Consider the following 71,148-nt stretch of genomic DNA (forward strand, 5'->3'; position numbering starts at 1 on the left):
CTTTTTTCCCTGGATGTGGTCAAAATAAACCCTCTATGCAATAAAAGAGTGTCTACATGTTAAACACAGACGTTGGCACCATTGCATTTTTTTCACCCGTCAACTCCTTAAAACGTCTCCCAGCATCCACACACGCATTCCTTCGGTTTGTAGTAGAGCTCATCTTATTCCACCCAGCGATTCTGAAATTGCCTGGACAACATCATCGGCTCCTTTTGAAGTTTCAATAAGGAACTGGATCTCGAGCAGGTCGTCCTCCTCATTGGCGCCTCAATAAAGGTCTAACGAGCTCAGACCTTCATTTCACCAACATTGTCTGGCCAGCGATCGGCGCTGAAGATGGTGCACACATCTCCTCCATTAACTGCATGTGTCTGTGTGTGTGTGTGTATGTGTGTGCACGCGTGCACTCATGTTTCGGCCGCCGTAGCGGCATGTATGCATGTGTTGTGATGTGTGTGCAGTGACAAAGTAACGATAAGCTGAGCTTGTGCGCTCCAGTCCAGCCCAGTTTGGTTAGGGTTAGGGTTGAGTGGATGAAACGTTTTCGTTCTGTTGGTTTGTGGTTTGGAGAAAAGAATGAAGGGCAGACATACAGTATCCGGGGAGCTCAGACGGATTATGTGACCCACCACGGCAAAAGCCGTCATCTCGCGCATTTCTAAAATGGCCAGGAGTAGCCAAAAGAACTGGATCTCGAGCAGGTCACCCTCTCGAGCAGGTCATCAGTTGACAAAGCCTTTCTTGAAGGAAAATGAGTGAAAATTGGTGGGGTTTTTTTAACCTCTCAACGTATTTTCAAAACCAAGTTTGATTCATAAATAGTAGGAAATGTTAAACCGTGGAGTTAAATATTCCCGTTAGATGACATGGGGAAACGCAGTTCAGTTACCGAGACGCAGAACAGCGCTGAACAACGCAGATCGATGGTTCCCTTTAAGGCGAGCATCCAGGTGAAGATAATTCACACATATTGCATGTGATGTGAAGTCACAATGTGAAACAGTTTTGATAGAGTTCAACCTTTAAATCGTACTGCTCTTACACACACGGAGCCACTGTTGTAAGAAGAACCCTTCACGTCACGCACCTACGCCGCTTCCGTGAACAGACGGCTAAAGAGCAGCACGGGGGGTGTTTCGGTTTCACTTGTCTGTGAAAACTTTAATTTCCCTGTTATGATTTACAAGAGGCGGGTGGAGGAAGCTCTGAATCATATTTGGGACCTTATTCTGACCAGTGCGACAGATCCAAGTCAGTGTTAGCAGCGCGTACTGGACTTCATTTTCCGCGAGAATAGTCAGTTCTCCCACAGCGACGCGGAGAACAGCAGCGACGCTGAATGTGATATTACTCCAGACTTGGAGAACATTTCAAACAGTGGATTTCAACCTGAATGTGACGACGAAACAGAATATTTTCAAGAACAACCGGAGGAGACCGACGATACGAGCGCTGTTGTTACAACGGAAGTTGATGACGTGATGAACTCCGTTGAGGTTGGTGACATTTCCGATTTTCCAAGACTCATATTATCGATAAGACTCTACATTTTGTTGTGTTGTCCGTACTTTTAAACTCCAAAATAATTCCACTTTAATAAAACATGTATATTCTTACTGTTAAATAAAAGCAGCCAGGAGCAGTGGGCAACATTTGTCGACGCCCGGGAACCTGGTGCCAAGTGTCCATCGCTGGTCAGACGATGGTGACGTGTGCATGTTTTAGGTGGGGGTCCTTACTGATGGTAGGTGGAGAAAACCCCATGTGAGCATGGGGAGAACATGCACACTCCACACAGAAAGCCTTCTATTTGGGAGATAACCCGCCGGTCCTTGTGCCTTGAGTCCGTGCATGGCATTGTGAAATCAGCGGATCATCCAGGTATTTCGTAACGCTCTGTTGAACCCAATGTCTCTATGGAAGGTCAGGGGTCTTCCACTGCTCCTCAAAAATAACCCAGGGATGGTTGAAAAACAAATGCTCAACAGTTCCGAAGTGGTCAGCAATGAGTTGCAGATCGGGATCTGCAACTCATTGAAAAAGGAACCCTTCAAATCTGAGAAGAGGAGCAGATTGGAGGAATCAGTCATGTCTCATTCATTAGGAAGCCTTTGATTGCAGTTGTTTTATTTAAACGCTTTGTTAGCAAATATTAAATCCAGGGTGTCAGTCATTTTGTTAATTTTATTATTTTAAACGGGTCCAGTTGGATTTTAAATGGTCCAGTTGGTTTTAAAGGGGTCTCATTGGTTATGAAGGGGTCCAGTTGGTTTTAAAAGGGTCAAATACTAGTATAGTCTGGTTTAAAAGGGGTCCAGTTGGTTTTAAACAGGTCCAGTTGGCTTTAGAATGGTACAGTTGGTATTATAGCCTGGTTTTAAAGGGGTCCAGTTGGCAGTATAGTCTTTGTTTTAAAGGGGTCCAGTCGATTTTACACAGGTCCAGTCGGTTTTAAATGGGCCCAATGGTAGTATAGGTAGTATAGTCTGGTTTTAGGGGTCCAATTGGTTTTAAAGGGGTCCAGTTGGCATTAAAGTCTGGTTTTAAAGGGGTCCATTTGTTTTACAGAGGTCCAGTCCGTTTTAAAGGGGCCCAATGGTAGTATGGTCTGGTTTTTTAATGGGTCTAATTGGTTTTAAAGAGGTCCAGTTGGTTGTATAGTCTGGTTTTTAAAGGGGTCCAGTAGTTTTACACAGGTCCAGTCCGTTTTAAAGGGGCCCAATGGTAGCATGGTCTGGTTTTAAAGGGCTCCAGTTTGCAGTTATAAATAAGTAGAAATGTCACCAAGGTCAGGAATCACAGCATGTCACATCCATTTAATACAGTAAGTTTATATAAAATGCCATTATTGAATAAAGGTTTCTTACATGAATAAAGGTTTCTTACACAGAAGAGAACCGTGGGAAATCCATTTTGATAAAAACCACACTCTAATCTTTCCCCATATTCAATCTCAGTTGATTATCATTGAACTCCTCTTTGGAAACAGAATTCTTGCTATTTTGCGATGTGATCCTGTAAAACTCAACTTTACATATATACCAGATTTTACTCATTATTATCGTGTAATTCATCATGAAGTCAATGTGTAAAGTCATGTGCGTGGATTATATTTCACAGTGTTTCCTGTTTGCTCTTCTGCCCTCACCAGCATCTCAATTTCGGTACCTTTAATGAAAGCGTTGTAAAACTGTTGAACAGTACAGAAATATACAGATGTAATAACCTGTAAATACGTTGTCATTGACAGTGTCCTACACTGTTTGCATACACAAATAACATGAATGAACTCACAGATTGTGCTTTCTCAAGGGCAATGACGAGGCTGACAGAAGAGATGTTAGTCTGGGTCTGAGGCTTGAGCAGCTTGACTGCGTCTGTCTCTATCTGACCATCCTATCTGCCTGTGTTCTGATGTCATACGATCATCACAATGCTATGATGTCACAATACGGACTGGGGGGGCGGGAAACTCCCCAGCTGGGGGTGGAACGACCTTGGAAAATCCACTTCATCTTCATGTGCGTGGATTTTATTCTACAGTCTGTCCTGTTTGCTCACGTTTGTGGTCGTTTACAACCAGATTCAACAAAAACCAACAGAGTTTACTTCAGAGCTCGTTTCCTTCTTATTCACAATTACTGGAATATTATTCCTTATTAATAATATACCTTTTGTTTCCTTATAAATAATATCCCTTGTTTCCTTATGAATAATATTCCAGTTGTGGTGTGTGGATGGGAGGGTTTGAGCAGCCACACCTGTTGCTCATTGGTTGGTCTCGTGAGCGGCAGGTTAAAACCCCCATCCCCACACTCACTCAGGAGAGGAGCCCTGTCATGACATGTTTCATCTGCTCCTGGCTAACACCACCTAGCCTCCTCTCTACAATACACTGGTGTCTGCAACCCATCGTCATCTGTCCCTGTGCAGGCGGGCCCTGAAAATGCCACTTGGGTGGCGTGGCGTAGGCTGAATTGTCACATTGGCACCGGAGCAGGGACTCCGCCACGGGAAAGGGAGACAGAAGGGCCGTCCGAAGACGGCCTGGAGCCACCTGCTGGTCAACGGGCGGCCCCAGCACCAACCCCTTCCCGACTTGCAGCCCCTGGGGGTCCGGTGGAGGACCTGGGGAGAAGCGGCTGCAGCAACCACGTTGGGTAACTTTTCTTTGGTGGCGGGTGGCGGAGGGGAGTAGGCTTTGGCCAGGAATTCTTCCTGGCATCAGTTTGGTGTCGGGGGTGTGTGGTGTCTGGATGGGACGCTTTGAGCAGCCACACCTGACACTCGTTGGTTGGGCTGACGAGCGGCAGGTTTAAAAACCCCGACCACACAAGCACTTGGGGGAGGAGCCCTGTCATGACATGTTCCATCTGCTCCTGGCTTGTTCCACCGAGCCTCCTCTCTACAATACCCTGGTGTTAACGACCCCCAGTCGTCTGTGCCGGAGGGCCCTGAAAACGCCACTTGGATGGCGTGTGGTGGCCACACTTATATTCCCTAATGAATAATACCCCTTCTGCATGGAATAGTGTTAGCGGCTGGATTGTGTCAGATTTACCAAAATTTGTAAATCTGGCACAAATCTTTTGTATGCGTATTGACGCCCAACTTCAGACTTGTCCCTCACATTGTCACTGTGATGTGGCTGGAAAGAAAGCGACTTGATTGAAGTAAAGAAATCAATCCATCCATCGGTTCATCCGTCTGTCCATCCGTTCATTCATGAATCCATCCGATCCGTTCATGCAAGATTCAAGAGGCTTTTTTGTCGCATACATTTTCAGACATCGATGCAGTGAAATGTCTTTGCAACGCACCCGGAGATTGTGCACAATAGTTACTAAACCGGACATAATAGCGAACCTAATTCCTACCTAGCAACTAACTGAAACTAACTGATTCCTTAAACGTAATGCAGTTAGTGAATCAGTTAATCTATTTGTTCATCCATTCATTCATCTATGCTTTCATACATTCATCGGTCCATCCATCAGTCTATCCATCCGTTCATTTATCCATCCATTTATCCATCCACTCATCCATTCGTTCATTCATTCATCCATCCGCACAACCATCCATCCGTTCATCCATCCCTTCATTCACTCATCGATCAGTTCATTAATCTATTCGTTCAGCCATCCATCCATTGCTTCACCCATCCACCCCTTCACCCATCCATCCGTTCATCCATCCATTCGCCTATCAGTCATCCATCCATCAGTTTGTCTATCCATCCATTCATTCATCCATCCGTTCATTCACCCATCGGTCCCCTTCAATCTGTTCTTTCAATTATCGGTTCATCCATCCATCCATCCTTTCATCTGCTCATCCATCCATTCGCTCATTCATCCATCCATTCTTTGGTGTTACACTGTAAATACACACTGAGATACTAAGCACATAGTAATAATTCATATTATAATTGATAACCTTTAGTCCATAATGATAACTAACCCTGTGCATAGTATCGCATTTGTACATTTGTATTTCTTAAATATGACTTTCTGTTTTGTCGTTTTGGCTGTTTTTATGTACAGTATATTTGACATTTTGAATTTGTTTCCCTCCATTTGCTCTGGACTGTTAGGCTGTTTATCTTTCTTGATGCTTTGGCCTGTGCCGAAGTGAGCGAACTTCACCAGGAGAAGCTCCTCGTCTACGTCGGCGAACCCAGAGAAACAAACCCCCCCCCCCCCCAAAAAAAACCTTTTGAATGAAAACCCTTTTTAAATGACATGGGATCGTTCAGGCGTAGCGAGCACCTCAGCGCCATCCCCAAATAAGACGGACACCGGACACGGCGTCGAGTCCAAACAACCCATAAATGACTTTTAGGATTTCCCGCCTGTCACTTTAGCTCCTTTGAGATTAAAAGAGCGGGAGGAGTCAATTATTAAAAAACGACAGTGGACGTCACCGCTGAGCAATCAAAGCGATCAGGAAGTTGCGGCTCCTCTGCCCGTATCGCTCCGAGACAAGAAAACGTCGTAACACATTTCACCCTCATCCGGGTGGAGCGGCTCTTTCAAAAGGGGCGTCTCCCAAAACCCCCGACGCGGCGGCAATGTCCTGTCAGATCGCCGGGCGCCGCCCGCCTCCCTGCGAGGACAGAGAGCGCGTCGACTCGGACACCAGGATAACTGGCACGGAGAAGCCCCGTGACGGGGGTAGGAGTGTCTGAGAAAGTGTCCCTGTGACGGACGGTGCTTTTTTTTAGTTTTTTTTCGTTCAATAAGGAAACGGAGTAAATTAAAATAGCCTACCACCGGTGCTTACGCCCAAGACAGAGAGAACCGTGCGAAAACGTTAGATATCAAATAAATGACAAATAAAATCAAACAAAATAAAATAGACCCCCTCAACAGGCGCAGCGGCAGCATCTGAATGAGCGACTCCTCTCCTCCTCCACTCTCGCGGCGCCGCTCGAGAGACGTGGGGTTTTTCTTGGGGCCGTAAAATGAAACGTGTCCCCGAACGAAACGCATCACACCTGGTCATGACGCGAACGTCTTAGAGAACGCTCTGTGGTTTATGGCAGCAGCACAGAGGCGGAGGCGCCTTTTAGGGTTCAGGGACTACGGGGGGCAGTGGCTCAGGAGGTAGAGCGGTACGATCCCCGGTTCCTCCTGGCGGCGTGCTGTTGTGTCCTTAAGCAAGACGATAACCCCCTAACTGCAGCCCGGGCGCCTCTACATGGCAGCCCACTGCTCCTAGCTACGTCAGTTACTAGGATGGTAAATGGACTGAGAAGGGTTTATATAAAAAAATATTTATTATCCAACACATGGGAGGTAGGAACAGGTGCAGAACAAGAGTTTTATTCTGCCCGTGATACCCACAAGTACTGAGGTGGCGAGTGAAAGGCGCATCATTGCACCGGCCTGGCCCTGGGGTCCTTGTAGTGACGTGCGCTTCCCTGCGGCCGCCAGCAGGGGGCAGCGCATATCTCGGCAGCTTTTCAGGCGAGCGCGGTCAAAAGTATTGTGCGAATATGAGGCAACGCTGCGAATAAAAATATAATCATCCATCTGTCATTTTGTCATCACCCCCCCTCCACCCCCCCCGCTGACCAGCTGGCAGAAGGCCGAGTCGTCCCTGGCGCACAGAGTGGCCGGGGCGTCGAACTCCAGCGCCTTCCCGCCATGCATCACCAGCACTCGGTCACAGTCCATGATGGTGTCGATCCTGGTGAAACACAGCAGAGATTTTACAGGTGAGGTTTCGCCGTAGAAGCAGGAAAAGCAAAAAAATGCGACTGAACATCGAGGGACGAGGGCGGTGAGACGGCGTTCAGAGCGTCGCACGGCCCACGATTTGACTTAAAAAACAACAAGAGCAGACGAAACGACTCCACCTCACAGTAGGTGGGCTGGAGTGAGGGCATGTGATTTGACAAACAGACTGTGTTGAATCTTAGTCAGTTGAGTGCAGATAAAAGGGGTAAACCAGATCAAAGACGCGTTTCTCGTCCCATTGAACCTTCAAACTGACGCGTTAATAACTGAAGGCAAAGCAGCGAGACCAGATTTCTGATCCCTCCGCCGACTTTGGCGAAGGTGTTGTCCTAGATTTGGCGGCGGTTTGGCAGACGGCGTTTAGTCCAAACCGAGGCTGAGTTAATCCGACTAAAATGAGTCCAGAATAAAAAACAAAAGAATAAAAAAATAAAAAACAGCCTTTCTGCGACACAGCTTGAAGGGGTCCCGGACTGGGCTGATGAAGGACTGGACTGCCCCCTCCGCCCCGGTCCCGCCGCCGGTCTCGGTCCGGGCCGACCGGCTCCACCTGGAGTTGCCGCGCCCATTGATCCCAGGGTTTGATTCCGGGTTGGCTTGGACCTGGATGAGCGCCCACCTTCCCCCCCCTGGAAAGCGGACTCGTCGTGGGAACGTACCTGTGGGCGATGGTGATGACCGTGCTGCTGTGGAAGTTCTCCTTGATGGTTCTCTGCAGCAGCAGGTCGGTCTTCTGGTCCACGCTGGCCGTGGCCTCGTCGACGCACAGGACCTGGGAGGAGTGGTTTGAATCATTCGTTGAGGAAGGGCTGTGATACTTATGACGCAAAACTGAAATCCAGCATAATATTTTTTTCTTTTTCTTTATTTTGTTTTTTTAACTAAATTACATTTTTTGCTTTTTTATTACTACTATTTGAAAGTCTATGAATGCAAAGCACTTGGACTACCACTTTGTCTATGAAAGGTAACAAATAACAGTTATTATTATTATTAATAATATCAGCGACATAAAAACATATAATCATCTAATAATTACATTTCTTCAGTAAAATTATATTTTGCAGTAATAATTATAATATTATTAGTGGTACTGCCATTATTACTTATACTATTATTATTAACATTAGTACTATTATCCTCATTATTACTATTATTATAAGTGATATTATAATAATAATAATGTTTTACCATTATTTTTACTGATATACTGCTATCTCACCAGACTAGAGACAGATATATTTATAAAATACAACTATACACACATTTACTATAACAGCTTATTTTCCAGTACCATTTCACATAATTGAACACTGCTGCAATTTCCTATTTTATTTTTATCTATTTTTTCCCTTTTTTGACTTGCACTGTCAACTTCTGCTGCTGTTGTATCAAAAAAAATTAGATTACATTGTATATTGATGTTATGTATATGTGTAAATAAATTGATTTTTTTTTGTACATGGAAATTTGTATTATTATTATTTATCTTTTCAAAATGTAAATTTTTTTTAAAGCTGTAGAAAAACTCACCTCACAACAAATTCCTCGTATATGTACATTTTGCCTTGGCTTAATTTCCTCGTTCATGCAAAATCATTCCCAGAACCCCAGGGAATCCCCAAAAACCCCGCCTGGTTCAGTGTGCGTGGACTCGGATACGTACGGTGGCCTGGGTGAGCAGCGCCCGGGCCAGACACAGCAGCTGCCTCTGGCCCAGAGAGAAGGACTTCCCCCGCTCCCCCACCGCCGCCTCCAGACCGCCTGCACACACACACACACACACACACACACACACACACACACACACACACACACACACACACACACACACACACACACACACACACACACACACACACACACACACACACACACACACACACCCTGATGTTACATGGGACTTTGGGAAATAGCGTTTTTTTTGTTTCTTTTTCAAACAATGCACAATTTGTTCTTGAAAATTATTTTAGTAAAAACATCTTTACAACGTAAAACAAAAGGCTGGAAAAACACTGGCCCTTAACTTATTCCGCGCAGAAATCTGAAAACGACCAGGACAAGGTTATTGGCACCATTCAGAGATTTCTCACCTAATTATTAGGGCTGCCCCGAAACCGTCGACCAAACGTTTACAGACGAGGAGAGTCTCACAGCCCTTTCCCACTGCACAGAACACCCGCTGACACCCAGCACTCGTCACCAGTGGCATCGGCCCGCCAATTTCGGCCGCTTCACCCGCGCGATGCGGCGGGCGTCCCAGTTCCAGACGTCGCCGCCGTTCCCCAACAGGAACATCCGTGCGTCGTGCCGTCGTTTCGCATCAGATTGAGAATCCAGAGTCAAAATGATCCAAAAAATAAAGCTTCCCTCGGCAGCCGCCACCTGTCAACACCAACCACAAACGCCCACGTGGGCCGGAGCCGCGCGTGAAATGCGAGGCGGCGCGGCGGGGAGGCCGCGGCTGCGGCCCCGGGATCCCGGACCGGGGGGACGCCGACGCCGGGAAAACGATCTTCCTCACGCCACACATCTGTGCAGATTTTGTCAATATGTCATTTGAACGTGTGGATTAGTAAAATGAAAACAGGGCCGAATAAGGTGAACGGCTGTAATGTTTAACCGCTGTAGCGAACGGGCGCCATAGTACGTTTTAAAGGCTGCCTACTAGGTTTTGTATGTCTCTCATGTGTTGACAATGTTGGTGACAACGTTCTCTCTCAGCCCTGAAACTGAAACCGATCTCCTGATGCCCCAAAAACCGCCGCCAATCATATTTATACAATTTGATTAATACAAACGCGCGATGATTAGTCGACTAATGGCTTGAACTGGCGACAAGCAGTCGACTGTTTTTCCGCCTTCCCTAAAACAGTCCTGGGGCACGTTTTGGGGAGGAAGCTATATTTACGGACGTCATAACCTTCGTCACAAACGTCGTTGTCGTCATATTTCGTCATGAAGCCCCCCTTACCCATCCTGCTGACGACCTGGCCGAGGTGGCAGAGCTCCAGGGAGTCCAGGAGGCTCTGGTCCGGGTGCCGTCCGCACGGGTCCAGGTTCTCCCGCACTGTGCCGCTGAACAGGAAGGGGTCCTGGGGGATGATGGCCAGTCTGGACCTGCAGGGAGGGGCGGGGCGCCACCAGTGACAACACGCTCTTACCCTACGCTTTTGGCCGACGGCGACGTCGGCTCGTTCGCTGCCGTCGAGGGAGCATGGGCCCGGACCCCTGCGTTCGCAGAGCGCGGCGCTGACGCCGTCACAGCCCAGGCTCCTTTCCACTAGCACCAGGTTGTTTGGCTAAACAGAGCCCCCTGGTGGCCATGGGTTGTGATAGCACCATGTTCATTGCTCATCGCAATGATTTGAAATTTCACAATGGCCGTGTGAAAGCATTAGTTTCCGGATAAGTTCCCATCACAATTTAAAGGGAAGTTTAAAGCAATGTGAAAAAACACTGCAACAAACAGAATTCATTTCTTTAATTAACTGAATGAGAATGTATAAGTTTTGATGTTCAGCGCCCATAAATGGCTCTTCTTCATGAGGTGGATGTGTATTATTACACTGTTATGGGCTTCTACTAGGAACACAACGTTTAAACTAAGCATTCCATCAAGAGCCTCCAGCTGACCTGAGCTGCGCCAGGCCCACCGCGCTGATGTCCAGGCCGTCCAGGAGGATCTGGCCCCGGTTCAGCTCCACCATGCGGAACAGGGCCAGGAACAGAGTGGACTTTCCGGAGCCAGTGCGCCCCACCACGCCCACCTTCTCCCCGGGCCGCACCAGCAGGCTGACCCCGTCCAGGGCGTTGGGCAGACCCTCCCTGTAGGCCAGCACGGCCGCACGGAACTCCAGCTGGCCCCGCTCCGGCCAGGACGGGGGCACCTGGGGCCAGAGGACAACAGAGGTATGAAAGCTGTGCTGTGCTAGAGGTCTTTTCAGTACCACCCCCCCAAAGGTTTTTGCGGTCAAAGCTGCGGACCCCTTGTAGGTTTTTAACAATATCCCAAAAGACAATTTTTAGTTGCTATGGGTGTTTTTTGGGGGGTTTGTTGCAAAGCTGTTTGATTTTACAGTGGCTTATCTCAAACCTTGAGATGCAATTTGCGTTTTGTGTGTTTTTACTGCTGTGGGGATTGGTAAAGGGTGCAAGTCAAAGAAAAAATTTAACAAATTTGAATACGTAGATTTAAACTACTAACAAGGAAGAAAGTCCCATTTAATCACTTTCTCTGATAATATGGATTCTGCATATCACAGAAACTGGAACTTTTCTTTTGATTTTCTAAACATAAAGGACCATGGGCCAAAGGTTTAAAAAGGAAACACTGCTCTTGTTTGGGTCCCAGTAATAAGACTATAAAATACACTTTCAGCACAAAATTGAATGAGGTCTGTGACGATGTGACGGAGGCACTGTCTTCTCAGGGCGACAAGTTTAAACTCTGTTGATTTGGACCTTTAATGTGGGAAAGCTGTGGCAATTTAGCAAAAAATTTAGTTCTCGCAAATATTGCGGATATGTCAAATTAATGAATTGCATTAATTATGACGATCGCAAAAAACACAAAATGTAATGATATTTTCGGAAGTTCACACACGATTCAGAGTATGTCTGTTAGCACAACATTCCAAAACGAATTTGGCAAAATGGCAGCAGCAAAGTCCAGGTTTCAGGGTCAGCGGCGTCTGACCTCTGAGTTCTGCTGCTGCGGCTCCGTGGGCAGAGCGGTGGAGTATTCCTCGGTGCGCTCCACGCTCACCAGCTGCATCTCAGTCTGCGTGAAGCTGGAGATGAGGCCAGATAGAAGGCCTGTGATGGAGAGAGCGTAGGAGAGAGAGAGGCCCACCAGACCTGGTGGGGGAGGACACACACACACACACACACACACACACACACACACACACACACACACACACACACACACACACACACACACACACACACACACACACACACACACACACACACACACACACACACACACACACACACACAGAAAATGCCAAAGTCTATCAACCACTGGAAGAGGTGACCGTATTTCTCTAAAATATAAAAAACAAATTCGGAAATTCCCTGAGCACTGATTCCATACAGGCCTCTAAAGGCGATTTAACCATTTTAATGATTTTAGTGGCTGAGAAATTCAACAAGCAACTTTCATGGCTGAGAGGCTACACTTAAAAACGAAGGAAAAGAAAATGCAAAACCGGCTCGTTCTTCAAATTACCTTCATCAATTTACACAAAGTGAACAAATGTTTACATTGTTAAACACACAGTGCCTCTGCAGAGCCATGTGCTCCCTGGTGCTTGAATTTCCTCAAGTACCTGCAGTTCATTAAATATTCCACGGGGCTGCAAGTTGAATAGACACGCCCATAAGGACGGCACCAAAATCCACAAGGTTCCACCCGCCTCTCACCTGCGTTGACAGAGCTGAACTGCCGCTGAACGACTGCGATCACGCTGATGGCCGTTACCACGGCGACACCGATCATCTGCAGACGGATGTCCAGCCACTGCATGGCGGCGTTGCTAAGGAACAGGCATCGCTGGTTCTGCTCCAGGCGACGCACATTTTCTCCCTCGAACCTGGACAAGCAGAGAGGGGAGGAAGAGCAGAGAGACAGGAGGAAGAGCAGAAAGACAGGAGGAAGAGCAGAAAGACAGGAGGAAGAGCAGAGAGACAGGAGGAAGGGCAGAGAGACAGGAGGAAGAGCAGAGAGACAGGAGGAAGAGCAGAGAGAAAGGAGGAAGAGCAGGAAGACAGGAGGAAGAGCAGGAAGACAGGAGGAAGAGCAGAAAGACAGGAGGAAGAGCAGAGAAAGGAGGAAGAATGAAGATGAAGATGAATAAGATGATGTGTTGGCTAATTCATGAATTGTTGGATTCTATTTTATTCTGTTTGAGATTCTAAAAGTATTGAGTGAAACTGCGGAATAATTAAGCATCGTCATTTTGAAATGACTTTGCCGTCGATATGAATTAATGTAATCAGCTTAATATACAGTATAATATATATGTATAATATACTAAGATATTCATACACATGTAATTTTTAATTGACCACATTAAATTGTCTCCTGGGCCGGATGTGGCCCCCGGGCCAGTGCTTCCCTCTCTTTCTCTTTGTCAGCCACTTTTTCCAGCCACCTGAAAAACTCTCCACGCCTCTAAGATGCCAGCGCCCTGCTCCGACCCATTCGCCCCATCTCACCGGGCGGAGCTGCGGCTCGCCCTGACGGTCCCCAGCCCGCCGAGCGTCTCCGAGAAGTGGGCGTAGACGGGCGACAGCGTGAGGCTGCACAGGCGCTTCACCTCCCTGGCGGAGTGGCGGTAGAAGCGCTGGGTGCGGAGGTAGAGCAGCGCCAGCGGCGGCAGCGGCAGCAGCACCCAGGGCAGCCCCGCCGCCAGCAGCAGCACCGTGCCGCCCAGCCCCGCCGCGTTGGCCAGCAGGATGTTCAGCACGAAGGGCAGGCTGTCGTCCACGCTGTACAGGTCCGAGGAGAAGCGGTTGAGGATGCGGCCAAGCGGGGTGGTATCGAAGAAGCCCACCGTGGCCTGGGGGGGGGGGGGGGGGGGGGGGCACAGACAGGGGTGGGCTTAGAGGGGAGGAGCCTTCTGATTGGACGTTAGAGTGAAGAAGACTTTTTCATGCCTCGCTCCTCTTTCCCTCTTAAACCTTGAAAATGCTTCAGCAGCCCTATATGCAGCCGGTTGATTTTGTATTTTTGTATTCTGTATCCTTCCCTCTGGCGTAAATTCCTTCTCTGCATTTGATCCGCCCCAATAGTAGTATCTAGGAATAGTGGGCTGGAGCGTCTAAAGCTAGGGCCACATTACGTGGTTGTCAAGGCTGATTTCCAACGATTTAAGAGTCGGGGTAGTCCAGAGTGGTTTGAGTAGCCTGCGGTAGTCCGGGGCAGAGTTTCCTGTTAAATTATCCGGTAATAACCCGTTTTTCACCGGGAAAATCTGTTTCGGTCCGACATATTTAAATCTCTCGGGTCATAATGTCCCGTAAAAATCATTCCCACGAAGTACAATTTGTAAGTTGAAAAAACTAACGGCGATAAAACAATAACGGTCATTATCGGGTTTTTTTCCTCTATGTCAAAATAAGACGGACTCGATCATTTCGATAAAATATTCCGCAGATCTGTTCACTTCCGTGTTCAGCAAGGTGCAATGGAAAGCCAATCAGTTTGGACGATCTGTAAAATATGTCGACGAAACGTCCCGACGAAGACGAACACCACCACAAACTTTATTATTTATCTACTTGCCGTATTTATTTTGTTTTTACATTTGAATCAAAAATGTATATTAGTGAAATGTTAATTAAAGTGGCTGCACAGGTTACTTATTGTTCACGAATGGAAATAATTAGATTTCAAGTCGTAATATTCGTAATGTGTGTGTGTATATATATATATATAAAAAGATTATCTGGACCTTGTCCGGAGTTCATGTGTAAAAGCAGCTTATGTCTGATTTCATTGGGGCTCGTCTTTCCAAAATCCTTTGGTACGTGCGCCTCAAAGCCTCAAATCGTAAAAGAAAGAAAGCGGTGAGTGTGGACTTGGGGTAAGAGACTTGATGTCAGACTCAAGAGACGTCTGATTAGTGTAGAACGTCAGCGCTGCGAGCTTCTCAGAACAACAAGCGCTCGTCCCGCGTTTGTGTTAATTCCCGAGCTGACCTTGAGGACCCGGTCCAGCAGTCGGGTGTGGATGACCGTGGCAGCGCAGACTGCTCCGTAGGCGAAGAGGAAGGCTCGCGCCGCCGTGAAGACGGTGTTGGCCGCGGCGATGGAGGCATACACCGTCAGGTAGAACTCCACCTCTGAGCTCACGTTGGTCAGAGGGGAACTTTGCAACGAGGATATCGCACTCCTAGAAGGGCTCAGAATAATAATAATAATAATAATAATAATAATAATAATAATAAAGCTTCAACATGAAGTCAAACAATTCAGAGAAAGTCAGTACAACCTTGGTAATGATGGTAATTAAACGTACTTAAACGTACGTCTTCATATAACTCTGACACAGTAGTAATTTAAAATATTGTGAGAGAGTTATTTGAGAAAGTGAACTCCAGGCAAATCAATAATTTGAGAGAAATAAAGATTTCAAGGAAATCATTAACTGAGGAACGATTGTGATGCTTGGAGGACTAAATCAACCCAAAACTAAAATAGAGAATAACTTCTTATATTAACTAAATGTATTTTGCTTGTTTCCTTCATCACTGTGTCATTGTGCATTTTGGGTGTGGTGATGGTAAAATCCAAGAAAATAGTTTGTAGAGGAACACTTATCCTCACCCTATTTTTAATGTATTTCATTCTTCTAATTTTTTTATTATTCTACTTGATAAATGCATTTTGCTTTGGTTGCTTTGCTTTTATCGTCACTATCCGATGGCCTTATTTTAATGTAAAGCACTTTGAGTGACATGATGTAAAGGTGCTTAAAAATATATAGGTTAATAATAATAGGAAATATAGCTGCAGGCAGCTATACGCAGGGTCCAGTTTATTCCTTTTAGGTATGTATTACAGTTCTTGGGTTTCTGTGAAATTCATCACAAGTTAAAAAAGTTACAAACATCGTGGACTCATGTCTGGACCAATCAACTTGGAGTGACGTCTGCATGTTTCTCTTCTGGCGTTCAGTTTACATATTCCTGAAGAATTGTGTTTTAAGAATTATGATTGTTTATGGGACACTGCGTCACCCGGTAATTTTAGTGGTGACTTTTTTCCTTGAATTACATTTTCAATAAGGTTAAGTTTCCATGAAATACAAAAAACATGGTGGTATTTCTGTGAATAATTACCATTGCACGGCTTAAATCTTTCCGACGACTCGCTGGATCTTGAACACATCACTCAGTCGCATATTTCAGTTGATTCGACTAGACGTGGTCCCGAGTTTTTGTGGATTACTGTTTTTCCTATTTTTCATTAATCCGGCAAAGTAATGGGGATCAAAGAGATAAAATATCAATTGAACTGATTCACAGACATCTACCAGGTAAGAAAGTACGTAAATATACACGTACACATGCCGTTTGTAATCTCTAACAACTACAGAGTGATGGAGTCTACACCGCACGCTGGACACAGTCCAAATGGTTTCTCACCAATTTCGGTATGTGGGTCGATTCAGATGAAAATTAAACCACGAGATGTTTGTGACCCATCGGTTTAGGCCACACCTCAACCGTGTTCGTGGCTTATGTCATCATCAAATTCCGCCGCTTTCTCACAGAGCTACAGCTTTAGGGGTTTGTTCCACGTGACTCACATCAGTGGCCCGAGGGAGAGGAGCCGCAGGGGGGAGGAGCCCGGGGAAGGCGCGCCCAGGGGGGGGGAGGAGCCGTTGCCCTCCAGCTGGGAGATCCAGTGGGAGAGCCACCAGTCGGACACATTCTTGGAGGCTGTTAAATCAGACGGAAAAACCACAGCTGCTCAGCCGGTCAACACTTCACATAATAACCTTTGGCCTTCTTGATGCCGTGGCATCCATATTTTGAGGGCGACATTCCATAATATATGTACAATACGAGGGACTGCTTTACACAATTTGGACGAGCTGAGGCTGACATTTCACCTCTAGCCAATAAGGTTTGTCGACCGAGGAAGAAGCTCCGCCCCCTCCCTCCTTCTTGTTCACGTCTTCACTTACGAGTGCCGTGCAATGTTCTTTACATAAAAATACTGTTGAGCATTATATTGCTTTATCTTCAGATTTGTTCTCTCTCTATCTTTCTTTGAGATTTATTTTGGGAAAAATAATGTAAATAAATATACTGTATATGGTATGCAATATTTTATCGTGATAACATTTTTGGCTGTATAGCCACTAGAATGAATGGCTGAAATGACAGCTCCGGCCGTTCGCCGTCCCTGGTTTTCTCCATTACGGACATCTCAGCCCGTGGCGTCAAAAAGTAAAAAAAAAATCTGTCTTTCTTTTAAACATGCGGCCCCTGGCGCCGGCGGAGCACGGACCTTGCATGAGGCAGAGCGACAGCAGTACGGACAGCGCCAGGGCTCCACCCACCGCCGCCCAGTAGGTCCGGTAAACCTTCCAGGCCAGACCGCCTGTCTGCTTCTGCTCCTCCCCCTCCCCCGACAGGTGCGGAGGGTCCTCCACCTCCGCCGCCGGCTCATTGGACAAACTCTGCTCCGCCTCCTCCTGCTCTGCGCCGCCTGGATTGAACCCAAAACATGCAACACAAAAAATAAAAAATAAAAATTGGTCTGGAATAAAAGTCTGTGAGCGATTTTTCCACGTTCAATACTTGTAACGCAGGCTACATTCCGGTATATTTCTTTATTCCAGGTGAGGTTACCCTTCTGTGCTGCGTTGCTGTCGTTCTTGCGGTGTTTGGGCGTTGCCTCCACCAGAGGAAGGACCTCCGCTGCTGTCCCTGTTCAACAGGGCCGTGCGTTTAGTCACTAAAACAGGAACTTTCTCAACGTTGCTGCAGTGTCTGCGGCGAGATATCATCTGCACAAAATTGTTATAGTCAATGTATTATGGATTTTAGGGAGCAGTAGTGACTTTCAACCTGCAGGCCACGGCCCCCAAGTGGTCTGCAAGGGGTACTGCAAGTGGTCACCCAACCAATGGCAAAACAAAGATTTTACTTTTTACGGTGAACACCATTTAAGGAAAAACGTTGATGTGACTTACCATGCAGCTCGGATTCAGGATCCCTGTAAACCTATTTTTTCATATATCTTTTTAACTGGACCTGTTATTTCAACTCCCTACCCGTTTTGACGATGGTCCCGTTGTCCATGAGGACGACCACGTCGGCCTTGTCCACAAACTCTATCCGGTGTGTGCAGAGGATCCTGGTCTTGCCCCGGAGGAGTCCCAGAATGCACTTGTGCATCAGGTGTCGGGCCACGTCGGTGTCCACCGCCGCCAGCGGATCGTCCAGGAGGTAGATGTCTTTGTCCTTGGGACGACGAAAGGAAGAGACAGAGGGAACGAGGGGGAGGGATCCGCTCAGAACGTCCTACAGTCTGTACTTTACTACGCGAGTGAAAAGATCTGAAGTATTTTTCGGACAGACGTACTACATCATCCTACATTTCGGCGTGTTGTCATGACAACGCTGCCAGAAACATTAACTGACGGTCTCGCCCTCACAATGCATTGTGGGATACGCTGGCCTGCCCAGTGTGCAGCGTTTGGATACTGCGATACTTCAGATGGGGTACATCATCCTGGTACTTTCCACATAGTGTTCGACACACTATGGCTTCAGCCGTACTAAACACTACTTTGTTACACTAAATAGTATGCTAGTATGCATGTACTAAATAGTATACAAGTACGTACTAAATAGTATACTAGTATGTACTAAATAGTATACTAGTATGTACTGTATGTAATAAATAGTATACTAGTATATACTAAATAGTATACTAGTATGTACTAAATAGTATACGCGTATGTACTAAACAGCATACCAGTATAGTAATAAATTGAATACTAGTATGTACCAAATAGTATACTAGTATGTACTGTATGTACTCAATAGGATACTAGCATGTACTCAATAGTATACTAGCATGTACTCAATAGTATACTAGTATGTACTCAATAGTATACTAGTATGTATTCAATAGTATACTAGTATGTACTTAATAGGATACTAGTATACACTAAATAGTATAGCAATATGTACTTAATAGGATACTAGTATATACTAATAGTATACTAGTATGTACTTAATAGGATACTAGTATATACTAAATAGTATACTAGTATACCATTCAGAGACAGCCATTGAAACCTTCTTAGTTTTATTCTTTCAGTCTGCACTGAGCCTTATTTTACAAATATATTGCTGTTGGTATATTTTTGGATGAGTGTACACCGACTGAAGTTGGCGCAAAGCACCATTATGTAAGTAAGTTACCACAGTCAGACACTCGATGATTCTGCCCGCTGTCTTTGTGTGTACTCTTGTGTCACCACGGTTACGCAGGAGGGGACTCACCATGTAGACGGCTCTGGCCAAAGCCAGCCGAGCCTTCTGGCCTCCGCTGAGCGTGACGCCGCCCTCCCCCACCTCCGTCCTGTCCCCTCTGGGCAGCATCTGCAGCCAAAGGCAGAGTTTGGCTTTTTAGCTCATGCAAAACAACGACAACATTTCTGGGGGTTTTGACCTTTGTTTACATACAATCCTCTTCCTAACCAGTTACTAAGTGAACACAGGCGCAGCCGCATCATCTGAATGCAATGAATGGATGTATGATGTAATGGCCGCCATTCTGAGTGGCTGCTACTCTAGAGGAAAGGTAACCCTGAAACATGACATTTCACTGCATATACTGTACGTATGACCCTATGTATATATGTATGTGACAAATAATCACTTGACTTCAACTTGAACAACATCAGGAGCTGTTTGCCTTTTTAAAGTCAACGTCTGGAAGATCATATTGTGAAAAATAATCCCATACTTGGTACTTTATTTAGCTTACTTGATAAGGAGACAGCCATTCAATGTATGAGCATTATGCATGTGCACGTGTTGGCGGCAGGGTCCACCTTTGCGGGCAAGGACGCAAAGATCGGGGACACGCAAAATAAGTCTGGTTAAGCTTTGGCGAACCGGTAGGCAGAAAACAAAACGGACAGAACATTTCAGTCACCAGAACCACCAAGCGGAAGGAGCGGAACAACCCGGGTCTCGGCGCGATTCTCACGTTCAGGTCGTCCGTGAGCGCGCAGGCCTCCACGACGGTCCGGTAGAGGTCGGGGTCGTACTTCCTGCCAAACAGGATGTTCTTGCGCACGGTGGCGTGCTGGATCCACGGCTCCTGCGCCGCCAGGCCGAAGCCGCCCTCCCGGCCCTCCACGTACAGCTCCCCCTCCGGCCTGGGGAAGAGAGGGAATAGAGAGATCGTCCTCACACTCCGCCCCCTTCGCGTGCTCTGATCCTCCATTAAGCCTCAGCGTCCAAATCACCGCTTTCTTTGCTCAAAAACCCTCATTTTGGTTCCTTCTGCAGCAGCTTCATATGAAACCAGAAGGTTGTGATCTGTACATTTCCTGCATGACACCAAGTTCTTCTGGATATTATGCGTCTCTATGAATCCCTGCGCGCCACGTGGAGCTCCACTGTGTCAGACGTACAATACACTGTTGTACTGCCTCAAATTAATCGTGAACTTTTGGAAGTGTTTACACCCGTGGGTCAATGCGTCTGTACGGAGGCGGCGGCGGCGGCGCACCTGGTGAGCTCTCCGGCGATGGCCGCCAGTAAGGAACTCTTCCCGCATCCGACCGTTCCCACCACGACGACCAGTGAGCCCTGTAAAGAAACACAGGATAAATGTCCCATTGGGACAAGGACTGACGGACTTTGGGGATTGTACTCCACCCACCATCGCCCAACCCAACCCACGACATCCACCGCAGTCGACTTAACCATGGACTTTCTCCCGGCTGAGACATCCAACATCCTTCTAGGTGTCAAAAAATAAAAATAAAAATCAAGGAGCTTTCCCTTGATATTTGACTTTTCTGTTGCTTTGTTCCCAGTGGGGTACTCTGATAACAATACCCCATTTTGGGTTAGGGTTGGTATAGTTTCGACAACACAACTCGAAAGGTGGAGAGCAGGGGGGGAATTCTCTCTCTCTCTCTCGCTCTCTCGCTCTCTCTCTCTCTCTCTCTCTCTCTCTCTCTCTCTCAAGTGGAAAACACTGTGCCTTCCAAAAGCGTACCTTGGTGATGCTGAGGTCCAGGCCGTGGAGCTGCAGACTCCCCCGAGCGGGCGCGGGATCGGCCTCACCCTCCGGGGGCGGGTCCGGCCGCCAGGAGAACCGGCCCCGCTTCATCAGGACACAGGTCTGGGGATCCTCGGGACACACTGCGCACAAAGAGGCAACCAGTGTTGGACCAGTTTACACAGAGTCAACTCCACCCTTGAAGGGATAGTTCACTTTTGCAGCACTTTGTCGGGTTGCGCACTGACTCTGTAGAATGCAGAGGTAATCAGCAAGCCTGGCTCCTGTGAAATTAGGGAAAACACCTTCCAGTGTGTCAAAAGCTGAGATATTTATCAACTAATCCGCCTCCTAGAACAACGGCGGCCTCCAATCGGTCCAGTCGCACGGCTGGACGAGCTGAGAGTAACCACCGAGGACCTACCCCCAACCCTTGCGTTGTCTGGGTCTGGCTCTTGCGAGGCAACGATATACACATACTAATTAATTATCCTGTGTAAAATTTCAAGCAAGATGAAATCAATTAAAAAGCCCAAGTCCCACTGAGTCACAGATAGTTGCGTCCAAGTCAAGACACGGCTCTCAAGTGGGACTCGAGCGGCAGCCTACCCCGGCTGTAGTAGGCCTCCAGGTCCTGGTTGGCCAACTTAAGGAAGCGCTCCAGGCGCTCCAGGGACACCTTGGCCTCCAGGATGCCGTTGAGGACCCAGGGAAAGCAGTTGAGAGGCAGGATGAGCATTCCCACCAGAGCCAGAGTGGTGAACACCTGCAGGTCGACCAGGAGGAGCACAAAGGAAGAGGAGTAATACCAGTATAGTAGACTTGTGGTAACAGTACAACTAGGAGCTGTACTAGTAACAGCAGTTAATCAGCAGCCAGTGCGGCTCCCACCTTGGCGGCGCTCAGCTGGTTTCCCAGCAGCACATAGGTGACGAAGGTGAGGATAGAGATGACGACAGGCAGCGCTGCCCATGTGTACACGCACACGGCGTCCAGATACTTGATGGCCTTCAGGTGGGACAGCTCCCCGAGGCGACAGCGTCCGATCTTCTCGGCAAAGTGCGACTCCCAGTGGTAGAACTTAATGACTCGAATCCCAAACAGAACTTCTGTCATCAGCTGTCGACGGAAGGAAAGAAGGCGGCTGAGTTTGAGAGACTCGCCAAAGGGCAGCAGTTTTGTTGTGAAGGTCAAAAATATTGGACGAATGCCGGTGTTTAATTCCTGAACAGCAGAATTTAAGAATTAGACAGGACGACGGTCTGAAAACATACAAACTGACATCAGCGACTAATACTACAGTTTGTTTTCCAACAGGGCTGGTAATGAAGTAAGCTCCCTGTTGTGTTTGTATCTGTTAGGCATTAGTTGAGTGAGAATTTTGTCAGCCGAAACGGATTTGGATGTTCAATGCAAATATTTGACTATTCATAGAGGGGGGGGGGGCAATTTGGGTGCATTTTGTGCACCTGTCTACCTCTCCGACTGTAATGAAGATGCGTGCGCCCGCGATCGGCGTGCCAGAACGGTGTTTTTATTTTAGATGTAGGCTAGGTTATTTACATAGGTTACATAGGTTATTTATATTATACAAAGGCCATCAGACTACTAAACTCACCAAACAGGACATGAACATGACACCCACAAAGACCAACAGACTGCACAATATTTACATTTTGACAATACATATGTATCCCCTTGGTATACACATGTATCCTCTTGCTGCTAGCTTTGTACTGCACCTTATTACCTTAATTACATACCTCATTTGACTTCTTGAGTATATTAAGACTAACCTTAGTCTTGTTGTGTTGTTGTGTCTATTGTTGTTGTCTTTTTGCACTTTCATGTCATATGTTGTGTGTTACAAATATTACTTGCACATTTGGAGTATGGGGAAACGCAATTTTGATCCTCTGTGTAATTACGTGTTGCATGGTATGATTGACAATAAAGTACACTTTGAACTTTGAACTTATCTTACTCCGTTTCCTAATGGAACAAAACAAGCGCGTATAGGAACGGTATGGAACAAAACCGTGCGTAACTGGGACAGTTTCTCTTTGACTCTCTCCCCACTCGCCCCCTCTCCAAGCGTCAGGCACAGGAAATAACCTTAAGCAGTCTACCAGCCATGGGCCGTTCCTCCGAGCCCCGCCCCCCTCACACTGTTTTTATTTGTATTATTTGGAGGAGCGGGGCTCAGCGATCAGGACGCACGGAGAGTCGTGTTCCATTCACACATATAAAAAGATATTTAGGATTCCCCACTGAAATGTTATCCCTGTGCATTTTGTAAGCTTATATGTTTTATCCCGATATTGCAATGGACAACTGACCGACAACTGGCAAAAAAAACCTAAAAATAAAACGACCGCTCGACTGGAGGAATCTCGGTCGATTGACGGGTTTCTGACTGATGGTCCAACTCGTCCACTTTCAGGGGGCAGCTCTAGCTTATGGTTACACATCAGCAACAGACTCCCACATCCAAGCAAGCAACTATGAACATAGTCAGTGAGATCTTTCCACTATAAGTAATACTGCCGGCCTCGACAATAACAGTTGTCCAGTTAAACATTGAGTGAGAGCAGTCAATCCGCAGCTATTATCAAACTGGTGGCTAAGAATAGTGGCGGCCTAATCAGAACCACCCTGACTGCCCTGATTTCAGTGTCTCAGGTCTTACCTTCACACGGCTATCCTTGTACACGAGCATGTGTCTATTGTTGTCAAGGATACGGGAGGCCAGAACCTTGTTGAGCGGCACCAGCAGCAGAGCCACTCCCAGACCGCCGAGGAAGGCCAAGCCCACCTGCAGGTACAGCAGGTAGAGGGCAATGGAGAACTGGACCGGCAGACTCCACAGCTCGTGGAAGCTGTTGAAGAAGTTGACCACGCGGTCGGTGTCCGTGCTCATGAAGTTCACCACCTCTCCCAGCGTGAAGCGCGCCAGGCCGCCGCCGCCAACCCGCAGGGCTTTGCCGTAGACGGCTGTGACCAGCGCGGTGCGGGCCGACAGGGCCACCTTGGAGACCTCGAAGGAGAAGATGTTTCGAAGGAAGGCCGACAGAAGGGTGCTAGCGAAGAGGCCAAGGGTGATCCAAGCTCCCTGGCTGAAGGGGGAGCTCTTGTCCTCCATGAAGTCCACCAGGCGGCTGAGCAGCAGGGGTCCCACGAAGCCCAGCAGATTGCCCACGAGCTTCAACCCACCCAGCGCATAGTAGCGTGGTCCGAAAGCCTTGTGCAGCACCCGCAGCAGCCCCACCTCCCCTCGGAGCTCCATCGACTCCTCCTCGTGGGGCGAGGTCCAGGAGCCGTTCAGGAGGTTTCTGCTGACGGGTTGGGGCCACGGGTCCCGCTGCCTGTCTGGGGCCCCCGCCCCGCGCTGGCTGGCTTCCCAGCAGCCGTGGAAGTACCGCTGCACGACGCTAACACGCAGTTTCTGAGGAAGGTGGTAGACATCGCACGGCCTACCCAGCTCCCCACGCTGCCCGCGGCGGAGGAGCGGGTCCAGCCACAAGTAGAAGAGCCTGGAGATGCAGCCGCTGCCGTCCTCCGCCACCATCTCCCCGGTGTCTGGATGGGAGCTCTGCGGGATGAGGGGAGCCTCGTCTGCAGCGTTGATGTGCAGGGCGTAGCCACCATCGCCGATGCAGGGGAACGCAAACGCCACGACGTACACCATGAGAGGGAGGATCCGGGCCATAGCCAGGGTCAACCGTGCTACTCTGAGGGGCTCGAAGAGGCTCAAACTAGCCTCGCTGCAGCAGTCGCCCACCAGGAGGAAGACCAGGTTTGGCACAGAGAGGAGGACCGGCAGAAGGAGTGCGGGGGGACCTCGGCTTCTTCTGAAGACAGACTTCTGGAGGACCAGCGTGGCGGCGAGGTGGAGCAGCCAGGCCAGGAGGGCACAGCTGTCAGACAGGACGTACAGGTACATGTCCCCCCGGTGCTGAAGAGTCACCAGAACCAGGTCTACGGCGAAGAGCAGGGCCGTGATCAGGGCCGAGGCCGTCCGAAGGCTCCAGCCACACGGAGGCGACGTCTGCGGATGAATGAATCTGTGGAAAGCATTTCAAATGTCACTTTATCAGGCATAAGGAACAAGTACAAATATTGCATTTATACCTAAACACCCATCTTTGTAAAAGTGGTTTCCTGTGATGTGTTTTATAAGATAACATAGTACTTTATTCATCCCGGGGGGAAGTACAGCAGGCCATTACAGCAGCTCAGTAACAGAACATGATCCAGGGAAGTACGGAAAGTAAGAACTTGGACACGGAGTTAACAAAACATATCAATACAATATTAAAATGAGTAGAAATAAGACAAATAAATAGCTGGAGGTAACAGACAAATCTACAATGAAATAAAATAGAAAAATATAAAATCACCTACACACCCAACCCATTGTTTTTAACAATGTTGTATCTTTTGATCCTTCTTTGATGTAAACGGAACTACAAACCAGTCAGTTTCTATCTTTTTGTTTCTATGCTTTTATATATGCATTTATTAAAATACGTTGCTTTTATATTATGAGTTTTATGCTTTATGTGAAGCATTTTGAATTACTCTTGCGTAACAAATGTGCCGCACGAATAAACTTGCCATCCCCTTTCAACATTTGATATTCACATTTACTTTCAACTGGTTGATAAAGCTGGAGCTGTGCTGCTCAAGGGGGTGGGGGAAGCAGGACCGGTTGCGATGGCGGTGCGTACCTCGGTATACTCAGGTAGAAGCTGCTTGTGGCGGCCATTCCCACATGAGGCAGGACCCCCAAAACCAGCTGGTTGAAGCAGGGGCTGGCACTTCCATTCTGCCACACGGGGAAGGGCTCACGGCCGTCCGTGTGGCAGAGGCCCGAGATCAACTGTGCGGGGCCAAAATCACCCATGTCGCTCCCTTACCTGGCTCTCATTGTTCCTGACGACACTGCGAGAACAATAAGGTTGAAGAAACAAAATTACGATTGTGGCGGCTCACTATTTCTGGAGGCTCCTCTGGGAAAGTAACCGATAAAAAAAACAAAACCTTCTATGGACAGAATTTTGTGTCACAATTTACAAATATATATAATAAAATAATTACAAATGGAAATAGATGAGTAAATACAAGAGCACTAATTCAAGGGAAATCACTTGACTTGGTCTAAACTGATGACCCAAATCTTAAATGAGGAGAATATTTACTTTTTTTTTTTTTTTTTTTTCTTTCCAATGCAATTTTCTATATTTTATTAGTTTTTTCTGAGCCTGTTTTTAATTTACTTCACTATTCTCTTGTTATTATTTGATGGCCTTCTTTTAATGTAAAGCACTTTGAGTTGACACATAAATATATTTCTCCATCAACAAACAATGTATTGCATGTGTTGTGTCAACCGTCTTGCAGGTATATGTAGTAGAATTTATATGAGATCAAATATATTTGCAAACCTTTACACTCCCAACTTTCACACACCTAATCACGCACTTAAGAGGTCGATTCACGTGTTCATCCGTTTGGATTTGTCTGCACGTTTTAGAGAGGAGTGGATCCTGGAAAGGACTAGATCCTGGAGTGGAGTAGATCCTGGAGCGAATTGTGCTGGAGCGGACTAGATCCTGGACTGGAGTAGAATCTGGAGTGGAGTAGATCCTGGAGTGGAGTAGATCCTGGAGTGAGGGTCCACTTCTGGGTTGGAGTGGATCCTGGAGTGGAGTAGATCCTGGAGCGAATTGTGCTGGAGCGGACTAGATCCTGGAGTGGAGTAGAATCTGGAGTGGAGTAGAATCTGGAGTAGAGTAGATCCTGGAGCGAACTGTGCTGGAGCGGACTAGATTCTGGAGTGTGACTAGATCCTGGAGTGTGAGAAGAATCTGGAGTGGAGTAGAATCTGGAGTGGAGTAGAATCTTGAGTGAAGGTCCACTTCTGGGTTGGAGTGGATCCTGGAGTGGAGTAGATCCTGGAGCGAACTGTGCTGGAGTGGAGTAGGATCTGGCGGAGTAGAATCTGGAGTGGAGTAGAATCTGGAGTGGAGTAGATCCTGGAGTGAAGGTCCACTTCTGGGTTGGAGTGGATCCTGGAGTGGAGTAGATCCTGGAGCGAACTGTGCTGGAGGGGAGTAGATCCTGGAGTGGAGTAGAGTCTGGAGTGGAGTAGAATCTGGAGTGGAGTAGATCCTGGAGCGAACTATGCTGGAGCGGACTAGATCCTGGAGTGGAGTAGAATCTGGAGTGGAGTAGAATCTGGAGTGGAGTAGATCCTGGAGCGAACTGTGCTGGAGCAGACTAGATTCTGGAGTGTGACTAGATCCTGGAGTGTGACTAGAATCTGGAGTGGAGTAGAATCTGGAGTGGAGTAGAATCTGGAGTGGAGTAGATCCTGGAGTGAAGGTCCACTTCTGGGTTGGAGTGGATCCTGGAGTGGAGTAGATCCTGGAGCGAACTGTGCTGGAGCGGACTAGATACTGGAGTGGAGTAGAATCTGGGGTGGAGTAGAATCTGGAGCGAACTGTGCTGGAGTGGACTAGATCCTGGAGTGTGACTAGATCCTGGAGTGGAGTAGAATCTGGCGGAGTAGAATCTGGAGTGGAGTAGAATCTGGAGTGGAGTAGATCCTGGAGTGAAGGTCCACTTCTGGGTTGGAGTGGATCCTGGAGTGGAGTAGAATCTGGAGTGGAGTAGATCCTGGAGTGAAGGTCCACTTCTGGGTTGGAGTGGATCCTGGAGTGGAGTAGATCCTGGAGCGAACTGTGCTGGAGGGGAGTAGATCCTGGAGTGGAGTAGAGTCTGGAGTGGAGTAGAATCTGGAGTGGAGTAGATCCTGGAGCGAACTGTGCTGGAGCGGACTAGATCCTGGAGCGGACTAGATCCTGGAGTGGAGTAGAATCTGGAGTGGAGTAGAATCTGGAGTGGAGTAGATCCTGGAGTGAAGGTCCACTTCTGGGTTGGAGTGGATCCTGGAGTGGAGTAGATCCTGGAGCGAACTGTGCTGGAGCGGACTAGATCCTGGAGTGGAGTAGAATCTGGGGTGGAGTAGAATCTGGAGCGAACTGTGCTGGAGTGGACTAGATCCTGGAGTGTGACTAGATCCTGGAGTGGAGTAGAATCTGGCGGAGTAGAATCTGGAGTGGAGTAGAATCTGGAGTGGAGTAGAATCTGGAGTGGAGTAGATCCTGGAGTGAAGGTCCACTTCTGGGTTGGAGTGGATCCTGGAGTGGAGTAGAATCTGGAGTGGAGTAGAATCTGGAGTGGAGTAGATCCTGGAGCGAACTGTGCTGGAGCGGACTAGATCCTGGAGTGTGACTAGATCCTGGAGTGGAGTAGAATCTGGAGTGGAGTAGAATCTGGAGTGGAGTAGATCCTGGAGTGAAGGTCCACTTCTGGGTTGGAGTGGATCCTGGAGTGGAGTAGATCCTGAAGCGAACTGTGCTGGAGCGGACTAGATCCTGGAGTGGAGTAGAATCTGGAGTGGAGTAGAATCTGGAGTGGAGTAGATCCTGGAGCGAACTGTGCTGGAGCGGACTAGATCCTGGAGTGTGACTAGATCCTGGAGGGGAGTAGAATCTGGAGTGAAGGTGCACTTCTGGGTTGGAGTGGATCCTGGAGTGGAGTAGATCCTGGAGCGAACTGTGCTGGAGCGGACTAGATCCTGGAGTGGAGTAGAATCTGGAGTGGAGTAGATCCTGGAGCGAACGGTGCTGGAGCGGACTAGATCCTGGAGTGTGACTAGATCCTGGAGTGTGACTAGATCCTGGAGTGGAGTAGAATAAGGAGGGAAGTAGAATCTGGAGTGGAGTAGAATCTGGAGTGGAGTAGATCCTGGAGTGAAGGTCCACTTCTGGGTTGGAGTGGATCCTGGAGTGGAGTAGATCCTGGAGCGAACCGTGCTGGAGCGGACTAGATCCTGGAGTGGAGTAGATCCTGGAGTGGAGTAGATCCTGGAGTGAAGGTCCACTTCTGGGTTGGAGTGGATCCTGGAGTGGAGTAGATCCAGGAGTGGACCATCACTGCAGCGGACATGGTTCTCAACTAAATGATAAAGTATTACGTTAGGAAACATGTTGGTGTCACAAAAATAAAATGAAAAAAAAAACATAGAAGCATAACATGAGAAGATATGTTGTCAAAATCATACGGTTCCGCCATGTTGCTGACTTGAACCAGATGCAGACTTGGCACTTTGTCAGTCTTTGTGTTGCGTCCCGAGATCCACTTCAGTGGAAGTCCAGGATCCATTCCAGGATCCACCCCAGTAACTACTTCAGGAACTACACCAGGATCCACTCCAGGAACTACTCCGGGAACTACTCCGGGATCTACCCCAGGATTCACCCCAGGATCCACTCCAGGACAGGAACTACTCCAACCCCACCCTCCCTTTCCCCAGACCCGATATCCAAAGGGAACGAACGAAAGGGGAATTCGGACGAGGAACGCACAGGGGACGCTGATCCGGGTCGGGGGGGTGGGATCCGGGACGTGGGATCTGGGATCCAGGACACCAGGATCGCGCCGTCGAGCGCGAGGTCAGAGGAAAGAGGAAAAAAAAACAAAAAAAACACAGAGGAGGAAGGAGAGCAAGGAGAACTGGTGATCGGGTTAGAAGAGATGAGATAAACCCCAAGAAGAAGAAGCGTAAGATGTAAGCGAGGAAGAAAACACAAGCAAATATAGTTAATCACGTGTTGACGCAAAGAAATACATAATTAATTTGCGGACGGAGAAATATTTCCATCATTCTATTTTATGCATTTAAAAATGTTCATACGTTCTGGAGGATTGTAGCATTAATACATTTCGCCCCCCCCCCCCCCATTTGTGAATGTCTTTATATGATCGTGTATATGTGCAAATTGTGACACAGAATTCATTCCAAAACCTCCAGGGTTTAATCATGTCATCTTACTATCACCTGTGTGCAGCTGACATGTGATACCAAGGGACAAAACAGAGGATTTGTCCTCTCCGGCGTCACGTTTGACACAGAGAAGGTCCGTCCTGGTTGTTTTTAACGAGAGGAAAACACTTTCGGGCGAACACGACTCGCAGAAAACGCTCATTCCCGGCGGCGCCGGGAAGGTCCCTGCAGCGTGTGCGGGTCATTCGGCGACGGAGGCGTTTTACCTGCCGCGTCGGGTCGCGGCGCGCTGGCCCGAGAAAACGGGCGACTTTCAAACTCGCTCCGCGGCGACGGACGGGGCGGCGGCGCCACTGCCGGAGGCAAATCGATGAACCGGAATAATCCGAAGGAGCGATACCGGGGGGGGGGCGGCGCGGAGAAAGCGAAAGTTAGCGCGCCGTCGCCTGATGATGATGTCACGAGGGTTCCGTTTCAAAATAAAAGTCGGCAGGCGAGGAGAGAACGGCGCAAAGTGAGAGCGCTTCGTTACGGGCACTTGACCAGTTCCTTTTCAAAGGATCTGGACTTGCTTCTGTATATATTCTGTATCTATTCCTTTTACTCCACTACTTTTAAAAGTAAATATATATGCCGTTTGATTCTACTACATTACAGTCACCTGACTTCAGTAAAAAAATATATATATATTTTTTTTTTAAAAGCGAAGAAAATCAGTGACTGGATCCATCGAGCTGCTAAGCAAACAATAAATTAGCTGTGACCTTCATTCCAAAATGAAGGTAAAGATGGAGACACGCAGCGGAGCGGATGGTGTTATATCTCTTTATTGAGGGGTTGGCTGTAGAAAAGGAGCAAGCTCTCCGACGTAAGTAAGCACCCTCATAAACTTTAGAAAATGAACATCCCCGGCCTCGCCCGACAGGGGTTTGCTCAAGAACCGAAAAGGTGTTCAAAAGGGGGAAAGCGAGAAGCACTGCGAAACCCCAAATAAAATGAAGACGTTCCACAAATTAGTGAGGCTCCCGATGCCGCGTTATTTAAATAAGAGTTAAATGAAAAATCACAAATTTGAGACCTGGGTTGTTTTTTTCTCAGTGCACATTACAATGGCATGTAACATAAGTTAAACACAAAATAAAAGGAATTCTATAAATGGCATACCCTGGAATTACACAAGAAAAGGAAATATATAAATACTGGGTGCTGCTGTCTAAGGCATCTTTAATTCAATAAAAAAAGAGATCATCTAGTTTTACAAAGCAGGAATGAAGCTATACAATATCACATTATATTTTATTCCTTACACACTGTACACAGTCCACTTCCTCCAGGCCTGGCCAGGCCAGCCAAAATATGAGGCAGTGTCACTTTTTTAACGTGATGTAATTTACATTTCGATCTGTGTCTGTCGGACACGTGTTGTATTTACATATTCTGAGATACAATACACATAAATATGAGCAAGCTCTTTCCAACCCCCGACAGCCGCCCAAGTCTCCAGAAACATTTATTTTGTAAAGGAATAAACCGGTAGAGAAAAAAAGCTTCCTGTCCTGTGAGGGCTTGTAAGAGCGTCCAACCTGTCCCAAGTTAAAAGTGCTTCATAAATACATTTGACATGACCTTAAGCATACACATACCGTTGTGCTACGTTAGTTGTAGTACCAGGTTGGACTGCGTGCCAACTCATTTGGTTGCACCGTACATTGAATGCACAGTGTGGGAGAATTTGACTGCACCATAGCAAAACCCATTAAACACAGAAGGTAAAACTGCCACATGCTTCGTCATTGCACAAGTTGAGGGAAAAAAGAAAAAAAAATCCTATTTACTTATAAGTTGGTCTACTTTTTTAATGAGTCACTCCAAAACAAAGAATATAAAATTTCAAAATGTACGCTCGTGGTTTGTTAGAAAAAGGTCAGTAGGTCTTACCAAAATAAAGCAAGTGAAGACATTTTTGTAGATCAAATGATATTAAATAACTAAATGAATACTGTACAGTAGGCATAATGCTGGTCTCCTGTTTACATCATAGAAATCAAATGGGAATTCAAAATTATGGCCATTTTATAGCCAGTAAGCCATTTACAAACCAAGCCAGAAAAAGGCTTTGGACCTTTTAGGGGCTGGAAAAGCTTTTCAAAGGCCCGAAAAGATTGAGACTTTTTTTTTGCATCTTGTGACGGTGATTGTCAGAAGTCAGGCCAGTATTTCAAAATTAAATTCTATAAATTATAGTTACATGGAGTTGCAGCATTTCTGTCTGCGTTCTTCCAGAAGCCAGGCAGGTCCTCTGATAAGACTCGGACAGGTGAGTTCTGTTTGGTATGCGTGAGACACTGCACCGGGTTTTAAGGTGGCCCGGATGGAACCCGAACAGCTGGCCTGAGAGCAAACAAGCACAAAATGACAAGAATACCAATTCCGAGGTAAACCGGAGCAGTCCAGGAGCGGGGTTTCAATAAGGGCTTAAAATAACATTTTCTTTGTCCCCTGGCACCGAGCGGCCTTTAAACACACCGCCCGATTTTCCATTTCCGACAAATCGACAGAAGCCTTTAAATTCGGAGAGGGGGGGGGGGGAAATGATGAGAGGGAAACGGAGAGGAAGTGTGACTGGAGTCCTGCAGGCTGAAGGCGCCCGCGACCGTGGTACGCTGTTCCTTCACGCCTTTTGGCGTCTGGCAGATGCCGAACATCAGCATCGTTAGCCCCCCCCCGCCGACTGTCTCACCGTCCTGCATGCCCAGTCTGCCCAGTTTGCGTACCCAACCTGGCAGTCTATCAGGCGGGTGGGCGACAAAATCTTATCTTATCTTATATTTGCTGTAAAAGACTGTTTTCTGGGAGGGGGGGGGGGCTATGTACACAGGGCGGTACGGGGGGGGGGATGAGGCCCTTCTTCTTTTTGGAGTAGTTCCCATTATGGGACAACAGAATAGACGCCTCCGAGGTTCCTCCCCCACCCCTCCGTTTTGGGGAGGGGGCAGGGTTCTGGGTCTTGGGAGTGCGTCTGTGAATGCACGCGTCATTGCTGTCCGCTCACAAGTTCTTGGTGTTGATGTGAGTTTTGTAATGCTTCGTCAGGTGGTCACTCCTCATGAAGCGTTTCTGGCACTGGTTGCACTCAAACCGCTTGTCTCCTGCCGGAGGAACAAGAGCATCATGGTTATTACACACCATTCAGGTCCTCACAAGGTACAGTTATCATAAAAACACCAATTTGGTCCTCACAAGATATAGTTATCAAAAACCACCATTTAGGTCCTCACAAGGTACAGTTATCATAAACACACCGTTCCGGTCCTCACAAGGTTCCGTTATCATAAACACACTGTGCAGGTTCTCACAAGGTACCATTATCGTAAGCAAACTATTCAGATACGGAACACACTGGAATCTGAAGCAGCATTAAAATGAACTAAACAACAACAGTGAATAATTACGTTTCATGTCATGACACACTTCTTTTGAGGGTTTCCGCGGTTACCGGCATTAAACGGAGTTCAGGTGTACGACGATGACATCACTCGTCCAGCGCCCGGCCCACAGTCGTTCCGCCTTTTTTTTTTGTTTGTTTTTGAATAGAAATAAAACCCATTTTGTTCGTTTGGCTGTATCAGCGCTGACGTTGATCAAATTTAAAAAAAAAAACTATGAGTAAAACACCAAAGCGTGCGATCAATCCTGGGTGGGACGCTACGAAAGTCACGGTGGAGGAGGCTGCGGGAGACCTCGCACCAGGTCTCCATCGGGACCCGCCTCCCTCCGTCCGTCACTCGTGCCCGTGCACGGCGGGGACACCGCCACAGTAAACCCCACCCTGAATGAGGCGTCTCCAACCGTCTGGCTCGGGCAAACTGTCTGTCTGCCCAATCCCCAATCTCAACACACGGCTCCCCTGCGTCAGGAAGACAGACGGCTCCCCTGCGTCAGGTAGACAGAAGGCTCCCCTGCGTCAGGTAGACAGACGGCTCCCCTGCGTCAGGTAGACAGGCGTCGCGACCAGTTTCATTCGACGCCTCAAGGGCACAGTGGCGCCGTCAAACACAACGAGATACAAATCAAACGACAATCAAACTCTCAACCGCATTTGACAGCTGACCGTCAACGCCGCCGCCACGGCTACGTCCGAGCCCCCGTCCGTAGCTCCGAGCACAAACCCCAAAGAGCGAGAGGGAAGGCGGGGGACAACGGGCCCGGGCGGCTCAACCCGGGAGGGGGCGGCCACCTCGGCCCCGGCCGGTACCTGTGTGCGTCCGGGCGTGGCGCTGCAGCTCGTCGCTGCGTGTGAACCGCTTCCCGCAGAACACCCAGTTGCAGACGAAGGGGCGCTCGCCGGTGTGCAGGCGGACGTGCGCCCTCAGCAGCGACGTCTTCCTGAAGGTCTTCTCGCAGCCGGGGATGTGGCAGATGTGCTTCCTCTTGCCCACCTCGCCGGGCCTGCAGGGGGGGGGGGACAAAGGCAGGCGTCGGTGGAGCCCGGCGGACAGACACGTACGGGAGGAGTCGCCGCCGTTTGAAATGACGTCGAGGAGGCTCAGCGTGACGTGCATGAGGCCACAGAGCAGCTGACCCTAGTGAGTCCAAACCTCCACGGAAAGCAGTGAAGCTGTGATGAAAACAGCCATTACTCTGCATTCCGTAAACATCCCGGAGATGGAATAACCGTGTGATTTTACGACCAATAATTTTGCCGGGGGCCCCTCTTTGACCGAGTGAGGGGCCCCGCTCGGGCGGCCCTGGAACTCACCTCTTGTCTGCGTCTTTGCAGTTAGGGCAGGTGCAGGCCATGCGGCGCTTCTTCTCCCCCGGCTGGCTGGGAAGCTCCAGGGTGAGGGTCTGGTCCACCTGCACCGCCTGCTGGCCCTGGGGCCCCGCCAGCTGGAGGCCCCCGCCCTGCACCGTCTGCACTGTTAGGTGCTGCTGGCCTGCCGACACCACAAGATTTTTTTGGCGGATGCCTCGTTTTTGATGATCTATCCATTCTATGCTTTCGTAAGGAATTCACACGCCAGGTACATTATCATTATTGATGTGAACATGATGCCGGAGCCAGACTCGGCTCTCCGTGTTCCTCTCCGCCATGGGGGAGCCCGGGTCCGAGTCCGTAAAAACATATTAATGATTCACCTTATTTGTAATTCCCCGTTGAAATGATATCCCCGTGTATTTTGTAATCCATCTCTTTATCCTGTTATTGTGATGGATACTGACTGAAAAAAAAAAAGACGGCTTGACTTCTCTTTTGACTGACGGGCTTACGACTGATTTTTTTTTTACTAACTGTGATCCTTACGCGACAACGACATTTAGTTCGGCGATATCATTTTCCCAGGATGTCTTGGGGCTCGTTGTGACGACATCCTTAGTTCAGTCATCCGTTGTGATTCTTAGCATGAACGCAAGACAATTCAAAGGGAAATAAACAACGGCATTTTTAAAGGAATATTTGCTCTCATGCCGCACGTCGACTGAAAGTAAACTTTATTTTAAAAAAGATATGTATATATATATATATATATATATATATATATATATATATATGATGTCACAAATTGCATCGGGGTAGACAACAAAAATCGGCGGCATTCAATTGGTCCGGCTTTAGGAATTTGTTCTGCAGCCGCGTGGAACTGAGCGACGCGGGTCCGACCAACGAAGAGTCTGGACTCACTCCGGTGCCATTTACACAGAATTAATTCCCGTTAGAACGCCGTTCACAACCCAGGGCGAGCGACCTTCTCACCCCAGTTCCTCTGTCGCCCACGGTGCGCTGACCCCACTCCAACACATCCAGCAACTAGTCTTACCGAGCGACTAGTGGTTTAAAATGACACCGCCCAAATACTTAAATGAACAGTTTTGTACAGTTATTCAATACATATTTCAATCACTTGACCACCCATAATGTAGTCGTGTAAAAATAATTTGGATGGGGAGGAGTGGTGGCATTTTATGCAACTGAATGCTTCCATTCACATGATGGGTGTCGTACAAATAAAAAGGTATTGAATGAAGTACTCTGTTGGTGTCGGTATCACTTTAAGGGAACTGGTATTGGTACTAGTCTCCTCCTTTTTTAAACAACACCCAGCCCTGTGCCCTATAAACAACCAGAGCACACGCTCTGCTGTAATGACACTTGATACGCAGTCTGCACAATTTTTGTAAATTGTCGGGCGATAGATAAAATGTCACATTTTAGAAATAAAAATTGGTGCGGCACTGAACTGCTTTGGTAGTTGGTGCGCAAATGCTCACCCTGAAATAATTTTGACCGTGCATTTCTGGCTTCGGTCTCGCCAGTTATGTGCACCCCCGTGCCTACGCCACTGGCAGTCGAGCCTCACAAATTTACCGGCACTCCGCCAAAATGTGTTAATTTTACACCCCGATGAGAACAGTAGAACAATCCATGAAGTTTAGAAAACTGTCTTACTTTACTGTGAGAAATGTAATTATATCACCATATTAAAAAACATCTCATGGAACAAATACACTCAAACACAGAAAATAAATACTTCAATTAATTTCTGACTGGTGTTATTTTTTTCCATAAATTATATTTATGGAAAAATGGTCGCATAGCTTCCAAGCAAAGTATCCACAATTTCTGATCAATAATTGCAGCAAGAGAATTGACTCACGTCGGAGTTCTGTTTTTGTATTTTTTAACCCAGCCCTAATAAATGAGTGTGCGCTGACTCACCCCCGGCGTTGGTGATGGTGACGGGGACTCCCTGCACCTGGACGCCGTTGATGCTGATGGTCTGGACGGCCTGCGCTGCCGAGGAGAGCTGGGCGGCGTTCAGCGCGATCATCCCCCCGGCGGGAGCGATCTTAGCCAGGGTCCTCTCCTTCCGCACCCCCGCCAGCGCCCTCTTGGCGCCGGCCGTGGGCGAGGTGGCGGTGCCAGTCACCGACACGGTGGGTGCGGCCGCCGTCGCGGCCTCCTGGATCTGGACCGTCTGCCACTCCCCCGACTGCGTCTTGATCAGGATCTGGGGGGACACGTGATTCCGTCTGCCTGGTCAGCGCGGTCCTGACCCGGCTGCTCGAGTCACAGATTCTCTTCAAAGTTCCGCGCGGGACTCTTTCAGAAACTTTGAAGCGCCTCCTTCAAAAGGAGATTTCACTTGTTTTTTTAAGGGCGGGCCCGACACTAACTTTGAGAAGTGGTCGCCAAGTTGGCAACCACAGATCGGCTGTTGGTAGCCAAGACTGACAATTATTGAATTTCAATCATTTCAGTAATTTCATAATTGAGACACAATGACGCTATACAATTATAATAAAATAACATTTCTAAATGTTTCAGTGTAAATCAATGCCAGGATAGTTGGCGAAAATATCTGAACAGATGAAGGCGTACCGCCCTAATTCATATGTATTTTTACATGAAAAGTGGTTAACAACCAGTTACCCGGGGCAACCGGGCACTACTGTCGAGCTCTGAGAGCGGTAGGTCAGGCCTTCAGCGAGGTTGTGCAATGAGCAGTTATAAATGATTGGAACCAACACTTTATCAAGGCCGAGGTTGAAAATAGCAAAATCCATCATTTAAAGTTGATAAAGCTGAGATTTAGGATCAGACTAGGATCTGAGGACCTGAGAGCCGACCTGCGTTTGTGAGGCCTCCGCCGGCGCCACCTGCAGGCTGGGTGGGGCCGACTGCCTCTGTGGGACGGGGGGCAGTGTGGCGGAGGCTGCCTGGACCACCTTTAGCGCCTGCTGAGGGATCTGAACCACCTGGCTCTCCTGCTTGGGCTGCACGAGCTGGACCTGCTGCACCACGGCGGGCTGCCCGGGGCTCTGCACGATCAGAAGGTTGTTCCCGGCCTGCAGACACAAAAGAGAACCGTGCGAGGAAAGGAATTAGGAAGAGGGGAGGGGAAAACAAACTAACTTATTGTGTCCATGTACACTGACACGTCAGACACTAGTGGCGAGTCCAAGTCAGCTCAAACTTCAGTACGACACAGCACAGGGTTCACGGTTTGTTGTTGTGGAAAAAGTACTTGAACGCCACACTCGTGTAAAAGTAGAGATATCTTACAAAAGAAAACTACTCCGGTCAAAGTGAATGTCTAGAATTATACTTGACTAAACGCCTAAAAGTAGCTGATATTAAATGTACTTAAGCATCAAAAGCAAAAGTAAATGCTTTGGAGAATACAGCAATTTCTTTCAATTTGATATGAGCTTAGTTTTTTTTTTGTTTTGCTCCGTTTCTATTCTGGTTGCCAATATTTCCGTAAATTTTGCTAAGAATGAGAGGCTTCATTTGGTGAAACGTATCTTTCACTCTCACATAAAGAAAACGTTTGTTGTAAATATGGCCCTGGGTGTCGGTCTCCACCGCAGCCGGTGCTGGCGGGGCAGCATCGATGCTGGAGGGGGCCATCGCTGTGGGCGTGGCGCTCCAACACACTGCTCCAGCTGTGCACCTGTGCTTCTTCAGTAGCCATGCCACAAAAACTAAACTCAACATGCGCGGGGTTCCCGTGTTTCCATGACAAACCCGGGCCATCCCCAACCCGTGGACAAAGAGAAAAAAAAAAAAAACAACCTGCTTCGACACTTTAAAAAGTAGCCCAATTCCACGGGAAAACCACGGACGTGGCAACTCTAAACACGGCTCCAGAGTGTTTGTTTACACCCAGCTTGCTGCTGATATGACCCTTGATTGGAACATGAAACTGGTGACAAATGGCTTCACTACCGGCACTGGCTTCAAGTTTTCCTCCGATTTTAATCTGGAGCGCATTAACAAAGCTGTTCGGGGGAAATGTATTGCAGTAAAGTATAGTTTTTTTGGGGGCTAAAGGTAGCTAGGTAAAAGTAAAAGTTGACAGAAATATAATAACTCAACTAAAGTACAGATACTCGCAAAGAATACTTAAGTACAGTAACAAAGTATTTTTACTGTTGCTTTTCGTCACTGACGGTTTGATAAAGTCATGATATTATCAACAAATAAAGACTCCTTGATTCCATTCTAACATCAAATATGCAAAAACACTGAAATGAGGTAGAACAATTACTCACAGTTTGTTTGATTCATTGATTGATCTTTCTTATATAGTTTTAATAAACCTTCTAAAAAATATATATATCCATTATATACACATATATATATATATATACACACACACACAGCGTGTGTGTGTGTGTGTGTATTTTGCCCGTGGACTCATTGCAGCCAGCGGAGCAGCAATATCAGCAACAAATACCAGGTGGGACTGGTGCTACTATGGCTTGGTCCAGTTATTACATTATCTAATCTAGCAGCAGGTTTATTCCGTTCTGAGCAGCAACGCAAACCTGAATGATGTTGTCGGCAGCCTCTATCAGGATGGTCTCCATCTGCTCCGGAGGAGGGGGCGAGGCGGGCTGCGGGACTGGAGGCTGTGCCGCCAAAACCACTTTCTTCTTCTTCCCCCGCCTTCCCTTCATTGGAGTGGGAGGAGCTGCCGCCGCTGTCTCCGTGGCGATCTGGGTCCCGCCCACCTCGCCGGTGGCAACGTTGAGCGGCAGCATGAGGCCACCGGGAAGCTGCACCACTCCGGATCCCACGCTGCTGGGTTTCCGGCCCCTGGGGGACGGCTTGATGGTCTTCTGCGGCGTGACAGGGGTGGTGGCGAGCGCCGGCATGGCCATGGGCGTGGTGATGATGGCCTGGTTGGTACCGGGGATGAGCTGGATCTGGCCCCCCTGGGGCATCACCTGGATGGTCTGGGAGCCCTGGAGCTGGGGAACCACCTGGTACTGGATGTTTGCGGGCGACGGTGTGCTGGTGCGTGCCGGGCTCTGGATGGTGAGCACGATGGGGCTGCCGGCCCCGGTGGAGCCCAGGCCGGCCGGCAGCTGGATCATGTTGCCCTTGGCCGACAGGAAGCCCAGGTTTTTTGGCGGCGCCGGGGCGATGGGGGCCGGCTTGATGGGGAGGAGCCTTCGCGGCTGGGGCTGAGCTGGGGGGGTGCTGACGGGGGCCTGGGCAGCAGGGGGGCCGATCTTACTGCAGGTGGCAGCCAGGAGGGCCAAAGGGGAGGGCTGCGAGTCCTGGGACGGAAGAGAAGTTCAGAGGCCGCACACAGAAAATGTAACCTCATCTAGGAAGTAAGAAAGAGATGCTGAGTCGGGCTGGGTTAAAAAAAAAAATCCATACTCTGATACGATTTGAAAATTGTAACAATGAAAAGTTGACAGATATACTATTTTAACTATTTTGCACTTAAATAAAACATTACATTTCTTTATGAGACTGAATTTGTCCAGTGAAATATTTTTGTCATGCATATCAGTACATTGACAAAAAGTTGGTAGCAATTCTCATAATGCACAAAATGTCAAAATATCAACATAGAATCGTATGGCTAGCCGTCTCGTCCATGACAGTTAATCAGAGCTGGCGTCACTCACTTGCAAGGAGGGGGCAGAGGGCTGGAGGTACTCGCTGGGACTGACAGCAACAGTGGTGGCCATACTGTCCTGTTGTTCTGCAAAAACACGGCCACAGCACGGTTCAGATACGAGCCCGACGAACCCACACCCCAAACCCATCCGGCCTGAGAGGAGCTCAAGCGTCCGCGGTGTCGCACCGTGAAGTTGTCGGTACAACTTGCATCGTTCCGCATAAAGTGATGCGATGGATACGACGTGCGTTTTCGAATTACCTTTGTACTGAGTATGAAATCACTTAGAAACCAACTAGCTTGTTGGACTGATGCCAGCCACTGGGGCGGCACAAACAGACCCGCGCCAGTGAAACTTCCTTTTCATAATCTCCGTTATTGTTTCAGTAAACTGGTTATTCTTCTCATCTTACTTTCGTCGAGCCTCCAGTGTGTGGTTCAGGTGGACATTATCAAACGGGCTCATTGGGGGGGGGTTGTCATGGTGACGGTCCCACCTCATACTCAACAGGGAAGAGTCACAGGGTTCGTGCGTGTGTTTACACTTCGCCTCTGGTCAGAATATTCCACTAAAAGTACGATGACATTCAGTAACAGCTGATGTGTGAGTGGAGCTGAACGCTCGGACGTTTTGTGTTTTTTTTATTCCAGGAAGAGGAACCGGTGGGGGGGGTTAGTTCCTTTACATATATACTCAAGTAAAAACAACAGATTCCAAGTCTGCTCTGGGGAAACGTATGTACGACCCCGCTAGTCCACCACTAGTCACCACCCACCACCGGCAGCAGCAGCGAATCGCGGCCTGATAACAGGCTTCCTGGGCTGCCCCGACGCCGCGGGGCGGCAGCTCGCTCGGTCGCACCGAAACCACGGCGCCGACGCCGACGCGCGGACCGGTGCGAAACGGCGGCGTCGCCCGCGTGGGAGCGGCCGGCGGGGCCGGTGTAACGCGGGGGGCCGGTCTAACGCGGGGCTAGCACGCCGAGCTAGTGGAGCTAGCCAGCCAAACTCTGGAACGTTGCAGAAAAAGCTGCCCCCCGCTCCGGAAGTGCGTCGCTCGGTGATCCCCTCGATGTCCCGACTCGGCCCTGAACGCGATAAGAGTCGTTATCGGTGGAAGTCGACATGTTGGGTGTGAACATGCAGCATATTTTACCGAGTACAAAGTCATATAAACAGCAATGTTTTAATTCCTACCCACCGCTCATGACGACACTCGCTCTCCGGGAGCCTTCGGCAGCAGCCAGAGGGGGGAGGGCCCTATCGCGGCCGCGCACCAATCCGCGGACGAATGCCGGTTGATTGACGGCGACGCCGACCGATCGGCCGGGGGCGACCGGTTGATTGACGTTTGACCGGACCGATCGCGGGGCGAGCCTCCCTCGCCGCCGCCGACGGACGAGCGCTCGGCCAATGGCGTCGGAGATGACGCTCGTCCAGGGCGGGTACCAAAGGTAAACAGCAGCAAGGTTGCGTGCCATAGTCGGCCACAGAGACGCGTAAATACCGTCGCCATTTTGGTCCGGTGTTCGTCCCGCTCTCCGCGCACTAAAACGCGCAGGTTGAAGTAACCTCCTCGTGACAGATTTGCTCCGCAAGTCGTCGTCGTTATATTATAGATGAGGCTACGGAGCGGGAGGTAATGGGAGAGGGGGCATATATATATTTTTTATGTTTTTTTTTAATAACATACATTTTTCATTTTCCATTTGCACCCCTTTCCCCACCATAATGTGTGCAGTTATATGTGCACAACAGTGATAGTTATTATACACGATTCGGTATAAAAGAGCGAAATTTGTGCAGCGCTCGGAGTCAGACACCGCGGCAAGATGGCGGCGCTACGGCCGTATCACGACGGGCCTCTCGGGCTCCACGTCGATAAGAATGACATCCATTTTGATCAATGAGCTTCGAGTCCGACCCGTTGCTCAAATAGACTCTTGTTTTGTTGTTTCTTCCGCCATAATAATTTGTGAAGCGGACAATACCGCGTCTTGATTTTATTTAAAACGGATAACCTGTGCTGTTTTGTTTTTTTTGTTTTGTTTTTTTCCCCCCCTGTCAATCACTGCTTCCGGCTGTCTCTGACGCCATCTACCCAATTCAGTGACGTCAGCTTGGAAGTTAATCGGTATACTTATATACGGTATACTATTCAGTTATTGTCAAATGAAGCCTTCGCGGTTATTTTCATTTTTCTCGAGGCTGAATTTACTTCAATTGGAGTTTTGTTTCAATATAATTAGCTTTGAATATACAGTATTTCCTATTTCAAAGTACAGTAGCACTCCTGCCTTGGATGACAATACCTTTTATTTTATGTTTGAATAAAAAATCAGCGAATAGTTGTTTGTACAGCCTCTGTTTAGTTGGCTGGCAAAATATATATTTTTTATTCTCATAACATTATTACTGTTATTTTATTTATATATACACTTGGAACTTTGCCAACCAATGAAATACAGGCCATTCAAAGAACGCACAGGGGTGGTTTGAACCTGTGGCGGACCAAGGGGTGTGGTCAAGCCGCGGCTGCAGACAGCAGCACGGCTCCCCTTCCCGCGACTGCCACGCTGCCCCGAGTCGGAGCAATCAGCGCCGTGCGCCACGGAGCTGATCTGCTGGCTGAGGAACCCCTCGCGGACCTCGAGGAGGAGCAGATGTTCCTCCGCTGCCAGCTGGAGCGCCTCCTCGCCAGTGTGAGCTCCCAGGAGCACGCCGCGATTGGCTGCCGGCCCGCTGCGTCCGGCCCCAGGACCCACGCGGGACTTGCCGGGTCCCCAGCCCGCCGCACCCACAGGCGTCAGGAGACACCCCCTTTCTTTCCCGCACGATCCCCTCTCGCCAGCCTGGGGGAGGACGGCTGTCTACCAGCCAGGTTCTGTGGTGCCCTGGGACGCTGTTTCCCTTCCCGGGCTGTCCCCTCTCTGTCCCCCGTCAGCGTCTAGTGTAGTGAAATCAGGGACTGGGCAGCCACAACTGCCAGGCCTGCCCCTGGAACTCAGCCAGGTGATCCGGGTTGCCAGCCTGCCAAACCGGCCCCCGATTGTGAAGGGGCCTACCATGTAGCGGTAAGGCGGGTCTACTGGACTCCGGCTGTTTGCAGACAATGGTCCAGTAACGCCTAGTTCAACCCGGGGCTTTGGTGATGGCTTCCCAGATGGAGGTTAATTGTGTGCGTGGGGATGTTCACACGTATCCAATGGCTGGCTCGAAATTCGTAACAAGGGGTAAAAGCATAGGGTACAGGCTGCAGTTAGCTCCCGCCTGTCACACTCCCTGATTTTGGGCACGGATTGGCCAGGGTTTGACACGTTGATGAGAGATCTTGGGGAGTACATTCACTGTTGGAAGGGAGATGTGAGTGTTGTGTGGCGCGCATTGACATGGAGGGGTTGTCGACAGGAGTAACGGGTGTGGGGGCGGCGGAATCCCAAGTGGCATCTTCCTCGGTCCCCTTGACCTTTCCTATCGACGATTTTCCACTCGAGCAGTTGCGGGACGACACCCTATGTGGGGCCTATGAGGGTTTAGTTTAAATCGATGGCGTATGGATGTGCCAAGACGCTGCACTCACCCACCCGTATTTTTCGGTGATTAAGGACAGGTTATATCGAGTGAGCCGTGACACCCAGACAGGAGAGGAAATAACCTAGTTGTTGGTGCCGAAGAGCCGCCAGGAAATGCTTTTCCAGGCAGCTCATCATAAGCTGATGGCAGGTCACCTCGGTCACGATAAAACACGACAGTGGATAATGGCCCGTTTCTATTGGCTGAGCACTTGGGTAGATGTGCATAAATGTTGTGCTGCGTGTCCTGAGTGCCAATTAGTCAACCCTCTGAATATGCCAAGAGTGCCATTGAGGCCCCTCCCCCTAGTCGAGGTCCTGTTCGAAAGACTCAGTATTTACCTCATCAGGCCGTTAGACCCTAGTGCCCGCGTGTATCGTTTGGTGTTAGTCCTAGTGGATTATGCAACCCAGTACCTGAAGGCGGTGCCATTGTGGGATATTACGGCCCAAAGTGTGGCGCAGGCACAGTTTCAGGTCATCTCCTGAGTCGGGTTTCCAAAGGAAATCCTGAGCGACCAGAGCACTACCTTTATGTCACATACACTTTGGGAATTTTACAAGTTACTGGGCGTCGGCTCAATTCGGACCAGCGTTTACCATCCCCGGATCGAGGGTCTGGTGGAATGGTTTAATAGAATGCTGAAAATCATGATAAACCGACATTTTTCTGACTATTGGGGTTCCAGAACAATGGGCGGTCCCCGGAGGCCGAGTCATCCCTGTTCCTGTTGGACCATGACCTGTGACGCTCAGCGGTAAGTGCAGTCCAGTCCACAGCGGCTTCTCCCACTGACTGCACTTCACCCTGTTCAGACGCAAAGGCTGGGATGAGCGTGAGGAACCCTCGGAAGGGGAGAGGGCCATTCACTGGTCCCCCATCCACCATGCTGTACAGGCAGTCACATCCAGACTCTGTTGTACCTCCCCAAACACCTCAGTGCATGGCTACGGGAAGAAAGGATGAATAATTTAAGTGGAATATTACATGAAGTGGAGAAATTCACAATTGCCGTGTGTGTGGGTGTATAAGAGAGAGAGAGAGAGAGAGAGAGAATACATTCATACTCTGTATGGGGTTTGGAGTTCACACAGGCTGAATAATAGTCAAAGGGCTGAAAGTGAAGATGTTTCCCCTCGAACCAAAATCGCTCATAAAGCCAAACAAACATCTGTATCCATCCATCCATTGACATTTGGGTCGAAGAATGAGAGAATACACATTTTCTTTTCTTTTTCTTTTTTTACTGAAAACGTTGAGCCTGTCGTCAGCCTCAGGGTTTGGAGAAATAGGATGAGCAAAGAACAACCAGGCATTGTCAACAAATTAAACCAACAGTTTGAGATCTAGTATTAGAGAGACGAACACTTGGGAGACGAGTTGCGAGGGGAGGAAATTAGGAAACTTGGAACACGTTGCACCCCGTCGATAGACACCCCGGCACAGGAAAAAACAGGTTTAGTTTGAGCCACAGACCAGTAGCAGCTGCCAACTGGTGCCCAGTGGTCATATACTGTGGAAACCGGTCAATTCTATTCCAGGGGCCTCAAACCACCGGCCCGGGGGCCACATCTGGCCTGTGGGACAGTTTATTGCCACTACATGTTTATAATATATTGCTAAACCTGACCTGCAAACTAACTTTAAAATCACAATTCTTATTTAATCCACAGATTTTTACTGAATATTTTCAGAATAGAAAATAGAATAGAATAGAATTGAACAAAAAACATTATGATTATGTGTCTTGTTTTGAGCAGATGTATTATTAGATCAATTACTATGAATCGGACAATGGGCAGTTTGTTTTACCCCAGGAGAAGACATGCTGACCAGTGGCCCCCGTGTACTAAGAGTCTGAGACCCCTGTTCCATTCTGTTTTCCAGAGGTGACAGCCAAATATTTAGGTGTTACAATGTCCAGTGCAGTGTGAAGCCAGCAGAAAATATTTCTTTACTCTGTGCAACAATTACTCTGTGCACGCCGGCCACAACGGAACCTAAAACAGTAGAACCATTGTGTGCACTGGGAGTCAATGTGTTGGGTGCAAGGTGTGGCAGTTTCAGCGAGACACCATTCACCCCACGACGCTTTACTGTCAGAGAGACACCATCAGGATCCACTGACTCCACCGTCTGTCACCAGTTTGAAGACCAGTGTGAAGACCAGTTTGAAGACCAGTTTGAAGACCAGTGTGAAGATCAGTTTAAAGACCAGTGTGAGGACCAGTGTGAAGACCAGTGTGAAGACCAGTTTGAAGACCAGTGTGATATCCCCTTTTGACTTTCCCTGTGAAACAGTCAACGGAACTAAAGGTCAGTGCATCAATAACAGCGCCTGATATCGTGACAGAGCTGTGGTGTCATGAGTGTGTGCGGCCGAATCATGTACCTAACTTCTGCCCCCCCAACGACTCCCACCCCTTCGAGCCGCACCCTGACACAGGTCTGTATCTCAAGCTCTTGCCAACAAGTTCAGAATGCTAAGCCACTTTGCCTGGAGGCCATTAGGTGCCGCATCGGCCGGTATCATCAGTCGCTTTATGGAGACAAGAGGAACCGTAGCCTTCGAGTCCCAGCGGTTCTCGTTTTAACGGAAGTGAAAATTAAATAACAAAGAAACATGGAACATTGCAGCAAACAAGAATAGTACAAACAGACCAGTGCATTGTGTTTCAGAGCCCCAGTTCGTCCAGGAAATAAAATGCTTGCAAACAGCCAGAGCTCAAAGATCAAGCTTTCATGTTTTTTTTTTGTTTTCTTTCAGTGTTTGCATCCCAGAAGACATCTTGACTCTCAGTAAGACCCATTGCTCTTCCTGTTTTTTAGCTTCTCCACATGAGCGCTTTCCATGGATGGTTGTCATCACACCCAACACCCAAACATTCCCTCCTATTCAACGGTCAAAGTCGACAGGTGGGGGGGGGGGGGAGTCAGTCCAAATCCACCCCCGCCCTCACTGATGCAGAGATTTCTGAGGACTTTGATTGGAAGGTGCTGGAAGAGCCAGCAGACCTCATTCCTCCACCAGGAACCTGCAGAGGAAGAGAATCGCAGAGGGGCAGCAAGAGGATAAGGAAAGACAATATATTAAAATAATGAACAAAAACATCATATCCATGAATATAATAATAATAATAATAATAATAATAATAATAATAAATATAGCTGCAGGCAGCAATACACTGGGTTCGGTTTAGTCGTGTTAGGTGCATTTTTCATTTTCTGAAATGCAGCACGATTTTCTGAGTTTCCTTGAACGCAGCATGGTTGCTCGTCTTGCGGAGCAACCACTATGCGTCTACACAGCGCAACCCTCCTGTCTTTAATACAACCGTCTATGTTTTCCTGGAAACCAGAACTTCTCATTGTTGGAACTTGTTAGAACCGTGTTTTCTGTGAAAGCAGAGCTGCACTCTCAGTGACGGTGGCCGTTTGGTACTGTGTGGGGCATCTATTTGTTGAGTTTTTTTGCTTGGATTCCATTTACAGTAAGATACGTTTCCATGAAATACGAAAAAACGTTGCGGTATTTCTGTGGGTAAAAACCTTTGCATAGCTTTTATTTTATTTTCCGATGCCTCGCTGGATCTCGAACGCATCACTCAGTCGCACATTTCAGCGTTTTCCAGGGACGCGCTGACGACATTTTAAGGATTATTTTCTATTATTTCTTAGATTAATCGAGCAAAGTACTGTGGACCACAGATTTAAAATATCAATCTAACAGATCTACTGACATCTGCCAGGTAAGAAGCTATATAAATATACACGTAAATCAATAATTCGGTAACTTCTAAACACTACAGAGTGACCGAGTCCACGCCGCCCAATGGACACAGTCTAACTGGACATTCTCAATCAAAATCTGTACATTCATAGTAAATAATATGATGACGTCATAAAGCGTCTTGCTGTTAATCTCATTTAGTTCATTTTAGAATGAGACCTTTGACGTGTCACTGAACCAAGACCAACTGAATATTTCGGGTTGGTGTTGTTCGGTTTTTCACTATTACGTGCCCCGTATGTGTATCGATTTGGATTAAATTTAAACCATGAGGTCTTTCTGACAGCACGGTTCAAACAAGACGTAAACCTGTTTGTGTGTGAGGCTGAGGATGGTTCTTTAAAATTCAGATAATTTTTCCTCTTACAATAACAATAAGGGGCTGCCAAACAATTACAATAGGGCTGGACCCCTAATAATAACAATGATAATAAAAAAAAAAATAATAATAATAATAAATTAAGTTGCAGGCAGCAAAACACAGGGTCAGTTATTGACACCAATTGCAAAGTTTCAACTTCCCATTTGATTGTAGCATCAGTTTGTGTTGTCGCTCCTCTTTACATCAGCATTACATATGAAACGAGTTACAATTTTCAGAGTTTCCTTTGAACGCATCACCGGCTGACGTAGTGACGCAAGTTTCCTGGTGACACGCAGAATTACTAATACAAGGATACACTTGTGTGTGATGACTTTATCCTAAAAATGAGAAGGTGTCTGTCTACTTCCTGTCAGGGTCTCTGTCTACTTCTTTACATTGATCAGACGCTTTTATCCAAAGCGACTTACAATTATTCAAACACCGACGGACGCAGCCATCAGGAGCAACTAGGGGTTAAGTGTCTTGCTCAAGGACACTACAGCATGCTAGCAGGAGGAGCCTGGGATCCAACCAGCAACCTTTAGATGACTAGACCACCAGCTCTACCTCCTGAGATACCATCCCCACATGGTAGCTCAGGTACTTCTGTCTCTGTGGAAGGAAATCTCTCCCAGTGGAAGTTCCCAACAACATTGCATGTCCCTCATATTTCATCAACTTGTTAAACTTTTTGGACTAAAATAAAATGCACACGATCCTCGTCACGTTCTTAGCCACAGCCTGCACACATATAACAAATTGGAAGTTTAACAACGTTGGTGTGTGGGCGATGCACAAACGTTCGGCTACTTCCGGTCTAATTTAATCTGTTTTTCAATAATTCCTGCCCTGAATATGGATCAATATGGATGTAACTTGAACCACGAGATGTATGTGACGTCCCGGTTCTAACGAGACTTCAACCATGTCTGTAGCTCCAGAGGTTGTTGTTGTGTTAATAATAATAATAATAATAATAATAATAACAAGAACATATGTAGGTTTTCTTGAATGCTTCTTTCTGGTTGTTATTTCAGATTTAGAATGTGACTCCGCAATTGCGGCTTTCTCGCGAAACCAGAGAAGAAAGTAAATATTACATTTTATTTATCCGGCAGATAAATATTTCCTCAAACACAAGTTCAACGACAGTTGTGTAAGGTATGCAAAACCAATATGTAAATATTAGCATAATAACCACAGTAATATGTCCCTGTTTGCAAAGCACTCTAGACATGGGGATGTAATACAGATGACATAAAAACTCACTCAGCTGAGCAGATCGCCGCTGCTACGTCTGAGACTCCGCCTCCCGCTCTGGCCCCGCCCTCAAGCGGATGCTCTTGATTGACAGGTACGTCTCCTCTTCGGGGTCATAGTAGTAGAACTTCCTCAGGTAGGAGATCAGGGGTCTACAGACAGGCAGGGACACGGTAAAAACACAATACAAGGCTCTCAACATTTAAACACCGTTGGATATCGCTGCTCTGGACGATTTAGGATAATTGGAAACCGTTTGTCGTGGACCAAGGGGCGTAGTCAAGCACCGGCTGTGGACGACAGCACGGTTCCCTTTCCCGCGGCCGCCAAGCTGCCTCAAATCGGCCTAATCAGCGCCCACGCGGCACTGATTGGTACGGCTTGAGGCAGGGAGCTTTCTTAATGTGTGTCTGTCTTGCAGAGGGGATCCGCGCACAGGCCCGGCAGCTGACCGGGAGCCAGCTCGGAACGCCATTTCTCCTGTTCCCGAATCATCCTCATGATTATCATAATTATTATTATTGATTATTATTTATACGTGTGGCCGTCCGTTTGCTGCTTTACTGCTCCCTTTGCTGTCCGTCTTCGTGCCTCCTTTGCTGCTGGATTTACTGCCCCCTTTACTGCCTGCTTTGATGGCTGCTTTGCTGCTTTACTGTCTGCTTTACTGCCTGCTTTACTGACTGTTTTGGTGCCCACGTTGCTGATTTAGGGTCTGCTTTACTGCCCACTTTGCTGCTTTACTGCCTGCTTTGCCGCCCGCTTTGGTGCTTTACTGTCTGCTTTACTGCCTGCTTTGCTGCCCGCTTTGCTGCTTTACTGTCTGCTTTACTGTCTGCTTTACTGCCTGCTTTGGTGCTTTACTATCTGCTTTACCGCCCGCTTTGGTGCCCGCTTGGCTGCTTTACTGTCTGCTTTACTGCCTGCTTTGCTCCCCGCTTTGCTGCTTTACTGTCTGCTTTACCGCCCGCTTTGGTGCCCGCTTTGCTGCTTTACTGTCTGCTTTACTGCCTGCTTTGCTGCTTCGCTGCCTGCTTCGCTGGCCCAAGGCGAGCCGAGCCGGTAGCGTGCGGTGGAAAGGGCTGTCTGAGTTGTCCGTCGGAGCTGGACGTCCCTCAAACAGCCTTCTCAAGTCAGGCAGAAATGTGGAAATGTTCTCAAATGTAAACAGAACTTTAAGGCAGCGTCCAAATGTGGCTCGGAGCCTGTTGCGCGGCTGTGTTGGGAGGGAGGCGGAGGGACCTCGTACTTGGGCAGTGGAAGCTCCTGGATGTGGTCGATTCGGACCATCTGTCGGATGCAGAAGCGGCAGAGATGCTGCAGGGACTTGACGTTGCTGAAGCGGGACACGGGGTAGAGCAGCTGCACGGGGGTGGGGGGCAGACCTGCACCCCACACACACACACACACACACACACACACACACACTGACGTCAAATAAGGGAACGCCCACTTTTGACAAATCTTTAACATGTTTACTGGGATGTTTTTACAGGATAGGTACAGGTACTCCTCACTTAACGACCTACCTGTTTAACGACCGTTTGGACTTATGACCAGCTCTTGGACCAGTCGGCGTTGTTCAACGCGTACAATAGCACGGCGTGCGCTCAGTATTCTCTACACTTGTGTTCGCAATGGCCACGCCCCCCTTACCGTGTAAAAACACGGCCCCTCGCTTATCCACCAATTCCCTTGACGACCTGGCCCTAGGAACAGAACTCGGTCGTAATGTGAGCAGTACCTGTACACAACATATCTTCTACATAAGGGGGCCCCTCCCGTCGGCTGCGCTGGAGCCCAGGCGGCTTGCCCCGGTGGCTTAAGGTGTGCCGCGACCTGGCGGGGCTGTGGAGGGCGCCGCCGGGAGGGCCCGCATGCCGGCGGCCTGCTGCCATCTGCGGGGGGGGGGGCACCCGGGAAACATCCGGGTGCCCCACACTGAGCACACTCTGATAGGTGGACGGGTGCTCTGGGCTGGCCGGGTGGGGCGTCCGGTCGGCTGCGGTGGTGCGGGCCTCGCCCTTGCGTGGGGCGTGGGTGGGGGGTCCCGCAGAGCGAGCGCTTCGGGCTGGGTGTCGGCCCGTCGGCGCGGGGCCCGTGGTCCGTGCCTGGGTCCCGCGCCCCGCGGCTGTGTCTTGTGCCTGCACCTGGGGGTGGGTTGGACGTGTGCGCCCCTGGGGTGCGGGGTCTCCTCGTGCTCCCCGGGACCGGGTTATGCTCCTTGGGGCCGGGCGTGGGGGCTTCCGGGGGTCCTCCGTGGCTGCAGGGCTGCGGGGTTGTTTGTCTCACCCGCGGTAATTCTCCCCCTTGGAGGAGTGATGACTTGTTTAAAGAGCCTTCTCCAGAGAGGGGGGTTGGTGCTGGCTCTGTAGCTCTTATCATCCTGCAGCTCGTCCACAGGACACAGTTGTTGCAGCAGATGTTGATGATTAAACAATGAATAAACAGTTTCATTGCAGGTTGACGAGTTCAAACTCTGTCCTAAATGCAAAGGAACAAATACTCTGTGTTGTACGTCCAGCGCGCTGCCAGCACAGGTTAAAGAGTAAAATGAGAAAGGAGAGTAGAAGATATTGAACAACCAAGGTGTAATAAAATGGAGCAGATGAATCACAGTAATACACACAATGAGGGAGTAAAGTTACATAATGTTCATGTATATAGGACAGTGACGAGATTCAAAATGGACACAGATACACGAGCTTCAATATTCATAACGAAATACAACTATTTACTCAGGTGTTACACACACACACACATGTGCGCCCTCTGTATCTACCTCCACCTGTCTCTCTCTACCTCCGCCCTTCTCCCACTCCATCCTTGCCTCTCACTCCCTCTCCATCCCTCTCTCTCCCTCCCCCCTCTCCATCCCTCCCTCTCTCTCTCTCTCTCTCTCTCTCTCTTGCTCTCCCTCTCTCTCTCTCCCCCTATCCCTCCCTCTCTCTCCATCTCTCTCCCCCCTCTCCCTCCCCCCCTCTCTCTCTCTCCCCCTATCCCTCCCTCTCTCTCCATCTCTCTCCCCCCTCTCCCTCCCCCCCTCTCTCTCTCGCTCTGAGTGTACCTGGAACTCTGGAGCGCAGGAAGTAGAGGAACTTCCCGTTCTTGGAGTGCATGATGGCTCGCTCGATGAACTCCACCACCGAGTGGCAGCGGTCCTCGAACTTGGGGTGACACCACAGGCTGAACGTCCCTGGAGGAGGGAGGAAAACCAAACGCCAACGCGGCGGCCACAAGGTGGCGCGTGAGCTCCACACGCCCACGGTTCTGACGCTCAATTGCGGAGGCGTGTCGCAAAAAGTTGGTGCCTGAAGTGACTCAAACGACCGACATTTTTGGGGCAAAAGACTCAACTGTAGTTATTAAGACCTCATATAAAATGTTGGTACCATAACACACCCAATGCAAAAATTATGTTTTTCACAAGTGCTAATCTATAACCAAAGTCTGCATTAGTCACTGACACTTTCCAAGTTCCCACACATTTTTTTTTTATACCACATCCTTATTACAATGTCCTTAAGCAAGCACCTCCTTGATCGGCGTGCGTCCACCGTCCCCGAAGCAGAGAGCGCTTTCGCCAACGAGTGAACTTTTATTTTGAAGGTTTCATCCGAATCCACGCCACAGCGCTGTCGTACGCACATTTCGTATCCGGTTTAAGAAAGGGCTTCTCCGCCTCTTTTGGACCATGAGCCCATTTATAGGAGAGCAATGCATTTTAATATTATTTTGGAGTCAGCGCCACTGATGTTATGCGTTATGATTCAAATTTAGGCCTTTAAACAACAGATTGAGGCTAAAAGATCAGTCGGAGGTCAAAATGCAAATATCCCACATTGCAAATTAGGAAACTGTCTCACATGAATTTAGCCACCGGCTGCTTTTATTATATCAAAGGGCATTGAGAGAGCTCCATGCCCATTTATATAGAAATCATAATATATTTCAATCCTATTTAACTAGCTTCTTTTTCTTAAATTGGAGAATCAGCAACAGCTCACAGGAAAACATAGGCAATAATAATGAAAATTTAAAAAAAGAAAATGGCAATATCTGGAAAAATGTGGAAATAGACGATAAAGCAAAAAAAAAAACAATAAAATAATAGTAAAAGTCAAATCATTTAATACAATTCCAACAGTAAAATAAAAGAAATGCAAGGAAAAAAACCCTCAATATTTTAAATGGAAAGTCTGGATGCGGCTCACCGCGGTAGTGCTCCATGCGCGTGTGGTGCGTGACGCCCTGCGAGCGGAAGCTGAGGCTCAGGATGTAGCGCGGGTCCGAGCTGTCCCGCACCAGGAAGGACCCGTCCGGCTTCCCTTTCAGCTTCATCTCCGCGTCCTCCCAGTTCATGGGCCCCCAGTACCAGCCGCACTGCGCGCGCGCGCACACACACACACACACACACACACACACGCACAAACAGTACAAGTTCTGTGATACTGTACTTCAGTTTATTTTACGAGTATCCATATCTACTTCCGTATATTCCATTTTGGACTTTTACTCCATTACATTTCAAAGTGAATATCAGTACTTATTAGGCGCATCATCTGCTGAAAAAAGCCAGAGTAGTACTTTGCGAAAGTATATTAGACTTTTTTTAGTGTATAAAGAGGATTTTTACTTTTAACACTTTGGAGTACATTTAAGAGAAAGAACACAACATTTATTGGAGTAAGCTTCAGTCAGGATGTTTGTACTTTTGCTGACGTAATGCTGTATATCTGAGTACTTCTTCCATTGGAAAGCAGCTCCACACACACACACGCACACACACACACACACACACACACACACACACCTTCTCCAGTTCTCTCAGACTGGCAGTGAAGTTGGTGGCTTCCGGCCGCCGCAGGGGGCAGAGCGTCGGGGGCGTGGCCAGGCGGGCGGCGGGCAGGACGTCGGCTTGTAACTGGTTGGAATGAGGCAGTGCCCGCAGGAAGGCGTCTGGAACACACGGGGGAGGCCGTGAGACCCTCAGGTCACATGATCCGGCCTCTGTCCTGTCGGCCGCGCACGCTCCTCTGCGTCGGCGCGTCGAAGCCGCCCACGTTCCGGCATATGAATCGACCTTTATCTCGCCCCAAAACACCCCGCCCGGCAGGCGAGGCCCACGCGCGCCGCATCAGCAAACCCAACTGAAATTTCACCTCCCGCGACGTCACTTCAGGGACCTTAGCGTCGATTCTAAAGAGACATGATTTCTAAAAAAAGTCTAGATTGGGGGTAAATAAATACACTATATACACTAAATAGCTCAAATTGATGAAATACTCAAATCTAGGACTAGAATATACTACTATACAGCTAAAATATTACAATTGGGGCGTGGCAGCTCAGTGCTTCGCAGTGTTGCCTCACAGCAAGAAGGGTTAGGGTTTGAATTCCTATGCACATGCGTATGCCCCACCCCGCCCCAAAAAGACATGACGTGCATCTCAGGGTACGACGCACCCGCCGACGCCCCTGAGCAAGGCAGGGGCCACGATCTGGGATTGGTCTCTGGAAGCCCCGACGTGGGCGGCTCATCTCACTGCTCATCTCACTGCTCCCGGACACGAAACGATTAATAAAGTATAAAATATATAATAAATAACATATTTCTGAACGGAGTTTGTATAAGAGTGAGATACTCAGTCAACTCTGAAAACCGGGGGTGACAAAGGTTCTGTTTTCTTGGAAATGAAAACGACGGCGTTGCTCTTATCATGACGCGCTCATGGCGGCCCGTTACCATGGGCGTCTCCTTACCGTTGAGGCTGAGGCTGTGCTGCATGGTGGCGTGGGAGGGGTGAGGAGGGGGGAGAGGCAGGGGGAGGGACTGCAGGGAGGCCCCCATGACGCTCACCAGGAAGGGCCCGGGCTGCGGCCCGCCTATGTCGTCTGGAACGGCATCGGGGGTGGAGGTGAGGGGGTGAGGTGGGGGTGGGGGGGTGCAAAAGGAGGGCAGGAAGGGGGGGGGGGGCGCAAGAAGAACAAGAGGAAGGGGTTGAGGAAGTGCGGAATACCCACAATGCAACCTGCCGCCAAGAACCGGGACAAATGCTGAAGAAAAAACCTTTTTCACGCCGTGACTCATAGACGAAAAAAAAAAAAACACGAAACGTCGCCGCACAAGGTGCGCATCATCGGGGTCCGGTGAGGCCCAGCCGCGGTCTGGGTCGGTGCCGTTGGGTGACATCGGTGAGAATGAGAAGGGTAGGAATCGGCATCGGCCGTGGGAGAATGTGTTGGGCTTGAGATTTGCGACATTTTGCGGTTGGTACGGCGCCCATATGCAGATATCTAACACCCTATTGACACCACAATGTGCGGGTTTACCTGGGTTTAAAAAAAATACTCTCATGAAAGGCGATTGACGCCTTTTCCCGCTGCCGGGAAGAATGCCGTTTGTTGTTTTTTTTTTGGATGCGTCAAATTGGACGTGGCGAACATGTGGGGAAAAGGGGTGTGTCATGGTTCCAGTGTGATTGGGAAGGAAACAGTAGAGAGAGCAACTCAAAACAACAGCGACTTAAAACTGTAAAACTTAAAAAAAAATATATATATATATATATATATATATATATATATATATATATATATATATATATGTATGTATGTATGTATGTATTTTGAGCCGTTCAAGAGGAGCCATCGTGGTCCAACATCCCTTCCCTATCCCGCATTAGGTTGGGGAACACCCGGATTTGAGACCGCAGGCCGAGGCCCTGGGCCTCAACGGAGCTGTGGGGAGGCTGAGCGGACGGAGCCGCCCTGGCCGCCGTCAATCCCGGGTCAGGTGCAGCCGTCGCTCGTCGAAATCGGGAGTTATTGACTTTTTTTCCACCCACATGGGGCACCGTGAAATGTTGTGGGTGTGGGGATCGCACCGTGGGGAGCGGCGGGGTTCTCCGCCGCCGGTGCTCCGCGCTGCTTCTGCTGTCGCCTTTTTCCCCCCCCAAGTTTCACAGTTTTATGTCGTTGTTTGTTTAAGTCGCTGTCTCCTCCGCTGTTTGGCTCCCGATCACGCTGGCGCCGTGACACGCCCCTTTTCCGGTGTGTTGGCGACGTCGAACGTGACGCACCGGGGGGGGGGGGAGAGAACAGCATTTTTCCCGGCAGTGGGAAAGGTGTCACTCACCTCAAATTAGCGGGTTTATTGAACCCAGGTAAACCCGCAAATGTTTGTGTAAAAACGGTACTGCAGGATCATTTGACCCGGGACTGAAACCCCGGTTTTACCTTTCCCACTGATGGCAATTAGCGGGTCTTTAGCGCAGTGAGGATGGGGTACAAGACACACATGACAACAGACAAAGGGCTCGACACCGTCGGCGCAAACAGTGGACGTGATCAGATCCGCGGGTTTTCTGTCGTGGTTGATACGTGGGGAAAAAAAAAAAAGAGCCAGAAGAACAGAACCGACCGGCTCCCGTTTAAAGGACCCCAATGCCGGTAATGAGGATGCACAGAACCCGGTGGGGTACTGGGGTTCCCCCGTTTCACGGTTTACTTTTGCAACTCAGTGACAGTTTTGTTCGTATATGATTTGATTTGAACAAAAGAAAAAACAAAAAAAAAAAAAAAACGATCACTGAAAACACGGGATACATCATTGACACACTTCCAAAAACACTACCCAAAAAAGAAACGGATCCATGCATCCCTAGTTACCGATTGAACAATAAACTGTTTCTACTGGAGGGGAGGGAGCGCAGTCCGCTCAAGGGGTATTTCAAAATATAAGCCGTTGAACGGAGGACGGTTAGTGCATGGACGGTTGTTTCGGACCAAAGGCTGAGGCGTGTCCATGCGAGGAGGAGGAAGGGGAGGAACAGGCCGCATGGGAGAGAGTGTGTGTGTGAGGGAGAGAGAGAGAGAGAGAGAGAGGGGGAGAAAGAGAGATGGGTGGGGGTGGGTGGCAGGTACCTAGGAGGCTGAGACTTCGGCGTGGGGGAGGTGGGGGGGTGGGGGGGTGCGGCGTGTTCACCCCCCGCCGCGAAATGTCCACGTCCACCAACGAGACGGTCTCACCTGCACCGGGGGGGGGGGGGGACAGAGAAAGTCATTGTGGTGGACCAAGGGGCGTGGTCAAGCATCGGCGGGTCAGGGAGCTTCCTTAATGTCTGTCTTGCAGAGCGGATCGGCGCACGGCTCGTCAGACGACCAGAAGCCAGAGAGCGGAAAGCCACCCCTCCTGCGCCCGAAAATATTATCATCATCATCATCATCATTATTATTATTATTTATTATTTATACTTCTGGCCAGCGAGCCTTTTTGTTCTCATAAAAACTCTTGCCATGTTGGCAAACCACGGCATGAAAGACTCCGTCTCCCTCCCTAAAACCTGTGGCAGAGACTCACAGTCCTTTAATCATCTGCAGACAACTTTTATTGTTTGTCTTTTGATAAACTCTCCCTCTTATCATCTTGTACTTTGCCAATTGTTGATATTTGGAGGGCTGTGTGTGTGCTCATTTTGTGTATGCGTGTGTGTGTGTGTGTGTGTGTTCTCATATGCATGCATGTCTGTGTGTGTGTGTGTGTGTGCGTGCGTGTGTGTGTGTGGTTGATGCTCGTCAGTGTTTTGTCAGTGTTGCGTAGGTATTCACCCTGCGGCGTCATCATCTTCATATTGTGACGCAAATAAAGCCTTTTTGAATGTCAAACTGACAGAGATGCAGAGAGACAGGCAGGGAGACCGGTGCAATGGGCCAAGAAAGACAGAAAAGACTTCCCGGTTCAATGGTGTAACCGTCCCTCCCCACATCCCATAACGCCTCACGGTGCAGATTTAAAGAATCAGTCTGAGCTGGTTCCTGGTTCCCAGCATCTCCAGGTTCAACACTGAGACCCCACTTCACACACTTCTTACCCGAAAAAGCAGAGAGTGCAGCCGGAGAGAAGGAACTTTGGGCCCTGGTCAGTCTGGGTTGGCTGCGGAACGGAGAGAAAGACACATCAATAGACAGACAGACAGACAGACAGACAGATAGATAGATAGATAGATAGATAGATAGATAGATAGATAGATAGATAGATAGATAGACGGACAGGCAAACAGACGGACAGGCAGACAGCTAGACAGACAGACAGACAGACATATCTCACCTGTCTGTCTCGTGCTCAGCACCACCTGTGCTGGCCACATCCATTAGACTTCCAGCGGAGGTGACGGAGTAGGCCACGGAGGGCCTCTTGTCCAGCAGGTGGGTGGAGCCGCTGCAGCTCTTAGTCCGGAACAGTTTGCTCAGGCGGAGCTTCAGGGAGCCCTTCCTGGACTTCCCCGGGACCTGGAGCGCCTTGGGGGTCCTGGGGGCGCTGGAGCCCCGCTCGGGCCGCCTCCTGGGGGTGGACGCCCGGCTGTGATCCGGGCTGGCGGCCCGGTTGGAGCTCTTCGCTGGTGTGGGTGTGGATGTGGGTGTGGGTGAGGGTGCGACCTGCGGGGCGACGTGGGGGTCTCCGGGGAAAACCTGCGAGGCGTGGTTTGCGTTCTGGCCGCTCACATGTGAGTCCCCCCGCCCCCCGACCACCTGCCTGGACAGTTCCACCTGCCTGGACAACTCCACCTGGAAGCTGTCGAGGGAGAACGCCCCCGACATTTTCTGGACTATTTCCCTTTTCCTGTGGAGTAAAAAAGCCCGCCGACCGTGTTCATCGTCCGCCTCGTCCTCCTGGCACCCGCCCATGCTCAGTCCGGCAACGTCCCCGGTCCCCAGACCCTCCAGCACCAGCAGAGCGTCGCTGGTCTCGGTCGGGTCGTCACCGGGAGCCATTCCGGCCGCTGCGCCCTGACAGGAGCACTGCGGGAGCTCCCCGTGCTTGAACAGCATCTTGGGCACCGCGCCGACCCCCAGCTCCCCGAACCGCCGGGCCAGCTCGAACACGGCCTCCTCCTTGTGCCCGCCCGTCTCGATCAGGCCCAAACGGCTCGACTGCTCCGCGAGCAGCGGCCACTCCGTCGGGTCGCCGATCAGACGGTGCCGGCGACACATCTCGGCGTCCTCCGTCCCCGGTGCCGCCGTGGTCGCTGTCACGCCGGGATGATGGACACCCCACGTCTGGCCGCCGCGGCTCAGGAGATTGTTGTTGAAGGCCGGGTCGGGCGGAGCCGAGCCGAGCATCTTCTCCAAACCCAGTGGGTCGCTCGGCTGGTTCCGACGGCCATCGTGGTCCAACATCCCTTCCCTATCCCGCATTAGGTTAGGGAACACCAGGATTTGAGGCCGCAGGCCGAAGCCCTGGGCCTCAACGGAGCTGTGGGGAGGCTGAGCGGACAGAGCCGCCCTGGCCGCCGTCACTCCCGGGTCAGGTGCAGCCGTCCCCCCGTCGCTCGGCTGGGCTTTGTCCTGGAGGCTGCTGGGATGTGCGAGGCCCGCTGGCTCCCTGTTGAATTCCAGCGCTGCCTTGATGCCGCTGTGAGCCAGGACCTCCTTCCCCAGTCCCCCCATCACTCCGCCCGACGGTACGTTCCCGTTCTCCTCGTCCAAGCGGTCCTCCTCTGCCGCGGACACCAGGCGCATCAAGACAAAGTCGGGCGACATATCTTGCGCGTTGTTCATAATTATTCCTCAAATCGCGAAAGGAATTAAGCATCTGCACTTCACATAGCTACCGCGGGTTTCTCCGTCTCTTTCCCTATAATAAAGAAAGGGCCGACGCGATGCCTCCCATAAATAGACTACGAGCGAAATGCAAACAATTCCAAGCGTTCTTCCATCCTGGATGAGACTACTGCACGACGGGATCCATCGGTGCACGACGATCCCTGGGGTCAAACGCACGGTCTGATTTGTTGCAGAGCAGAACCATCGGAGGTCTGTGGTCAGTGTCTGTCTGCTCCATGAAGCCCCACCCGCTGCCTCACTTCCGCAAGTCCTAGACGCGCGTCGCTCTGCGCGCAACGCTCTGCGCGTCGCTCTGCGCGTCGCTCTGCGCGTCGCTCTGCGCGTCGCTCTGCGCGTCGCTCTGCGCGTCGCTCTGCGCGTCGCTCTGCGCGTCGCTCTGCGCGTCGCTCTGCGCGTCGCTCTGCGCGTCGCTCTGCGCGTCGCTCTGCGCGCACCAGTCTGTCCTGTCGCTTCTTGAGTCAATATAGTCTTTAACCTTATGATATATTATCTATGTCGACCTATAATAGTATGTTTTACGTTTCACGGCTTATTTACCTGCTTGAGGTTTTCCTTTCATATAAATAAAAAACATTTAACATATTTTTATATTTAATATTATTTAACTTATATTAAACTATATTAATTTTTCCAATAGTTTATATATACCGAATTGAATTCCATTCCAGCGGTAAAGTATTACATAGAAAACAATCTAATAATATACTATCAGGCACAAACTCCAACCTGGCAAATCTTTCATTTATTTTTCTGGCAGTACTGCGTGGTTTGCCTCTCACAACGTGGCAGTTAATGCCAAATCTAAAAGTGTGCAGTTAAAGTTCAGCTGGACCTCGGTGTTCTGCTGCTCTTGCATTATTATTTACAATGCAGTACAACACAGAGTGAGAATTTGCTCTCACATGGCGCAACAAAAACATCACATCCGAGGCGAGACAGAAGGGAGGAGGCGACGCGGCGGAGGAACCCGTCTCCACCCTTTCTGCTTCCGCGCTCGACACGGAGGCGTCGATGTGGTGCAGTGACACTGTGAGACGGCAGGTGGCGCCGCAGACCATCCGCATGAGGTCAGAGGACGCGGTGCACGACACGGTCGCTACGTCACGCGCGTGTGCGGGCGTGCTCCTCGTTGCGTTCGCGCGACGTGACGTCGCTCGGAGGAGGAGCGACGTCAAGCACCGCAACGGAAGCCTTGGAGGCTCAGTGGGCTCCAAGCGGTCCACGACATGTCGTGATGAAAGGTTCTCGTTGTGTGCGCTCATTTTATTCCGCTGTACTGTAGAGTGAGCGGTGCTTGGATCTGTACAGTCTGTCTGCCTGCCTGTCTGTCTGTCTGTACTGTCTGTCTGTCTTTGGTCTATCTATCTATCTATCTATCTATCTATCTATCTGTCTATCTATCTATCTATCTATCTATCTATCTATCTATCTATCTATCTATCTATCTATCTATCTATCTATCTATCTATCTATCTATCTATCTATCTATCTATCTATCTATCTATCTATCTGTCTGTCTGCCTGCCTGTCTGTCTGTCTGTACTGTCTGTCTGTCTTTGGTCTATCTATCTATCTATCTATCTATCTATCTATCTATCTATCTATCTATCTATCTATCTATCTATCTATCTATCTATCTATCTATCTATCTATCTGTCTATCTGTCTGTCTATCTATCTATCTATCTATCTATCTATCTATCTATCTATCTATCTATCTATCTATCTATCTATCTATCTGTCTGTCTGTCTGTCTGTCTGTCTGTCTGTCTGTCTGTCTGTCTGTCTGTCTGTCTGTCTGTCTCTGTATCTGTCTTTATGTCTGTCTCTCAGTTTGCTTGTCTGTCGGTTGGTTGGTCTATCTGTCTGTCTTTCTGTCGGTCTGTCTGTCTGTCTGTTTCTCTGTCTGCCTTGCTGGCTGGCTCTGTCTGTCTCTCTGTCTGCTTGTCTGTCGGTCTCTGTGTCTGTCTGTCTGTCTGCTTGTCTGTTTCTCTGTCTGCCTGGCTGGCTGGCTCTGTCTGTCTGTCTGTCTGTCTGTCTGCTTGTTTGTTTCTCTGTCTGTCTGTCTGTCTGTCTGTCTGTTTCTCTGTCTGCCTGGCTGGCTCTGTCTGTCTCTCTGTTTGCTTGTCTGTTTCTCTGTCTGTCTGTCTGTCTGTCTGTCTGTCTGTCTGTCTGTCTGTTTCTCTGTCTGCCTGCCTGCTGGTCGGTTCGGCCGGTTGGTCTATCTACCTGTCGATCCGTCTGTCTGTCTGTCTATCTGTCTGTCTGCCATGCGCTGGTGGTGCAGTGTGTCTGTGGTGGCTTTGGTGTAGGGGTGCAGATCACCATCCAACGCAGTGGCAGCTCAGAGCAAACATGCCGGGCTCTGTGACATCACTGACGGTGCAGGGGGGGGGTGGAATGTATTTGGGAGATCCGTCTCCTGTCGCTGGCAAGACATTGGCCTCATCTGCAGCTAAATATTTAAACAAACTTGGTGTTGAGGAGGCTTTTTGTTTCTCTTGTTGTCCTCTCAAGAGAAAGATCCGTTAACACACTGCTTTACAGGGGGAGGCAGTACAAAGATGTACTTCAATCCAATTTGTATAGTTTCTGTGAAAATGTAATTCAATGTACAAATATTGCAAACTATTGGTACATGTTCCTTTTGAGTTGGGGTGAACTTTTGGTGACGGCGCACGCGCGCATGCGCACATCCTGACGGGGAGGAGGTCAGGGGACGGAGGGAGGTGCGCGCGCGTGTGTGTGTGTGTGTGTGTGTGTGTGTGTGTGTGTGTCATTACATTACATTTAGTCATTTATCAGACGCTTTTATCCAAAGCGACTTACAATTGTTCAAAGACCGACGGACGCAGCCATCAGGAGCAATTAGGGGTTAAGTGTCTTGCTCAAGGACACTACAGCATGCTAGCAGGAGGAGCCTGGGATCCAACCAGCAACCTTTAGATGACTAGACCACTAGCTCTACCTCCTGAGCTAGTCCCCAGTAGCTGTGTCTGTGTGTGTGTGTGTGTGTGTGTGTGTGTGTGTGTGTGTGTGTGTGTGTGTGTGTGTGTGTGTGTGTGTGTGTGTGTGTGTGTGTGTGTGTGTGTGTGTGTGTGTGTGTGTGTGTGTGTGTGTGTGCGTATGGAAGAGGAGGAGGAGGGGGGACGTTCAGGAACCAGTTGCCATGGTCACCAAAGAGAGGGAATATTTGCCTCCCTCCTCTATCACACAGCTGAGGGAGGGAGGGAGGGAGGGGAGAGGTGGGAAGAGAGAGAGGCCAGCAGGAAGTGCCCTCGACCCCCCTCTGCCTCTCTACCTCCACCCCTCTCTCCCGCCCCCCCCCTCTCTCCCCCTCCATCCCTGCCTCTCTCTGTCTACTTCTACCCCCCCCCACCTCTGTGTGTGTCTCTCGTTCCCCTTCCTCCACCCCCCCTCCCTCCATCAAGCTCCCCCCCCTCGCCCCCCCCCCCCCCCCGCAAAACACACACACACACACACACACACACACACACACACACACACACACACACACGCTATAACTATAGATTGTTTACATGCAACACCCCCCCCCCCCACACACACACGCACAGGAACATTTTCATGGAGGTTTCTGATTTTGCAGATGTATGAACTGGTTTTAACCTTTTACTCTGATCCTGATCAAACAACCAGCTGCAGACACGAAATATAGCATATAATGATCTAATACCTCCGTGCGTGTGTCCGTGAGTGTGTACGTGTACGTGTATGTGTGTGTGTGTGTGTGGGGGGGGGGGGGGTTAAAATCCTGGATTAACCCCTGCTCTGCCGGGAGATGCCACTGTTTAACAGGCAGAAATACCACACACGGTTGATTTGATTGAATTAAATTCCACTCCGTGTGATTGAATCATCTGTATGACGTCGTAGAGACGTTATGCAGAAGGAACATCTGGAAAATATCAAATGCATGGTTTTCAGGCTCGGTTCTGACTGTCCTGCAGGTTGGCGCGTCACGGAGTCCCTCAACTTGGAGGCTCCCCCCCACTCTCCGTGCACACGCAGGGCTTCCACCAACCCCCCCCCCCCCCACCCCACCCCACCCTGCTCTCCGGGTCTTCGGGGCACCGGGCGGATGCGCGGACTGCGGTGGATGTTTGCAGGGCGCTTCGAGGAAACGCCGCCGCCCGCCTCCACCCCCTACACCTCCACCCCCACCCCACAGACCCGCGGGATTAATGGGTATGGATTTGCGCGTGTGTGCGTGCGCGTGCGCGTCGAGCGCCCGCGTCCCGTGCGTGACGCGCCGATGGAGCCGTGACGCGCCGCGCCGCGCCGCGCCGCGCAGCGCAGCCACACACCTGCTGCTGCAGCGCCGCAGCCTGTGCGACTCCTGCGGGGAGATGGAGAGCACCACCCGCCCGGAGGGACCGGAGGATCGGTGATCCCCAAGCTCCGCTAAGATGTGCACATTTTCTTTTTCTCTCTTTTTTTTTGTGTGGGCATTTTGAAAGATGTCAAGCGGCAGCTGAAGACCGGGGCTGTCAGTGGGTGCCCCCCTCCTCCTCCAGCATGACTCCGGTTCCGCTTCTCCTCCTCCTGCTTCCATCCCTCCTCCGTGCGCAGCTCACTGGAGACTTCATCCCCATGGCTACGGTGGTGGCGGAGAGCCGCACGGACCCTTGGATGAACGACACGGGAGCCCCAGACGGCCCCTCCAGCCCCGGCCCCTCGGGCTTGGAGCCGACGCCCTCGGAAGCCCGTGCGGACGACTGGTCGGCGGCGGAGGCTTTCCTTTACAGCGGTGATCCCTCCGCTCTGGAGCTCGGGGAGTGCTCCAGGGCGTTCAGCCTGCCGGGTCAGGGCGGGCCGTTGCCGGACAGCTTCTACGGGCTCCTGCTGCCCGTCATGGACGCCCTGGCCAACATGGCCAACTTCCTCAACATGATCTTCCAGGCCAGTGACCTGCGTGAGAGCAGCGTCCGGGAGGACATGGAGTGGTACCACGCCATGACCCGCGCCCTCCTGGAGGCCAATGGGCTCATCGTGCGGGCCCTGCTCACCTTTGATGCTGACCCCGCTGCTGTGGCCCCCCAGCTGGTGCTCCGGGCCTCCCGGGGCCCCGACCCCAAGGTCCAGACCATTATCCTCCAGGACCTCTCCAAGGTCTGGGGCAGCCTGCACCCGGGCGCCCCGGCCCCAGACGACAGCTGGTTCACCGGCTTCAAGTTCCCGCAGTCCAGCCAGCAGCTCCCGGCCGCCCTGTCCAAGAGGGTGCTCCTCAACGACCTTGTTACCTTGGACACGCCCAAGTGGCGACAGGGCGACAGCTATGTCACCAACCGCAGCAGGGTGCGTTGGGCTAACGCCCCCTTCCTGGAGTGCAAGGACGGACGCTTCCTGCCAGGCTGGCAGATCATCCTGTCTACCCCGTTCTACGGCCTCAAACCGGACCTCACCCCGGAGTTCAGGTTCTACATGCACTTACACATAGTTGCAAACATACTCTGACACACACACACGCACACACACACACATTGAACTGAATGCTGGATGAGCTCCTCGCCCTCATACCCCAGAAACTAAACTGTATGGAATGTATGGTCACCTATCCCCCCCAAAAAAACAGGGTTGTTGGCTTTTTATTTTCTGTATATACACAGTTCTGGAAACAACTGAACCAAGTTCGTTTGGAACACACAACAGAAGCTTTTAAAAAGCACGACCTTCTCTCCGAAATAAGTGATGTGATTGAATCAAGGGAGCTGGGATAGAATCTGGCGTTTTGAAAGAGGAGCCACTTAAAGGCCGTGCGAGTTGATGCAGAGGAAATGTGGAGCTGCAGGGGATGTGGCTGGAAGAGGGATGATTCAATACAACTCTAATGATATTTGTTGCTCCCTAAAAGCGACTCTTCTTTATGTAGCTGTTTGACCTTTTCCACCCTGAATCTGATTTGTCATCTTGGGATTGTGTGTGTGTGTGTGTGTGTGTGTGTGTGTGTGTCCCGTGTCAGGGGTGTGATCCGCGTGGATGTCGTCATTCAGAGCTTTGACGTGGACCAGTGTGCCCCAGGAGACGGCTGGTTTGCAGACACGCACCAGTGCAACCGGACCACCATGGAGGTAAGACAGGGCTCCGTCAGCCGGGACCTCCGGCCGCGGCAGAGAAGCCAACAATTCAACATTTGGCTCAAAAGTCCTGTTCCTTTGGCTCCACATGTCGCCTGTTCCCTGCCTGCCTGAGTGCCTTTAAGCTCATTTTGCATTTAGGCTCTTAGTTCCCGTTGACCCCTAGCTCCCTATTTCAGTTTGACGTTGAGTAGAGAGAAAATAAAAAAAATAGGGTAATGTATTCACACATATTAGGCTAGATTAGGCAGTTTTTGAGTGTTTTTTTTGTTGTGGCAGACCAAAGAGGCAGTTTAATCCCCTTTCAGACTGCTGCTGTGTTGAATCTGTGCTGTTGTCTAGGCCACATCAGACGACAGCACAGATCTAAGACCGAGGCCACATCGTCCAAATCCTCATTACCTGCTCACCTCCCGGTGAGGTGTGCATGTCCCTCTGTGCCGGGTCGAGCATGTGGTGTGTTGCGCACGGCCCTCTCCGTAACCCCAGGGCCAGAGCTGGGAAAGGAAGAAGAGAAGTGGCCCATGCAGCCGCCGCTGTCTTAAAAAGGCCGTTTCCAGCTCGATAACAAAATAATTGTTTGGGAATTGGAAAAGAGTTGGTCCCAATATTGTGTCTTAAAAGGCAAGCAGGCTGCCCAAAAAGGAGCTCATGATGCTATGTTGTGGATTTTGCACAAGGCCAGCTAGGGCATGAATGTGGCTACAGAGGAAAGTGGACCGTACCGCTCGGTTTTATTGCGGAGATTCTTTGATATTTACGTCATCCACAGACTTTATTTTCTATGTTGGAAGGCCAGCTAATGCAGTGTGTGTAAAGGAGCAACGGGGCACAGTGGCCAAGGAGAGGTTCACTACTGCCTTGGCTCGGCTATTATTTTTGTCGGCAAAATTGGTAAATAGTCAAGTATTAATAATGATGAACAAAAACTTGTATGCACCTCTTATCGTCTTCGTTTTTAGAATCAGCTTTTTGATCCCAGGGTAGTTACCCTAACCCTAATCTGGGGCCCCAGCACTCCTTTTCTGAAAGCACTCCTGGGGGAAAGCCCCTCCGTTTGCACCAACCAAAGAAAACCAAAGATTGGAAGCAGGTTTTAAGCCCCCCGGGTGTTGCGGGGATATCATACCAGAGAGAAACTCCTTCGGAGTGGCAAGATGCAGCTTACGCATGGGGATGTCAATAAGTCTACGCCGTCTACACGGCAGTGACAGCCAGAGACCCTCACAGACCTTGTGTTGAAGAACATTGGCGTTGGCGTAGCCTCCGGCTACAGGAGAACCTGGAGTCGCCACGGTTCGGATGGCTCAGATGCATCAGCACAGCCCAGGCTGCTCGGGGCTTAGTGGTGACCTTTGGGCGTTGAACACAGAAAAAAAATCGACATGGACTTGGGCATCCTGAGCAGAGTTTGTGGCCCCCGGTGTCATGCTGGTGTCTCTGTGACCTTGTGAGCTCTCCATCTTTTGATAGACTTCAAAGCCTTCCTCACTTCTGCAAAATATGAAATCTGAGATGAATGGAGTGGCCTAGACTAGGGATGCCACGGTGAGGGAATTTTTCCCATCGGTTTAACTCATGACTCATGTTGCAGGGGGTTAATTACGGACGGACGGAGACGGGACCCGATGGATACCTGGTGTGAGGTCTCCTGCAGCCTCCTCCACCCGTGATGAGCAGACTGTGCTGCCTCTCAGACACTTTCCCCTTCACTTTCATAGCGTCCCGCTAAGTAGTGTTTTACAAGTTGCAAAATGTAAAAAATGAACTAATGAAATAATAGGAAAATTCATTTCCACAGCCCTGGACCCATCAGACAACAGTACATATAACAGCACGCAGTAACAACGTACAAGGACAGACAACAGTACACACTCAGGCCTGTTCAGCGATGCCTACGGTGGCCACGGCTGCAGTAGGGTAAGGCGGTGACTGAGTTGGCGTGTGATGTACCGTTCCATTGATGTTGCAATGCGTTGAACTGTCTTTTCATTTAGCGCCACGGGGTCGGGTTTTGGGAGACCAATTATCCTGGCGGCGGTGCTGGTTGTGCGCGGGATTTTGGCCCGGTTAGTAATGAATAACACGTCAAAGAAGCCGGTGGAACAGTACGGTATAATAGGCTGCATAATGCTCTCATAGATTCCTTTAAGATGCCGGGTGACTGAATGTCTTTAGTGGCCCCCTTTTTTGGGTGTCATTCGTGTGCTGGTCGAAGCGATCCAGTCTATTGTCCAGCGTCACTCCCAGGTATTTGAAACTATCAACCATATCAACCGTTCGGCTACTGATAAGAATGGGGTGTTGAGGTGAGGGGGGACCGATTATTATTTCCTTTCTCTTGCTGGCATTGAGGTGAAGATGGTTATCCTCGCAGCACTGGGTGAAGTGTGCAACCTTGCTGGGATAGTTCAGAGCAGAGTGTTGTCAGGTTGTCTGTGAGTAGGGTGAGAACGGGCATGTGGTCTGAGTATTTGAGGTCAGCGCGGAACAGGAATGGGCTCAACACACAACCCTGCGGCGCTCCGGTGTTGGTGGTGAGTGCGTGCCACGTGGTTGTGGTTGTGCCCACCCGCACAGTAAGTCACCAAGGAAATTGTGCATGAGATGGATCAGGCGGGACGGGGATTTCAAGATGATGTAGCTTCCGGATCGTTAGATGTCTTGATCATCAGGCGACAACTCACAGAATTGTTGTGGTTTTTTTTTGTTTTTTTTCATTTTGCTCCATTCCTTTGGATGGCAGGCCCGAATGAGGTCAAATATATTTTCCCCAATTCAGACTGCCATGAGGTTGCTCCTCAAAACGCTGCCCAGTCTATAGAGAAGGCTCAGGACCTCCCCACAATACACTAAATGGGTCCAGTTGGGACTCGATGCAGTTAGTCCGAATGCAGCTGGAGAAGGAACGCAGCAGGATTTCAACTTTATGAACCTGGAATTCCTCCACGCTGCGTGAAGCCTGCGTGGGGTGTACTCTCTCTCGCACTCCTCCCCCCCCCCCCCCTCCATCCCTCGCTCACACCCACAATCTGACCCACGGAGGAAAAGGATGTGACGTTGCCCTTGGTTGCGCCATCTCAATCCGCTCCTCATTCGGAGTAGCTTTGCAGAGAGTCTGAAAAAAAGTCTCAAGTTTAGGCGTGGCTGTCGTTGCCCAATAGCATCCCTCCGTCTTGCTCATCAGCTCTATCTTAGGTTGTACTTCACCTTCCTCTTTTTTTCTGATTTCATCCACCCCACTTTCTGCCACATCCCTCTATTTTTCGGGCCCTATCCTCCGCCTCCCTCTTCTCATCCTTCTATTTAAAGATGGCCGCTTTGGGTGGCTGGCCGCAGGATGATCTGCAGGATTAGGGCGTTAATCCTGCCGTACTGACATACTTCCCCTTTGTGCATCCGTACGGCGGCAGGGGACCCAGACGCAAGAGAAGAGCAATCCCCAAAAAAAAATCCTCAAATCCCTGCCCCCCCTTTATGCCGCCTGGACACCGGAGCAGGTGACCCACTTGGCTCTGTTCTGGGTCACCTGTCCCATCCTCTCTCCTTATTATTCATTATCATAAAAGCCCCAGGTGTATAGGAGGTGAACACTGGGCACCAGGAAGTACCATGCGCTGCCGATGTGGTGGAAAACAATCACTTCCTCTTTTCAAGACACCTGGTTTCTCTCCGTTTCCCTGTCACAGAGACTGACGGGGAAATGGATAAACAAGTGTTTACTTTTCAGAGTAGCATTCATCACTAGTTCACGTTCTCACAACCATGTTTTTAAAAGGTAAATTCTTATGGTAAAGATGCTCTAACGATCCTTAATTTTTTTAATTCCCCGGTTCACGTTTCTACAAAATTCACACTGGCACCTTAAGACATGAACACATGAGCAATTCCATCAATTGCAGCGTTCAACTCAAAGTCAGGTGCTGGCTGAGCATGCAACCAACAAATAGAAAAAAAAATAACTACAAATATTTCCAGTTTTTACTTATTCAAACCAATTAAGCAATGTTTTTGGCAGTGGTCATACAGCCACCTCTGATCCTGGGCCCTATTACCTAGTCCCAAGACAGGTGTGGCTGCTTCAACCACACCACAGCCACACCATAGTCAAATAGTTTGCATCTTGCTGTTTACCTCACAGTGCCTTTTGACTTTTTACCTCAAAATCCACAGTAAATTCATAATTAATGGAAATGAGCTCTTGTGTTGACGGACCAAAATTGCAAGGCTCCACCAATTCATCAATTCCAGCCAGAGCAAGCTCAGCTTTCACATTGCTTATTGCTGCTTGCAAGCACAGGTAGACATGATTGTGATGTTTCGTGGTGTTTTTTTGTGGTTAATGGTGGTATGCTGTGGCATTATTCTGTTGTGAAAAGAGTGCCGTGGCGGAAGAGGGGCTAATTTTGGGCTTCAACTCGCTTTAGAGGAAGTGGAGTTCTGACGCTTCGGTTAGTTTAGTGATTAACTTAACTTGTTTTCCACTTAGATTTATAACTGTTTGAGCTCAGTGGGTTCATTGTTTAATGTGCTGTGTTTTGAAGACTTTTTTTTTTTTCACAAATGGTGAAACTGAGATCGATGTTGTCGCACATCAGCAGCAGGAGCGTGTTAAGGAGCCGGTTTTTCAAAAGTGTGTAATGGAGCAGAACGATAGCCTATAATCTACCTGTCAGCCCTGATAACGGAGTCATTCAATACTTGATTCAATGCTTTGATTACGATGAAGGAAGCTCAATGTTCTTTAATGAAGCTGTAATATGCTCCCCCCCAACCATCCACGCACACACACACACACACACACACACACACACACACACACACACACACACACGCGCGCGCGCGCGCACACACACACACACACAACAGAGATGATTTAGTGATGTAAGTTGCCGTAAATATTGAGGATTTTCATACTGGTTATTGATCAAGAGGCTTTCAAAAGGGAGGAACGTTATTGATATAATAATAATAATAATAATAATAACAATAATAATAATAATTATTATTATTATACTAATAACAACAACAATAATAACAATAATAATAATATTTATTATTATTATTATTATTATTATAATAACAACAACATCTAATAATAATAATAACAATAATAATAATAATAATAATAATAATAACAGTAATA

At 49.2% G+C, this 71,148-nt stretch overlaps 4 protein-coding genes across 4 annotated transcripts in view; 1 reads left to right on the plus strand and 3 right to left on the minus strand.

Annotated features, from left to right (window-relative positions):
- Positions 1–7,027: 7,027 nt before the first annotated feature.
- abcc10 (ATP-binding cassette, sub-family C (CFTR/MRP), member 10) lies at positions 7,028–29,943 on the minus strand. The gene is made up of 22 exons (XM_079999565.1): positions 29,929–29,943; positions 25,751–25,964; positions 23,710–25,084; positions 21,912–22,139; positions 21,630–21,786; positions 21,018–21,163; positions 20,523–20,602; positions 19,995–20,166; positions 19,283–19,381; positions 18,043–18,232; positions 17,618–17,695; positions 17,274–17,474; positions 16,567–16,699; positions 14,955–15,147; positions 13,470–13,813; positions 12,675–12,844; positions 11,944–12,104; positions 10,881–11,134; positions 10,219–10,364; positions 8,911–9,008; positions 7,904–8,016; positions 7,028–7,194 (listed from the first exon to the last, which is right to left on the minus strand). The coding sequence occupies exons 2-22, from the start codon at positions 25,924–25,926 to the stop codon at positions 7,041–7,043; spliced, it is 4,668 nt and encodes a 1,555-aa protein (XP_079855691.1). The 5' UTR covers positions 25,927–25,964; positions 29,929–29,943; the 3' UTR covers positions 7,028–7,040.
- A 740-nt stretch (positions 29,944–30,683) lies between these two features.
- sp2 (sp2 transcription factor) lies at positions 30,684–41,539 on the minus strand. Its single transcript, XM_079999178.1, has 8 exons — positions 41,500–41,539; positions 40,306–40,382; positions 39,208–39,945; positions 37,504–37,722; positions 36,593–36,884; positions 34,634–34,811; positions 34,130–34,323; positions 30,684–33,023 (listed from the first exon to the last, which is right to left on the minus strand). Exons 1-8 carry the CDS (start codon positions 41,504–41,506, stop codon positions 32,923–32,925), a joined length of 1,806 nt encoding a protein of 601 aa, XP_079855304.1. The 5' UTR covers positions 41,507–41,539; the 3' UTR covers positions 30,684–32,922.
- Positions 41,540–49,316: 7,777 nt separating this feature from the next.
- socs7 (suppressor of cytokine signaling 7) lies at positions 49,317–59,113 on the minus strand (the record flags this gene model as incomplete). Its single annotated transcript, XM_079999384.1, has 9 exons — positions 49,317–49,437; positions 50,535–50,670; positions 52,353–52,481; positions 53,500–53,668; positions 54,099–54,202; positions 55,049–55,180; positions 57,209–57,313; positions 58,156–58,208; positions 58,392–59,113. 9 exons carry the CDS (start codon positions 59,111–59,113, stop codon positions 49,317–49,319), a joined length of 1,671 nt encoding a protein of 556 aa, XP_079855510.1.
- Positions 59,114–64,443: 5,330 nt separating this feature from the next.
- Positions 64,444–71,148, plus strand: part of gpr179 (G protein-coupled receptor 179) — a gene marked incomplete at both ends in the record, with an annotated part of 23,935 nt that continues 17,230 nt past the window's right edge. Inside the window, 2 exons of the mRNA XM_079999566.1 lie at positions 64,444–65,342; positions 65,888–65,996. Coding sequence (XP_079855692.1) covers positions 64,444–65,342; positions 65,888–65,996 — 1,008 coding nt within the window. The remainder of the gene's footprint in view (positions 65,343–65,887; positions 65,997–71,148) is intronic.

This window comes from Zeus faber (assembly GCF_960531495.2).
Source record: "Zeus faber genome assembly, chromosome: 4".
Taxonomy (NCBI): Eukaryota; Metazoa; Chordata; class Actinopteri; order Zeiformes; family Zeidae; genus Zeus; species Zeus faber.

Bases quoted from the DNA above. Each gene is read 5' to 3' on its own strand.
- abcc10 (XM_079999565.1), bottom strand. From the start codon at position 25,926: ATGGGTGATTTTGGCCCCGCACAGTTGATCTCGGGCCTCTGCCACACG. The intron at 18,233-19,282 runs GTGAGTCCCCTC...CGTCGTCCCAAG, and splicing joins TGGCCAGAGCCGTCTACATG to GACAAAGACATCTACCTCCT. The intron at 7,195-7,903 runs GTACGTTCCCAC...GTGTTTCACCAG, and splicing joins GTCATCACCATCGCCCACAG to GATCGACACCATCATGGACT.
- sp2 (XM_079999178.1), bottom strand. The intron at 39,946-40,305 runs GTGAGTGACGCC...CTTCCGTCCCAG, and splicing joins CCTCTGCCCCCTCCTTGCAA to GACTCGCAGCCCTCCCCTTT. The intron at 33,024-34,129 runs GTACCGGCCGGG...TTCCTCCGGCAG, and splicing joins CCACGCCCGGACGCACACAG to GAGACAAGCGGTTTGAGTGC.